The sequence below is a fragment of the Kogia breviceps genome, chromosome 2 (genome assembly GCF_026419965.1).
Source record: "Kogia breviceps isolate mKogBre1 chromosome 2, mKogBre1 haplotype 1, whole genome shotgun sequence".
Classification (NCBI taxonomy): Eukaryota; Metazoa; Chordata; class Mammalia; order Artiodactyla; family Physeteridae; genus Kogia; species Kogia breviceps.
Window position 1 is genome coordinate 48,547,606 of NC_081311.1, and position 72,089 is coordinate 48,619,694.

Here is a 72,089-nt window from a genome sequence, read left to right on the forward strand (position 1 = left end):
AATGCCAGGAAGCTTGAGAAGATGAGAGACAGAGCAAAAAATATAATGTGGGCCAGACTGTGAAGGAACTCAATATATGTGAAACCAAGGAGTACACATTTTATTCAGTCTGTTAGAATGAAAATGAAGCACAGATGGAGTCTTTTTTGCATTTTTCTATCTGTCTGTCAATCACCTATCTGGAAGGAGGATTGCTGGTAATGAGGTGAAAGATAGCTGGCAGGAAATGGAGAACAAGTTGATGTTTACAGTAACCCAAGAAATGGTGGGAAGGAGGAAAGAGCAAGAAACCTGAAATTACCCACAGAAACAAAAGGAAAATGCATTTACTTTGTTAAGGCTGAGGCATAAAGGGCATAAAGGAAATTAATAGAGATAAGGATGAAAAAGTAGGCAGGGACCAGACTACCAGCATCCTCAATTTATGAGTCCAGTAAGGAGCCTGAGTTTATCCTGACGTTGGTGAACAGGTATAACAATTAAATTTGAATTTGGGGGATAATTTTCTCTAGAAATTGGAGATTAGACCCAGAAATCAAATTAGGAGCCTTTTGCTAAGTGGAGTTGCAAATGAAAGCGCAAAGAGAGCCAAGCAGATAGCATAAGTGAGTAAGCTGAGTAGTGAGAAGTCGGAGATGAAACAGAAAGGGAGTGTGGGCTCATAATTTGAGAAATCTGTTAGAGTATGTAGAGCAGTTATTTAGACAGAGATAGAAAGATTAAAGGGTCTTCTGTTTTTAAGGTGAGAGAGAATCAAGTATTCTTATGATATTGTAGATAGAAAGAATTTGTAGATAGGGAGAAATTAGTTATATATAAGAAAAGATAATTTTAGAAAAATCTCTCAGAGGAGACAGAAGGCATAAAGTAGAGAACATGGAAGGATTAATTCTGAACGTGGAGAAAGGAGTAATGAAGCATGTTGATGCATTTTTAAAGAGTAAGTTGAAAGAGTTCTTACTTTCTGGCTTACATTTTATAGAAGGGACTACATTTTTACTAAAGCAGAGAATTGAGAAGGGGACTACATGAGGGTGGTAATACAGCAATTAGGAATGGTAGAGGAAATGGAATAGAGACGTACCAGTGTTTTCCAAATGGCTCTCTGCTGATACTAGAAAACCCGGGACTCCAGTACTCTTCTTCCACCACAGCCTGGATAAAGGAGGAAAGAAAGTGAATAGGTGGCTTGATCCAAGGCGGCTAGTTTGCAAGCCAGGTGAAAGGGAGAGGAGTTGGAGTTTGTGATCAGACATTTGAACTTTGGAATTAATCTCTTTGAAAGTGGGACAGTTCCAGAGGCTGACAATGGAAATGGGTGGCTGAACTGAAATGAGAGGTGAATGTCAATTGAATAATTAATATAGATTATCAGAGATTCTTTCTTAAATATATACATTCTCTGAAACCATGAACAAATATAAATTTCTTTTCTAGTGAGAGTGACCCCAGCTTGTGGACAACCAGTAACTTCTTTCTAAAAAAGAAGTCGAGCAGTGAGGATGAAGAGCTTGCAGGACCTTCCCATACCGACACCCCTAAACTTCAGGGTATGACCTCATCCCATTTTATTAGCAGATTCTTGAAGAGGCTATATTTCAGAGGTATGCACAAAGAAATTTCTAATATAGATGCAGGTCCTGAGCTAGGAAAAACTTTTTCAAATGGGGAAAACATGGTTTTCTAGGATTTTCCTTTAAAAATGAAGAAAATGCTCCACACCTCACATTCATAAAGGGCACATTTCTACCCTTTCTTTAAATATTTTAGTATACCAGACATGTCAGTTTAATAAAATGATCTGTTTGTATTTCTTAATGATTTGTATAGCCTTGAATATGACCTGCTTCTTCATTTTCTTAATTTTAATTTGTTGCACAGTATATACTTTGTAAGTAAAATAATAACTTTTTTTGGATTATACATTATCACATGTTGTGGGAAAACAGAAAATACAGGTATGTATAATAAAATAAGTCATAATACTGAAGAATATTCCAAATTTTTTCTGTGTATATGTATTTACATTTGTATATAATATAAAATAACCGTGGAGAAAAATATACATATATAATTATTGTGTATAAGGTTGAAGAATCACATACATACCTCAGAAACCTTGGAGTAAGAGAAGATCTTAGAGATCACCTTTCAACCTCTCATCAAGTGCCAGAATTGTCTTCTCTGATGACTTTTTTAAATTTGAGGAATGTCGAATCTAATTAAGGCAATATCACACTATATAATTATTAAAGTACAGGTCTCACACAAAAATAGTTTACAAGAAAATACTTTTTAAATACTGAAGTATAACTTATATATTGTAAAATTCACCCTTTTAACATACAGTTCTATAAAGTTAGACAAAGGTCTACCACTACTGTCAAGATACAGTACATTTCCTTCACCCCTCAAATTTCTCTTGTGCTCCTGTGTTGTCAGCTCCTAACTCCACCATCAACACCTGGCTACTTGTGTTCTGTTTTCATTCTCTTTACTTTTGTCTTTTTCAAAGTGTCATGTGGATGGAATCATAAATATGTTGCATTTTGAGTATTTTGCACTTGGTGTAAAGCTATCCACACCATTGCATTTACCAGTATTTAATTTAAAAAAATTTGCTGAGTAGTATTCTATTATATGGCTACAGCAGTTTGTTTAGCCGTTTACAGTTTGAAGGACATTTGAGTTGTTTCCAGATTTGGCAATTATGGATAAAAGCATTACAAATGTTCACATACCAGTTTTGTGTAAACCTAGGTTTCCATTTCCTTAAGGTAAATATCTAGGAGTGGGATTTCGGAGTCATAAGAATATAAATGACAAACTATTTTCCAAAGAGGCTGTACCAATATGCTTTTTGCTTTCTTTTCCTCCTACTCTTTTTTTCTCTTTGTGTTTCAGTTAAGGCAATTTTTATTAACCTGTCTTCAAGCTTATTAACTCTTTCCTCAGCTGTGCTGACTCTACTAATGAACCCATTGAAAGCATTTTTTTAGCTCTTTTATGATGTAATTTTTTTATTGTTAATACTTCCATTTGACTTATAGTTTTCATCTCTGTTCAAATTCTGTAGTGGGGGAGGGTGAGAGGGAGGGAGACGCAAGAGGAAGAGATATGGGGATATATGTATCCATATAGCTGATTCACTTTGTTATAAAGCAGAAACTAACACACCATTGTAAAGCAATTATACTCCAATAAAGATATTAAAAAAATTCTGCATCAGTTCATGCATGTTGTCCACCTTTTCCACAAGAGTTTAAACATATTAACTATAGTTATTTCAAATTCCCTCTCTGATAAGTCTAATAGATGGGTTATTTCTGAGTTTTTTTGTTTTCCTGTTGATTGTTTTGTTCTCCGACTGATTTTTGCTGCTGTCACTGCCCCTGCTTCTTTGTGTGTCTCATAAATTTTGACAGTGTTGGTGTTTGTGTGCAGGTTAATACAGTACAGTTGGAAATAGTTGTGCCTGTTGCTCTGCTAGGTTGTTAGGTCATTGATTCAGCATGTTGAAGACATGAACTGGATTGTGAACTATTGACTTAAAATTTCTCAAGGTTTAACTTGTACTTAGGTGGCAACAGGAATGTTAGAGAGTTTCTTTTACCATTCCTATTCCATCCTTAACTTTAGGTCTTCCCCACGTGCCTGTGCTTTAGGAGTCATCTCCCTACCCTTGCCCTCCCTCCAGCAGTAGCCTGGTGCTTGTTGTTGTAGCCCAGGCTCAGCCTGGCGGTCCTCTATCCCTGGATCTAAGCAGTGGGATCTAAGCAGGTGGAGCTGCCTCTCCTCTCTATGGCATTCAAACTCTGCCTTATAGTTTTGGTAGGTCTAGTGTGGGAGAGGGTTTCCTGTCCCTTGCTTAGTGGTAGGAGACTCATAATAGTATTGGTATAGGATCCTGGGATCAGGGATGTTTCCAGCCCTCCTCCAGGAGTGGAGGGGTTTTCTTCTGCCCTTTTTCCAACTGTACTGTATTCACCTGTGCACAACAGGGTTTGCTGCTATTCCCCCTGCAATTGAAGACTTTTGGTCTGTTGGGGAGGTAGGTCCAAGTGGGGCTTTTCAACATTTACAGCAGTGGCAGTGGCTCTCCTCCTCCAAGCCTATGCCACTGAGAGAAGGGTTCCTCCCATTTCCTATCCTGCCTCCAGTCCTTCTTATGAGCACTTATGGACATCTGTTGAGTCTGTCTATTGAGGTGTGCACACTCTCTGTATCTGTGGATTCCTGGGGTTCTATATGCTCACAATAGGCTGAATTGCTCCTTCAGCCTTTACCAGTATATTGGGCTTTTTCTTATCTGAATGCTTTCTGTATAGTATCTGGCATCTCGTTCACCACTCAGCTGCCACAAGTGAGCCAGTGTGCCCTACACACACTGTGACCGCCACAAGTGACCTGTCTCTCCTTAGGAGGCTGTCTTTCCTTAGATTTCAGAATACTTCGTTGGCCTGTAACCACAGCTCTCTGATGGGTTCACAAATTTTTTTATTTTGTTTTTTTCAACTTTTATATGTTGTTAGCATGTGAGTGATGCTCATACTACCTTTCTACATTTTAGGCAGAAGTGGAATTTTGAATATAAATGTATTTAAAAAATAAAAACAAGAGCATATCCCTTTGTAAACATGTCTTTTTAATGAATATATATTTACATTTCACTCTTTAAAAGCTAAATAATGTTCCATTGTATGACTACACAGTTATCTGTATAGTCGATCTCTTCTGGTTGGTCACCTAGGGTAGTTCTTTTAAAAACATGATAATGTACAGTGATATGATAAATACCCATGGAACTCAATCTTTGGGAATATTCTTAGACTGTGTTGAAAAAAAGAATGAAACTATTCAAACTGCTACTGCTGCAGCAACAGTAGGAAGTCCATGATCTAAGATCAGCATCTAGCCAAGCAAGTGGTTTTTTGAGGGGTTTTAAAAGAAAAGGGGTTTACATTCTGAGTGATAGAGGAACAAGAAACTTGCGGTTAGTATATCTAGGATTATTCTTTTGAGTTCTGTTTGTGTTCAGATATAAAGACTAGATGATTTTGTTTTGCTTTATTATGGTCTCCTAGTGACAACTAATACTGGTGCTGTACGATGTTTGTTTCTGTACAGCAGGAGAATATCATGGCCTAGCTGCTTTTCCTTTCTTAGTTCCCTCATTTTCAGTTTCACTTTAGGACTAAGGTTAAGCCCCTCTTGGGGTCTGTTATTAAGGTCTGCACTAAAAAAAAGATTAATGCCCAGAAAATATAAAGAACTGCAAATTAATAAGTAAAAGACAAATAACCCAATAGAAAAATGGGCAAAAGACATTGCTCTGGACTGTATTTTTCTGTTCCCCCCAAATTTATATGCTGAAGCCCTAATCCCCAATGTGATAGCATTTGGAGATGGGGCCTTTCAGATATAATTGAGTTTGAATACATCATGGGGGTGGAGCCTTCCCAATGCAAATGGTGCCCTTACAAGTGAATGAAAGGACCAGAGGACTCCTTCTCTCCACCAAGTGAAGATATAGCAAGAAAGTGGCCATCTGTAGACCAGAAAGGGGGTTCTGTTCTCACTGAAACGTGACCATGCTGTTACCATGCTGGCTTCTGGCCTCCAGAACTGTGAGTAATAAATGTCTGTTATTTAAACCCAGTCTGTGGTAATTTGCTTTAGCAGCAGGGCAGCCCAAGATGACTAAGACAGAAATTGGTGTTGAGAAGTGGAGAGGAATTTTGCCTTAGATCATTCTTACTTCCAGTCCCACCCATATCTGATTTAGTTGATATTTAGATGAGATTTTGGATTTTAGACCTGAGAGTTGATTCTGGTTAAGTTAAAACTTTTGGGGCTGGTGGGATGGAACAAAAGCATTTTTTTTTTTTTTTTTTTTTTTTTTTTTGTGGTACGCAGGCCTCTCACTGCTGTGGCCTCTCCAGTTGCGGAGCACAGGCTCCAGATGCGCAGGCTCAGTGGCCATGGCTCACAGTCCTAGTTGCTCCGCGGCATGTGGGATCTTCCCGGACCAGGGCACGAACCCGTGTCCCCTGCATCGGCAGGCGGACTCTCAACCACTGCGCCACCAGGGAAGCCCCATTTTGCGTGCAAGAAAGACACAAACTTTGGGGCCAGGGAAGGAATGCTATGGACTGAATGTTTATGTGTCGTCCCCTCGCCCCACCCCAATTCATATATTGAAGCCCCAATCTCCAATGTGATGGCATTTGGAGGTGGGGCCTTTGGGAAATAATTGAGTTTGAATAAGGTCATGAGGGTGGAGCCCTCACAATGAAATGGTGCCCTTATAAGGGAATGAAGGAACTAGAGCTTTCTCCTTCTGCCATGTGAGGATGCAGGAGGAAAGCAGCCATCTGTAAACCAGGAAGAGGGCATTCACCAAGAACCCAACCATGCTGGCACACTGATCTCAGACTTCTAACCTCCAGAACTGTGAGAAATAAATGTTTGTTGTCTAAACTACCCAATCTATGGTAATTTGTTATAGCAGCCCAAGCTGACCAAGACAGACATCATCAGGCACTTAACAGAGCAGGAAATATGAAAAGGTATTCAACCTAATTTTGAATCAGGGAAATGAAAAGCCACAGTGAAATAACAATTTATAGACTAGATTATTAAAAATTTAAAAAATATGACAGTAGCAAATATTCGTGATATGGAACACAATGGAAAACAACTTGGCATTTTTTTTTAACATCCTTATTGGAGTATAATTGCTTTACAATGATGTGTTAGTTTCTGCTGTATAACAAAGTGAATCAGCTATACATATACATACATCCCCATATCTCTTCCCTCTTGCGTCTACCTCCCACCCTCCCTATCCCACCCCTCTAGGTGGACACAAAGCACCCAGAAGATCTCCCAGTGCTATGCGGCTGCTTCCCACTAGCTATCTGTTTTACATTTGGTAGTGTATATATGTCCATGCTACTCACTTCGTCCCAGCTTACCCTTCCCCCTCCCCGTGTCCTCGAGTCCATTCTCTATGTCTGTGTCTTTATTCTTGTCCTGCCCCTAGGTTCTTCAGAACCTTTTTTTTTTTTAGATTCCATATATATGTGTTAGCATATGGTATTTGTTTTTCTCAACTTGGCGTTTTTTAATCTGCACATACCCTATACCCTAGCAGTTATCTTCCCTAGCTATTTACCTAAAAGAAACTCTTTCCTTTTGGCACCAGAAGACATATGCAAGAATATTCATACTGTCCTTATTTGTAACAGTCTTAAACTGTAAACAACTCAGGTGTATTTTAATAGACAATACCAGATTCTTTTCCTAAAAGAGCAATTTATTCTTGCTCCAGCTGTTTGGAAGGGTCCAATTGCTCACATTCTTATCATCACTAGATAACCCGTTTTTCTAATCTTTGTTAATCTGATGGATGAAAAATAGCATTTCCTTATTACTCTAATGCACATTATCCTAACTGCTAGTGAGAGCAAGTATCTTACATGTTTATTAGCCTCTTCTTTCATTTGCATATTTATATCCTTTGCCCATTTTTTTCTTATTAACTTGTATGAACTTTTAACATGTTAGAAATCTTAACACCTTGTTTGTCTGACAAATATAAATTTTCCCGCTGTCCCATATCTTAAGAAAGGCAACCTTCATAAACATTCTGGTTTTCTAGAATGTTTAAAAAGGTCTTCTTTATTGAAAGAATATACAAATATTCTCCTAAATTTTCCCAGAATTTCCATTCATTCATTCATTCATTCTGTTTAGATCACTAATCTACCTGCAGTTAATTGCTAAATATGGTAGAGGTATAGAAAATTGACTAGACAATTATACCAGCACCATTGACTAAATAAATGACCTTTACCAACTGAATTTAAATGTACTTGTATCACATATTAGATTCTCCAAAATGTTTAGATTCTTTTCTGTCTTCCAAACTTTTTCACTGATTGAATTGTTTGTTCCTGTGGACGTGTTACTCTGTTTGATCATCACAGTTCTAAGTAATATCTAGAAAGGTAAATCCTCCCCCTAATTTTTGAAAAGTAAACTTTTGTAGGCTATTTGGGCAAGTTATTGCTACATATGAAATTTTAAATTATTTCGTTCATTCCCATGTAAACCCCTTTGAAGTTCAGATTAGAGTGACGTGACGTTTATATTCGTTTGGGAAGGATTGGCATTTTTATGATATTACGTTCTTCCCTCTATGTAAAGAATGAGATGAGTCAGGAGATCAGCTACAGTGTGTGTGTGTGTGTGAGCTACACAATGGCTGTTGTTTCAGGTTTGCCTTCCAGATCTCACACAACAACCTCTCTTGTGGACCATCTTAACTATAAACGTTCAGGAAATGGAATTCTGGGAAGAGTAGTTCAGCCTAGCCATGTTGACATATTGCAAAGCCAACACAGTCCATCCCTTGTCAAATTGGCCCTCATATATTATCTCTTTAAACTGTACTTAATCTCCAAATAAAAACAAAATTATGCTTCCATCTATAGTGATGCAACTATCCTGTCCGCAGCCGAAAACATACTCTCAGCCTGTCCCCAAAAGAGGATATAAAGTCTCTTTTTGTCTTTGAGTGATGTTCTTTTTTCTTTAGCAGATTTATACTCTCCTTCAGTATAATGTAAAAGCAAACAAAAATATTTGGTGTATATATGTGAGCCAAATATTTGTGTGTGTGTGTGTATATATATATATATATATATATATATATATATATATAAATATATATGCCAAATATTTTTTTGTGTGTGTATATATATATATTTTTTTCTTTTTTTTCTCCTTGAGTCTTCATGTGGTCTTCCCTCTATGTGTATATCTGTGTCCCAATCTCTTCTTCTCATAAGCATACCATCATACTGGATTAGGGTGTGCCCTAATAACTTCATCCTAATTACCTCTTTAAAGATCCTATCTCCAAATACAGTCATACTCTGAGTTACTAGAGGTTAGGACTTCAACATATAAAATTTGGGGGGATACAATTCAACCCATAACAATATTCATTGTCTTTAATTGATATAGGACTATTAGGTTATCTCTTTTCTAATGAATTTTGGTAGTTGTGTCTCTCAGTGAATTTGTCCCATCCATGTAACTAATTTTTGGAAATAGAGTTGTTCAAAATATTCCCTTATTAACTTTGTAATACTTGTAATATCTGAATTGATACCCTCTCTTTTATTTGATTTGGAATAATGTGTCTTTTTTCTTTGTTTCTTGATAAGTTTGGTTAGAGATTTATTGATTTTGTTGGTCTTTTTCTTTTTTAAAAAAATTTATTTTATTTATTTATTTTTGGCTGTGTTGGGGCTTTGTTGCTGCTTGCAGGCTTTCTTTAGTTGTGGTGAGTGGGGGCTACTCTTAGTTGTGATGCACGGGCTTCTCATTGCAGTGGCTTTTCTTGTTGTGGAGCATGAGCTCTAGGCGTGCAGGCTTCAGTAGTTGCAGCACGCAGGCTCAGTAGTTGTGGTTCGCGGTCTCTAGAGCGCAGGCTCAGTAGTTATGGTGCATGGGCTTAGTTGCTCTATGGCATGTGGGATCTTCCTGGACCAAAGCTTAAACCCGTGTCCCCTGCATTGGCAGGCGGATTCTTAAACCCTGCACCACCAGAGAAACCCTGTTGCTCTTTTCTAAGAACTAGCTTTTAGTTTCATTTATTTTCCCTGTTGTTTTCAATTTCATTGATTTCTTCATTGATGTGAGTTCTTTCTTCTTTTCAAATATAAGCATTTAATACAGTAAATCTTCTTGTGAGCACTGCTTTAGTGGAATCCCACAAATGTTGATGTGTTTTTATTTACGTTCAATTCAAAATATTTGCTCATCCTCAGTGGTCAAAGCTGGAACAATTTGAGCAAAAATGCAAAGTGGCATTGGATTATAACCCAAAGTAGAAAATAAGTATACACGAGGCCATACTAAAATAATAAATGAACGAATATAATCATAAATGGAGAGAGGAGACAAATCTCCCATACAGAAGAATTCTAAATAAATTACGTTTATAATCCACTCTAAGGAAGATGGAGCATACCTCACCCATCCCTTAAGTAGGGCTGCCATAGTGAGGTTTTTCTCCCAAAGAGTACAGTATGCAAAGGGGAATAAAAAAGTAACTTTGTAGTGGAGAAATCTGACACAAGCTGCAGCCAGTGATCAAGGTCAACATCAAAAGTTGTAAAATCATGTTAATGGTAGGTACCCTTGGTATGATGTGATGAATATGGCCCTTTATCTCTCTGATTTTCCCAAAAATATATAAACCCAGGCTAATCATGAGAAAAACATCAAATTCCAATAGAGGGGGATCCTATAATATATCTGATCAGTATTTCTCAAACTGTCAAATTCAGGAAAAGTCTGAGAAGCTGTCACAGCCAAGAGAAACTTAAGGAGACATGAGAACTAAACTTACTGTGGAATCCTAGATGGGATCCTGAAACAGTAAAAGGATGTCAAGGAAAAACTAAGGAAATCTGAAGTATGAACTTTTAGTTAACAATAGTATATCAATATTGGTTCCTTAATTGTAACAAATGTGCCATCCTAATGTAAGATGTTAATAATAGGGGAAAGTGTGGCAGAGGGTATTGCGAACTGTATGTACTATCTACTAATTATTTTGTAGATATAAATATGTTCTAAAAAATAAAGTCTATTTTTTAAAATGTTCTCTGATTTCTCTTGTGACTTGTTCTTTGATCCATGGGTTATTTAGAAGGATGTTTTTTATTTCCCAAATATTTGAGGATTTTCCAGATATCTGTAGTTGATTTTTAGTTTAATCTTATGTTCTGAGGTCATACTTTTTATTAATACTTTTAATTTTTTTTTTTGGTCCCACCACACAGCTTGTGGGATCTTAGTTCCCCAACCAGGGATTGAACCCAGACCCTCAGCAGTGAAAGCGTGGAGTCCTGGACCTCCAGGAAATTCCCCTTTTTAATTTATTAAGGTTTGATTTTTGGCCCAGAATATGGTCTGTCTGATGAAGTTTCCAGGTACACTTGAAATGAATTTTTATTATGTTGTTGGAAGGAGTGTTTTATAAACATCAATTAGGTCAAATTGTTCACTTCTTTTCTGTCCCTATTGATTTGCTCTGTACTTGTTCCATTTATTCCTGAGTGCTGAGTATTGAAGTCACAATTATAATTGTGAATTTGTCTGTTTCTCCTTTCAGTACTCTCAGTTTTTACTCATGTGTTTTGACATTCTGTTTGCTGCAAACACATTTAGCACTGTTATATCTTTTCTGTGAACTGATCGTTTTGCCATTAGTGATGCTCTTTTTTAACAATAGATTTTATTTTTTAGAAGTTGGTTTTTTTGTTTGTTTGTTTTCTTGCAGTACTTGGGCCTCTCACTGTTGTAACCTCTCACGTTATGGAGCACAGGCTCCGGATGCGCAGGCTCAGTGGCCATGGCTCATGGGCCCAGCCACTCCGCAGCATGTGGGATCCTCCCAGACCGGGGCACGAACCCATGTCCCCTGCATTGGCAGGCAGACTCTCAACCACTGCGCCACCAGGGAAGCCCTTTTTAGAAGTTTGAAGTTCACAGCAAAACTGAGCAGAAGGTGCAGAGATTTCCCATATACTCCTTGTTCCCACACATGTATAACTTTCCCTACTATCAATATCCCTCTCTGGAGTGGTATATTTGTGATGAACCTGCATTGACACATCATCACCTGGAGCCTATAGTTTACCTTAGGATTCATTGTTGGTGTTGTACATTCTGTGGGTTTGGACAAAATGTATAATGACTTGTATTCATCATTTATAGTATCAAACAGAATAGTGTCACTGCCCTGAAAATCCTTTTACCTCCACTTATTTAACATTCTCCCCAGGAATGATGTTTTTATCCCTGACAGTGTTCTTGGTCTGGAGTCTATTGTGTTGATACATTCTCTGATATTAACATAGCCACTCCACTTTCTTTTGATTAGTGTTCCCATGGTATATATATTTTCCATCCTTTTACCTTGCCTATGTTATAGTATTTAAAGTGTTTCTTGTGGGCATTGTATGGTTGGGCCTTGCTTTTTCACCCAATCTCCAATCCTCTGTCCTTTAATTGGTGTATTTAGGCTGCTTTTATTTATATCTACTATCTTAGATTCAACTCTACCATCTTGCTCATTGTTTTCTGTTTATTCCTTCTATTCTTTAAATTTTTTCTTATTTTTATGCCTCCTCTTGGATTATCTTCTGATTCCTTTTTTCTTCCCAATTTGCTTATTATTTATACCTCTTTTAAAAATGTGTTCTAGGTTACTCAGGATTTATAATATACATCTTTAATTTCTCAGTTTTAGTGTCTTCCTAATTTCTCCTGTCCATCTTTTGTGCAGTTGTTTTCAACCATTTTAATTTTACATAATAATCACAAAATACATATTTACTATTTTTGCTTTAGATAGACACCCTTCAGAGAAGTGAAAATTAAGAAAAAAAGATTTATTTTAGCTACATTTATGGAATTTTCAGAACTCTTCATTTCTTTATGTAGATTCAGTTTCCTATTCTGTAATATATTTTTTCTGCTTGAAGATCTTTCTTGAACATTTCCTGTAGTGCAAGTTTGCTGCTAATGAATTCTCTCAGTTTTTGTTTGTCTATAAAAGAGTTTATTTCTCCTTCATTTTTTTCTGAAAGATATTTTTATTGGTTATAGGATTCTGGGTTATCTTCTGACTTGTGTAGTTAATGATGAACTTTTGGATCTGAGGCTTGGTGTCTTTCATTCATTTTTGGAAAATTACTGGCCATTATTGTTTCAAATATTTCTTCTGCCCAATTCTCTCTCTCAATCTTTCTCTCTCCCCCACTCTCTCTGTCTGTCTCTCTGTCTTTCTCCTATTTTGGAATTCCAATGACAAGAATATTAGTCTGCTTGATTTTGGCCTTTAGCTCTTGGATGACCTCTTTTGTGCCTTTCCCCAACCACTCTTTTCTCTTTCAGTTTGGGTAATGCCTATTGACCTGTTGTGTTTTTTTTTTTTTTTTGTGTGTGTGTGTGTGTGTGGTACGCGGGCCTCTCACTGTTGTGGCCTCTCCCATTGCGGAGCACAGGCTCCGGACGCGTAGGCTCAGTGGCCATGGCTCACGTGCTTCTGTTGGAGTTCCATAGTGTACATTAGTATACTCGCATCAGACAGACCAGGAGGAGGACTTGCATGTAGAAAATGCCATCCCTCTGTCAGCCTATGGTATGAAATTATGACTCTAGGAAGAAGGATGAGTGAATTAAATATTGGAATATAATAGCAAACTTGCTTTTGTCTCTTTAGTGGATATATAGGAATTCCACTACATTGATTAGAGTTCATCCTCCACTAGTTTTTCCAAGATGAGCTCATGAGTTCTGTATTCTCTGATATCTGGTGTATTTGAAAATGTCTTTATCATGCATGACGTTTGGCTCTGTATAAAATTCATGTGTTATTCTTTTCTCACTTGGAGGGTTTTGTAGACACTGTAGACATTTTGTAGACATTCACTTACCTTCTCATAGCATTGAATGTTGTTATGGAGGAACTTGTGTTGAAAACATAATTCTCATACAAATAGACAGGAGCACAACTCATTGTTTCATTTACCTCATTAATGGCCGAACCAGCAGGAAGACCAAAGGTCTGGGTGGGATTATTTCCCCAAGCACCACCAACTCACTTTTAAACTGCTTTTATTCTCCTATTACCTTTCTCTTCTCCTTCTTCTCCTCCTCCTTCTTCTTCTTCTGTTGGCCTCTCCGTTAGTTCTTATTTTGTGGAATCATAATTCTCATCTAGTGAGTATTCTTCAGCTGCTGGTTGCCTGTTTCCTCTCCTCTGGTGTCTGAATGATATCCATGGTCGTTCCTTTCCACTCTGACAGGAAGTCCTTCTCTCTGCAGTGAACACTGAAGGGTGGTGTTGGTGTTGTCAGGGCTGGCAGCTTGGACTTCACTTTGCTGTCTCTAAGCATGTCCTCACCAATGCTGTCCTCTGTGGCCCTGCTCCTCAATTTCAAATAGTTCATATTTTTTAATGAGTGAATGAATGTCAATACCTTATTTTCAGGATGCATTTTCCTAGTGTTTTGGTGAACCAGGTCACCACAAATGCTCGTTCGCTGTTAGAGAAACCGAGTGAACTAGTAGCTTAGTATTGTCACAGAGGCCCTTAGGAGTTCTCCTTTATCGTGGAGTGAAAAGAGATGCCTTGCATTCTCACGATGCATTGCCAACGACTAGAGTTGTTAAGTAGATAACATTTGACATTCTCTTGCAGACCATCTCCCAAGAGAGGCAAGCTGGTAACAATGTACAGTCACCATCTTGACTGCTGTTGCTGTTTGTATAAGGCATTTTGGGAAATCTCTGTTAAATGAATCCTTCTGAACTTGGAAATTCTCGTTTGCTTAGCTTTTTCTGTTGATAACAGGTAAACCAGAGGTGGCTGGCTAAAAATTTTAAAAGTCATGGTATAGGTCAACCCTGGATTCTGCACTCCGTCTGTGTAGTTGCTCAGATATGTCAAAGTGCCTTGCCCTGTGTGTCCCAGAGCTGATAGTGGAAGGTGAACATCCGATTCAGAGCCCTGCTCATGCTGGAACCTGAGCAGACGTGACTCACTTACTGAGAAGGATCAGCGGGAGAAAAAGGAGAGAAAGTGACAGTCCTTGAGTCAACATAGGGGCTCACCATGCCCCTTCATAATACTGTTGCCAGGTGTAGGACACTGTCCACATTGGCCTGGCTTTTGCATACTTGGCCTTACATGGGCCCAGTACACAGTGTCCTCTTGTGTGGTTGTGGTCTGTGTGTGTGTCCCTGTGTAATGGGAAGTAGGATCATGGCCATTCCTTAAGTAGAAGTGGCTGTTCATCTTTCCACAGACAGTAGTGAGACTCTGAGGCCCATTCCTCGTAATGACTTTCCCTGGGCCAGAGACACTTTGATCCACCCAGAGGACAAGCCATCCTCGTGTTCCAGGCTGTTGAGAAGGAATGGTGGGTACCAGGCTCGGCGGGACCTGGTTACCAGGAATAGCTTTCATTTGTCTCTTTCTCAGTTGTATGCCAACTTCTTTCTTACCCAGGGTCCCTTCAGACAGGGCAGGTCAGCACCGGGCCAGGCTTAGAACAGACACAGCTCCTCTCAGAACTGTTATTCTCTAATTTTCCACGTGATTTTTCTCTTACAAACCAATCATCCCACCTGAGAAAAGAAAAAAATAAAAACACAACATTAAAAGTTTACTGTTGGGATGATAATTTCACTACTCACCTCTGGATTAACCTTAGTCTAACGTATTTCCAACTTGACTGCATTCATTCTGTATTGTCAGTGCTTAATGTATTTTCTGGCACCCAGTAACATTAATTAAATAAGTGGCTATATAAATGACATAAGCACGGGCAGCAGGGTGGGTTCATCCTAACTCTAAGTATTAGTTGAATGCCTGTTCTTCGCGTGACCCGTCGGGGAGAGCAGTGCCAGCCACCTCGGAATGCGAGGGCTGTGCCTCCCTGCTGAGCAAGATCTCAGCACAGCGGATACTCTCATCCGTTACCCCATCTGAAGCTCACAGGAACCGCCGAGGGAGAGGTTTAGTGGTCCTTATTGGAGATGAGGACTCTAAGTCATGTGTACCTACAGCCAGAGCTGGCTGCTGTGGTTCTCCATCCCTCCACGCTCCCTCTGCTCTCTGGTGGGGCTCAGGGTTCCCCTGCTTTTCTGCTCGGATTTGGAGCTGACAGTGAGCCTCCTGCTGGACAGAAACACGGCCACCCTGGCACTTCCTTTGTGTGCCTATTCTCCACCTGCCAGCAGCACTGGCCCCCAGAGCCCATGGAGCCCAGAGTACCTACTGGTGTTGGCTCAAGGTGGCTTCTGTGGGGCCGGAATCCCCAAGTTCTCAACCCTCCAGGCTGCTCATCCCCGTCCCTGGGTCAAGACTGGCCTGGAGTTACAGGCAGCTTCTGCAGTGAGGGGAATCTGCGGTGAGTTTTGAGAGGGTGGGATGTGCTCTATCAAAGAGGGAAGGTGGGAGGCCATCGATCAGGGCTTGCCTGGATCCTTTATCACCACATCTAAATGGCTTCCTGCCACTAAAGCCTGTCCCATCTTTGTCAACCCCCTCACCACCACATGGTACCCACACGCCCACGCCAGCAGTCATCGTGTGTGCCCGTTTTGGGGAGCCTGCACCTCTAATGAGGTCACTCTGCTCAAAGTTTGGCATGGCTCCATGCCACGTAACCAGTAAGTTCAAACCTCCTGGGTAGGCCAACTGTGCACGGCCTTCTGCCTCCCAGGGAAGGAAACCAGTGGAGAGCACCCCTCACATCTAGGTCTGGAAGGGGTAAGCTGGCAAACGAAGTCTGCTTTGAGGTCACTGGGTCAGCCTCCAGGACAAACAGGCCCTGCTTACCCTGGGCCCAGTCACCAAGACGGGGGCAAGGCTGCAGGGGCCGCAGGCCAGAAACAGCTGTCCACGGGGCCTCCAGCTTATGAGGCAGTTGCTCAAGCCAAAGAATCTCCATGACCCAAGGCCATGCTTGGACTCTCAGGGCGACAGGAACAGCAGGCCAATAGCTTCCAAGGCTTGGAGACAGATCCAGCACGAGGGCAGCCCTAAGCCCACAGGGGCACTTCAACCTGGAGGGTCTCCATGGAGGTCGCACCTGCTGCCTGGGGTGCTGTGCGGTGCCCTGGCCAGATCTCCCCTCTGGGCCCTCTCATGGAGCTGAGCGCGCTGCTGGCACTCAGCAGATCATAAATCACCGTCCCGCAAGGCTTTCAGCTGGGATAACTCCACAGCTGGAGGAACTTTCTTTTTTTCCCCCAACCTTAACACATCATAAAACACAGCTGTTTAGGGAATGAGAACAACCAGGAGGTATTTTTGCCTCAGAGGCTCTGGTCCTAAGAAAGCTTGGAAGGTGAGGTTTGGAGTCTGTTACGTCAGCCTCACCAGCAAGCACAAGAACAGCCATTTCCCCAGGCCCCAGGCACCTTCTGAACAGCAGGCTGGCTGCTTGACCAGGGCCAGCCAGGCCTAGGGCAGAAAGAGGTCCTGGCACTCTCTCCAGGGCCATCTTGGGTTTGTGACAGGTGGGCTTGCTGTAATCGAGTGTAAGTTTGTCCCGGAATTCAGTCCGGAGTCTCCTCATCCCATTCAGAATCTGTCGGCACGTGACCCTGGGCTCAGCCGGCCAAAGACAAGGCCAAGTTCAGAGGAGGGCTCAGAGGGCCCTGCCTAAAGTTTGGTCAAGGAGGGAGTCTTTGCCAAGCCACAACTTCTATTTCTTATCAGATCAAGATTCTCCAATATGGGTACTGAAGACTTTACTTTCATTCGTTCATTCACTGACTTACTCTCTTTTCCCTTTTTTTCTTTCATGTAGTAAATATCATTGAGCATTTCCGAAATGTCAGGGGCAACCTAAGAATCAGAAGCAGATAGGTGCCTGTCCTCATGGTGTTTTCAAACCCTTCTGGAAGATTATAGTGTCTATAATTTAAACATCTTGTCATGATGACTATTGGAGGAGATTAAAGGTATGAAAGGAAGTGGGTGCCAGGAGAACATATGGCAGAGGAAGTGGACCTGTTTTCAAGGTTCAGGGCCAGTGCCATGGGAGGAGTGATGTTTGATCTGAGATCTGCAGGGTGAGTGAGAGTCACTTTGCTGAGTGTGCCACTGGGCATGTCAAACAGCAGAGACAGAGCCACCTGCTATGGGCCCTTGCGGGGGGAGCAGGCTGTGTCTGGGATACTGAAAGAAGACCAGTGCTGATGGTCAAGCGAGGGTGGAGGGTGAGAGCTGAGGGCGGGCAGGGGCTGGGCTCAGGGGCTCAGCTGCGGACTGTATGCCAGACAAGGGTTCCCCTGGAAAGTAGAGGCAGGGTCACCTGCTTGGAGCGAAGGGGAGTGTGCGCAGTGGGAGAGTTTAGGAGAAGAGAGGTTAGCAATAGTCATTTTGGAGGGCAGGAGAGCAAGCTGACAAGAAAGACATGGTAGGGCTTCCCTGGTGGCGCAGTGGTTGAGAGTCCGCCTGCCGATGCAGGAGACACGGGTTCGTGCCCTGGTCCGGGAAGATCCCACATGCCGTGGAGCGACTGGGCCCGTGAGCCATGGCCGCTGAGCCTGCGCGTCCGGAGCCTGTGCTCTGCAATGGGAGAGGCCACAACAGTGAGAGGCCCGCATACTGGAAAAAAAAAAGAAAAAAAAAAAAAAAAGAAAGACATGGTAGGTGTGAAATATAGGACATTTGAGATACTGAAATGTGGGTCCATAGTGGAGTCCACTTTGTTTCTCTTTCCTTTATATACATCTCCATATATATGTGCATCTCAAACTTCATATATATATGGTTCTATGTACAGATGTACATATATGGTTATATATATTAGGTTTTATATATAGTGGGATTATGATCTTCATATATATATAATTTTTTAGTGGATGCAAGTAGTGTGAGGAAAAGTGCAGAGGAGAGAAACGTTGTGTTGCGTTCAGGAAACTTCAAGCTGATCAGCTTGACTGGAGCCAAAGGAGAGGGGGAAGGGCTGGCTTAGCTTATGTCCCTGGGGGTGACTAAAGAGAAGGAACCGATGGGACATATTAGCTTCTCTGGACAAATGTCACCTTAATTGGATGCTGGAGATGATTGCATGCTAGTGAAATAGGTGCTGGTCCTGCTGATGTGAGCTCATGAGACTTGCAGGATGCAGGAGGACCCACCTGCTTATGCATGGCCCCACAGCCTCTTGAGAGCATTGCTCTTAGACTAAAGTGTTCTTCGTAACCATCAATTTAATGAGTCTGAGAAAAAAAGGCCAAGTAAATTACAAACAAACAAACAAAAGCAAAAACAACCTCCAGACTCCCTTTTTCTCTCCTTGGAAGGACTGTCTTTATTAAAGGCTCCTTGGTATCTAAAGCTGTGAGAAGTACTGTAGTTCAGCAAAACTGTAACTGTTAAACCCAGAGTCATACTTGTTTGTTCTGCATAATGCCTGTTAGCATCCCAGGAAGCTTGTGTTCCCATATTATGGGAAACACTAGCTAAAATGTCATGTTTCCCAGAGGCTTCTGTTCTCATTTAAACATATTGCCATGGAGTAACACATTGGTACATTAACACACATTTATTACTCTGGAGGGATGCAACAGAATTCAGTCTAAGAGCATGCATGTTCAGCAGAGAGGTTGCCCCCACCCTCTGCTCCCACAGCTGAACCAGAAAAGAAGACAGGAGAGATGTATAAGGCTGAAGGCAGCTGAGGAAATGCTGGAGGGTAGGGGCACTGTAAGCTCTGCAGGGCCCCAGCCTGGTAGAGGGTGACTAAGGTGTTTCCAGCAAACAGCATTGTAATGGGGCCTTGAGCTGGTCTTTGATAGGTGGAACTGGGGAAGAAAGGGCTCCAGGCGAAGGAAAGGATGAGAGTAAATGCAATAGCAGGCAGAGTTCAGGAGTAAAGGGGAGCCTGAAGTTAAGGATACAGGTTTGGAATCAAGATATTAGGTGTGGCAAGTCAGCGTAAGTGGTGGCGACCTGCAAAGCAGTGGTTCTCACGTTTCCTGTTCTCACAAACATGAGAAATATGGCACGTGCATCAGTAGCTCTGGCTCACTGAGATATTCTTACCTGGGGAGGTAAGCAGAGGGTGGGAGTAGTGCATCTTCCTCTTCCTGTCAGTCTTGGAAAAGTCTCTTCAGTGACTCTCATAGACCCTTGTATTGATCATGCCTTTTGTTTTCTGTATTCTGATGCTTCGACACCTTGGGGCCTTGTTGCCCCTCCCAGAGTCAGCCAATTCCTGAAGATAGTAAACAACTCATCTGAAAGTATGCTTTTCAACTGCAACCAGTCCAGGGCCCACACCCCAACTCCCTCCTTTATTGGCTGTCACACTTTGGGCCACTATCAACCTGTCATATCACCCAGGGCCACATATCAGAAACGTGCCCCAGAGCTACTAAAATTGTTCAGACTAGCCAATCCTAAGCAACCTCACCCTGCCTTGCCTAATCATTCCCATGAAAACCACAATAAATGCTTTTGCCCATGTTTTCCCCTCTTTCTCTGCCTCCTGATCGACTCTGGTGCTTCCCCTCGTGGCCCCACATGGCAGGCTGTACCTCCTGTTTCTAGGGATCTGTGGATATAACAACTTTTTCTTTCATGACAATCATTTCCATGACTGCGTGTCTTATTATACCTGATTAAAACAAATCCTAGGAACGCTTACAACAGCCCTATGGGTAGGCTGATCAGGACTGTCCTGCTTGACACCTGTTGCTCTACATAATTATTAATGATACGGCTTTCATTCTTAAAAGTGTCCCAGTTTGGATGATAAGTTTTAAAGGGCCGTACCTTCCTGTTGAGAAACACAGGTAAAATATAGCAAGAGAAGGAGGGTCAAGGGCAGAATCCTAGAGATTTGTGGTAAGGAAACTGAGGACTGATACGAAGTGGGAGGAGAGCTTGCACTTATCACATCAGAGAAACTGAGACTTGGGAAGTCACAAGAGTAATAGTTTGTGGAGAAGGCAAAGGGAATGAGAACCATGAAGGAGCCACTGCACGTGGTCTTCCATGGGTGTGGAGGGCAGGGGCACAATGCCTGTGGGCCGGGGGTGGATGGAGGACAAGGTGGGAAGTAGTGACTGCACAGTTCACTACTCAGGTTTATAATCATGAAGAGAAGCAGGGAAGGAGATGGGCAGGAATCTGAAAGGCAACAAGCCTGAGGATATGGTTTGTTTTAAATTGATAAACTCAGTTTTCATGAGTTTTGTGGATGAAGAGAAGTCACAAGACAGAAAACACATGGGGAAAGGATAGTCTCTTCAACAAATGGTGTTGGGAAAACTGGATATCCACACGCAAAAGAATGAAATTGGACCCCTATTTTACATCATAAATAAAAATCAACTCAAAATGGATTAAAGACTTAGATGTAAGACCTGAAACTATAAAACTCCTCAAAGAAAACATGGGGCTGGGGCAGGAAACTTCTTGACACTGGTCTTGGCAATGACTTCTTGGATTTGATACCAAAAGCAGAGGAAACAAAACCAAAAATAAGCAAGTGGGACTATATCAAACTAAAAAGGAAAGGAAACAGCAAACAATCAACAGAGTAAAAAGGCATCCTATAGAACGAGAGAAAATTTACAAACCATCCATCTAATAAGAGGAAAATATTCCCAATATATAAGTATCTCCTTCAACTCAATAGCAAAAAAAACCAAAAAACAAGTAATCCAATTAGAAAATGGGCAAAGGACTTGTATAGACATTTCTCCAAATAATACATACAGATGGCCACCAGGTATATGAAAAGGTGCTCAACATCCCTAGTCATCAAGGAAACGAAGATCAAAACCATAGTGGGATATTACCTCATGCCAGTTAGGATGGCAGTTATCAAAATCAAAGGATAAGTGTTGGCAAGAATGTGGAGAAATTAGAACCCTTATACACTGTTGGTAGGAATGTAGAATGATACAAAAAATTTAAAAAAATTTTTTGTACAAAAAATTCAAAAAATTTAAAAATTCCTCAAAAAATTAAAAATACAACTACTATATGATCCGGCAATCCCACTTCTGTGTGTATATCCAAAAAAATTGAAATCAAGATCTCTAAGAGGTATCTGTATCCCCAAGTTCATTACAGCATTATTCACAATAGTCATGATATGGAAACAAACCAAATTTTCATCAACAGATAAAAGGACAAAGAAATTATATGTATCATATATACATGTATGTATACATATGTATGTATATATATACATACATGTATATATATGTGTATATGTGTGTGTGTGTGTATATATATATGTATATATAATTGAATCCTTAAAAGGGGAAATTCTGCCATTTGTGACAACATGGATTAACCTAGAGGAAATTATGCCCAGTGAAATAAGCCAGTCACAGGACAAATACCGCATGATCCCACTTATATGAGACATCTAAAATAGTCAACCTCCTAGAAGCAGAGAATAGAATGGTTGTTGCCAGGCGCTGGGGTGTAGGGGGGAACTAGGAATTGTTTTTCAATGGGTATAGAATCTATTATGCAAGATGAATAAGTTCCAGAGATTTTGTTATACAACATAGTACCTGTAGTTAACAGTACAGTATTGTATTCTTTAAAATATGTTAAGAGGATTGATCATACGTTATGTTCTTACTGAAAAAAAAAGAACGCAAGGAAATTTTCTTGAAAGTGATGTATATTTTTAGTGCCTTGGTGCCATGGTTGTGGTGATGGTATCACAGGTGTATGCATATGTCCAAATTCATCAAGATGTATAAATTAAATATGTGCATGCTTTTGTATCAATTATATCTCAATAAATCTAAAAAATAAAAAGAATTTATGAGACAGAAACATGGAAAGAGGTCAAGAAGGAATCAGGAAGGCATGGGATTCAGAGTCCAGGGGGAAACGTTTGTCTTGAAAGAGGAAGGCTATTTCTCAATAAAGACTCACTGGGGGAAGATAGAGACATTCTGAGGCAAAGGGGAGAGAAGGTGAGAGTGTCATTATCAGATGAAATTCTCAATAAATTATGAAGCGCATTCATCCCCTACGAGTTCAGGAAGTAGGGGTGGGTGCGTAGACGTGGGGAGAGGAAAAAGATTGGGAACAGCTGCTGGAGGAATATGCCGGAGGCCAGCAAGGGATGAAGAACTGGGTTGTGCAGCAGCCTCAAGGGGCCAGTGGAGGTTAACAAGGACGGGCTTGTCCAGGAGCCGAGGCCCACAGTTCCACAGCCTCTGGATCCAGGCTGCATGGCGGGGAGGGGAGAAGGGAAGCCAGGTGCCGCCTTCTCCAGTGCTGGAACAGGAATGGAAAAATGCCAGGAGGGCCAGGGATTTGGAGTTGTATGTGAGCTTAAAGTTCAAAATGATTTCAGGAGGAACTTGCAGGATGAGAAAATGGGTGATCTTTAGGGGGATAAATAGCAGGTGAACAAGGGCTGGGGAGAGATGGATGTAGGGGCAGACTGTGGTCCACGAGGGTAACATCAGAGGAACTGGAGATGGAGTGATTCTTGAGGGATATTTGAGATTCTGTGCTCACCTTAGTTTCGTCTATCCCAAGGGTCACCCTCAGGCCGATTTCATTCTATGAAAATGCAGGTAGCCCTCAATTTGCATTGGTCTGATATGCATGAATGTCAGTTACCCTGCTTTCAAGATTTTTCCTTTCCTTTAGTTTTCAGATGTGTTCATTTTGAAATCGAACAGGACCCTTTGTGACTCTCTTGGGTATAAGAGCCCCCCCCAAACATGTCCCCCATCTCTTGAAGTAAAAGCCTTTGCTTCAGGCCTCCCCTGAGTCTCAAAAGGCTCAAGAGTTAATGATTAGGAAAATGTGAACATGTAGTACAAAGAATATCTGTTGGGGCAGGAAACTGGTAATAATTTAAACAATACATCAGCCATTTAGCATGGAATCTATAAAGTATGTCAGAAACTATAATACACTTTTGATTGTGAAAATTAAAGGTAATATTTTATATCTAAAGATAAGAGGTAAAACTGACTTCAGACAGAAATAAGAAATGAAGGACAAGGGCTCCATGGCTGGGTGGTTAAGTTTGGCAAGGTCCTTATCATACTTGGGAGTGGGGGCGGATAGAGATGATGAATAACAATGTACACTATTCTCAGCTCAGAGGAAAAGGTAAAGTTAGGGATGTAGGTTGTAAAGGTCAGGGTAACAACTGCAAGAACAGAAAAATATAATCACTTCAAAACCATAAAAGAAGCAAAAACTGCCTGTGCAGGAAAAATGTAAACAAAAAGAAGCAATGGAAAGGTATGGAAAAGAGAAACTATAAAATAAAATAGCTGAAGTTAGTCCAAGTTATATCAGTAATCACAAAAAAGTAAGCAGATTAATTTGCTTATTAAAAGATATCATCAGATTAAAAATTTTTCAATCCATCAATATGCTGCTACAAGTGACAGAACTGAAACAAAATCATGCAGAAAAATCAAGGGATAGAAAAAATATATATATCAGGCACATGCAAACCTAAATAATGATGGAGAAGCAATATTAATAACAGATAAAATAGAATTTAAGGCAAGTGGCATTTTGGGGGTGATGTGGGACAATTCACTATCCTCAAAGAACAATCTGCAATTATGAGCTGTATGTTCTTAAATAATGTAAGCCTGGAATATCAAAAACAATATTGTCTCAACATGCATAAAGCAAAACCCAACAGAATAAGAAATTGCAAAGCTGTAACCAAAATGGGAGATTTTAATTTACTTCTATATAAACAGATAAGACAATTAGTAAGGAAATGGAGAATCCAAACAACACCGCCCTGCTTGATCTGATAAGTAAATATACCACCTGGCAAGCATCAGGGCAGTTTTCTCAATCATCCGCTGTATACCCAGGCTGGTGCTTCTTTCTGGTGGGGACATCTTCCTTGGTAATAGAAGACAAAAATCATTGTCCTTCAAAACCTAAGAAGTAATCGCAATGACATGAAGTAACTAGAAACCCCTTCAAGTGGCATGCTAAGTGCCATGTTCTGTGTTGGTGCTCTGAGCCTCAGGATTCCCGTCTGGAAAATGGGCATGGGAATTGCTGTGTGGTCTGCTTCCTGGGAGTATGGCCTGGCATGGGGAGGGGGAGGAGGTGAAGGGACGTTGAGCCCATTAAGTGCCATCCATACCCCAGCCTCCCCACGCTGTGAGGTGTCCTTGTGCATCCAGACCAGAATGCTGCTGGGTTCAGAGAAGGTAAGAGACAAATCATGGCTTAGTTAGACAGGGAGCAGATTAAATCAGCTCTATGAAGAGTTTGAAACTGGTCCTTCGGGAGGAAATCTGGTCTGAACAGGGAGCTATTATTGTCCTGGAAATGAGGGAATTGGAAGTGTCCAGGTCATCAGAGCCCAGCTAATTAAGGCTAGACTTACTTAGTCACCCTAACAAGAATTCTGGGAGTCTGATAGTCTGATAGCCAGCGGACTTGATGCTACCATCCCCTGGAACCTGAGTCCTGAAGGCTCTGCCAGGCCATAGAGTCTTGGCAGGGGGGTGATAAGGACCTCCATCCTGGGCCCACGCTTGGACCCGCCGATGGGTGGAATTGCTTACTCCTAAGAGCTGGTTCAGGGGCCCTGGCCCAGGCTGTAGATCCCCACCCCGGCCTATGCTTGAAGGCCTACGTGTCACCCCATTTGCAATGAAGAAAGAAAGGATACTTCCAGGGAAGGAAGAGTGCAGAAGCAAAAGGCATGGGGTCGTATTAATTATCTATTGCTGTGAAACAAACTACAAATTTAGCGACTTAACACCCGATTATCATGTTGCAGTTCTATAGGTCAGAGGTCTAGGTGAACTCCACTGGGCCATCTGCCTAGGGTCCCATGGGACTGAAATCACTGGGCCAGGATCTTATCTGGAGGCTCCGGGGGAAATCTGCTTCCCATCTCCCTCAGGTTGCCGGCAGGATTCAGGTCTTTGTGGATTGGGGACTGAGGTCCCCACTTTCTTGCTGGCTGAGATCTGGAGGCTGCTCTTAGCTCCCAGTGACCACTCTCAGGTCCGGATCCCCTGCCCCTCCATCTCAGCAAGGGAGCCCCTCCTTCATGCTCAAGCACCCACATCAATCCACTCCGACTACCTTGTCTTCCTCCAACCGGAGAAAACTCCTAATTTAGAGGTCCCAGGTGATTAGGTTAGGTTTGATGAGGCCCCTCCAAAAGTCTCCCTATCTTAAAGTCACCTGATGAGTATCTTGAATGCCATCTGCAAAGTCCCTTTGCTATATAAGTAACATCATCAAGGGAGTGATATCTCACCATATTCACGAGTCTTTCCCACAATCAAGGAAAGAGGTTGTACAAGGGTGAGGGGCTTCAGGTTCATCTTGGCCTTCTAACCCTACCACAGGGCTGGGAGGTGAAATGCAGTCAGGCTAGTCCTGAAAGGAATTTCCTGGCCCCTGGTGAGATGGGGAGTTTGATTTGGGGGTATTCCTGCCACACTGGGAATCTAGGAGAGCATGGACCTTGCTGTCAGTTGAGCTGTGCTCATCACTTCTTGCTGTATCAGTTACTTAAAGTCATCCCGAACCTACTGGCTTGAAGACCAACGTTTATTTATCTCAGGACATGGTGCTGTGGGCTGGAAGAGGACTCAGCAGAAAGGTGTCAGCTGGGGCAGCTCAACTAGGGGCCAAAGGTCTGCTTTGAAGAAGTCTCACTTCATGGCTGATGAGGGGGTGCTGGCCAGCGGCAGGGGCTTGGCTGGAGCTGAGGGCCGGGGTCTCGGTTCCTCTCCATGCAGCCCCTCCACACAGGCTTCCTCACAGAATGGTGACTGAGTTCCAAGAGCAACGTCCCAAGAGACCGGAAGTGGAGGCTGCCAGCTCCTTGCAGCCCACCACAGGAACTGGCACTGTTGCTTCTGCTGTGTTCTCTTGGCCAAGCAGTCCCAGGCCCAGATTCAAAGAGAGAGGGCAGAAAGCCCCCCTCTCAGTGCCAGGAATGTCAAAGAATTCAGGGAACAAAGAGTGTTTAAGAACCGCCACCCATGCTGTGTGACCTTGCCAAAGACTCTGAACCTCATCTAGAAAGTAGGACAAACTCTTCCCCTGCTGGGAGGGAGGATAAAGCAGGTAGAAGCCCAGTCTGGGAGCCCAGGTTCCAGAGGGGAGTTCTCTGCACTTTGCAGAGTCGGGGGCCAGTGTGACTGACCCAAGGGGCAGCAGGAGAAGAGGTGCTCAGCCGGCCTCACCGGAGGGAGACCCAACCTTGAACGCGACTCCCGGGGCCTGCCTTGGAGAGCCACCCCTGGGATCCTTGCAGTGAGACAGCATGCCAGTGGGGGACCCTGGGGCAGCAGCAGGGGAGGGAGCTGGGGGGCTGCCTCCCACTCTTTAGCCAGGAGGATAGACAGAGGGACTTGGGGTGCTTGGATGCAGCTGGAGCAGCAGACGCTGGGCAGGTGCGCCTCCCCACAGCTATGGGTGGTGGCCGGGTGCCTCCCTGGGCTCACTGCGGCAAAGGCAGAGTCAGCTTGCTGTTAGGGCTGTTAGCGTCTGGTCCAGTGAACACCCAGCAGACTGTCCTGGTCCTGGAGAGGTTCTTGCTCCCTCCAGTAAGGACAGAGGTCAAGGGTGTCTGTGGCTGGAGGTGATCACCCCACCTCCTGCGCAATGGAGAGAGGCCCAAGCTGACGCCATCACATCTGCTCTACTCATGGCTGGACTGCCAGCTCCTGATTCTCTAGAGGCAACAAGCTGTGCTCTAGTCATGGGCTGGGAAGGGGTGGGCTCTCTGTCAGCCTCCCGCCTCCAAACAGAGCCTGACTTAGGGTTTTCCATCACACCATGCTGTTTGGGAGAGCGATACACCCACCAATCCAGCCTTCAGCGTGGAAAGGAGAAAGGAGACTTCTGTTGTCTATCTTTTGCGCCAGGCACTGTGCTAGGCATGTCCTAGAATCCAATCCCTATTTTATAGCAGAGAACCTGGGACTCAAGAAAAGCAAAGGAAAGGCCCAGGCTGTTAGTTAGCTATGGCTGCATAGCAAATTACTCCAAATTTGGTGGCTTAAACAACAGTTATCACCTCACAGTTTCTGTGGGACAAGAATCCAGGTGTGGCTTAGCTGGTCCCCTGGCTCGGGTCTCTCACAGGCTCCATCCAGGTGACAGCTGGGGCTGTGGTCTCATCTCAAGCCTTGACTGGGGAGGGCCTGCTTCTAATCTTACCCAGTGATGTTGGCGCCATTCACTTACTTGCTATTTGTTGACTGAAGCCTCTCATGAGGTTTCTTGTCACATGGGCTTCTCCATAGGGCAGCTCAGGGCATGGTAGCTGGCTTCCTTCAGAACAGGTGAGTGAGAGGGCAGCTGGGACGGAACTCAGAGTCTTTTCCATGACCTAATTTTGGAAGTGACATCACATCACGTTTGCCATATTCTGTTCATTAGAAGCAAGTCACTAGGGGCAGCCTACATTCAAGGTTGGGGGGGATTACACAAGCCTGGGAGGTGGGCTCACACCCAGCTTAGCAGGGGGCAGAACTGGGATTTGACCGCCCCCCCGTCTCTGACTGCGGCATCTGTGCCACAAAGCTCACCCACCACACACACTCACAACCCACTCACCACACACATACCCCAGCACTGCACATACAGATATATACACACATTCACAGACACTCACACACTCCACTGCTGGGAGGAGGCTGAGGACAGGGTAGGTACATCACTGACTATTGAGAGTTGAGGTTCTTAGTGTCACTTAGAAAATCATCTTAGGACCAAAAATAGAATTCTGGGCCAAGCCGATTCTGTTTGAAATAAAATCCTAGTTCAAGAAGGAAGTTACAGGATCCATAGCAACCACTTTAGAAAATGGAACGGTTTCTGGAGCTCAGAGGAGCGGAGGCCTCAGCTGCACAGCTTGGAGTTTGGAGCCCCTTCCTGGCTGGGTGCGCCTGGATACATCACCCTTTCTGTGTGACAGTGACACCTACCTCACGGCTTGAAGCCTGGCAGTACTAGGCCCTTAGCAAATGTGACCTCACCCTGTTTCCTTTTCAGACAATTTTGCTGTCCTCACACAGTCGTCACAGAATCAGTTTTTGGGAAGAGAAAGGAAGCATTGTTTTATGGCTGCCGATGCCCAGCTCCAAAGCGAGACCCAGCAGGGAGGAGGCTGGGAAATATTTGTGTGTGGGAGCAGGTGTGGGTAGGGGCTGTGGTAAGTGTTCCTGATGGCGTGTGTATGTCCGTCTGCGTGTCTGTGTGAGAGAGGCGCGGCAAGAGAGAGAGAAGACACCCACCCCGTAAATCGGCCTCCTGATTCATGGTCCCAACTAAATCCACTAGGTGGCGCTGCCTGCCTGTGCAGCTGCACGTCAGTGCCAGAAAGCGGTGAGTCCTGGGAGGCAGGCTCCCCGGACTCTCGCTCACCCAATCTCTGTCCCCTGCTCCGTTCTGAGTCAGAAGTCTGTGGCCGACAGATGAGCCTTAGCTGGAAATCGCTGCCATCAGCCCCGAATCCTGTTTGAGGATGGGCTTAATATTCCACTTCCCAGGGCTGTATTTGTTAGTTTCAGGGAGGAAGGGAAGCCTTCATTTGCCTCATGCAAAAAGCACTTTACATACATTACTGCCTTGGGTCTTCACAACGACCTGTCAAGTGAGGAAGCGGAGGTTCAGAGAGGTTCAGCAACGGCCCAGGGTCACACAGCCTGGAGGCTAAGGAAACTAGAACTACTTTCAGAACTACCTGTCTTCATGTGCCCCCTACCAGGGCCCTGCCCCGGGTTTGGTGGAGGAGCCCGTGCTGGGCACAGGGCAGGGGACTTGAGGGTGCATCAGGGATCATAGACCCAGAGAACACTAAGGCCAGATGGGGCGGGGCTTCTGTAATTGGGGCTTTGCTCCTTTCCTGTCTGCTGGGTTGAGAGTGACTGTAGGGCTTGTGACACAGAGCAGTATGAGCCACCAAGGGGGGCATTAATGACCTCTTTCTTTAAGGAGAAAAAGTCATGGGCAGGCCTGCGGCTGCCCAGCTTGATTCCACAGCTGCCAGGTTCCCTCACATCGGCTGTCCCCACGTGCACCTGGCGCACAATTCTAGAGCCCTTGGGCCGAAGCAGGAGCTTTCCCAATGGGGCGCATCTGGGCAGACTGGGGTGCAGAGGCAATGGAGCTGGGAAGGAAGCCCTTGGGAAGTTGGAGCAGGGGAGGGGGAGGGGCAGGCTGGTCACCCTGTACTTGTGAAGACTCTGCAGTCCCCCAATCAGGGAATCCAAGTCTTTCCTACATTGCCTGAGATGAGCAAAGGTGGCCGGTTGGGGATGGATGACCAGGGTCCAGGGAAGGAGAGGGAACACCTGATTCACACACACCTCTGAGCCAGGTGTGCTGGGCAGGTTGCCTGGCTAACTCCTATGAGAAGCCTGCTGATGGAGCCATCCTAGGCTCCCTCCATCCCAAGGAGGGACAGTGTAAGCAGGATGGTGAGGGTGCCACCCAGGCTCGCGGGCCCCACGTGTGATTGCACCCTGCCCTGGGGGGAGGTGAGAGCTGGGCTCAGGCTTCCGTGGGAGGATCTCCTTCCCCCCGGCCCCGGCTGCCCGTGCTCAGGGTCCGGTTTCCTCATCCTCAGCCTGTCCTCCAGGAAGCTGCCACCACCACCCTCCCTCCCACCCTCCTGCACCCCTGAGGCCAGTCCCACAGCCCCAAACTGGATGCCTGGAGTGCCCTCCACCCGCCCACCCCTGCCAGCCATTGGTCCAGCTCTGCCTGGTTTTCTGTCTGAAACATGTGCAATGACTCCCCTCGGCTCCCCACCGCTCTGTCTGAACTGGGGGGGGGGTCTCCCCAATCAGCCTCCTGACTCCAGGGTCACCTGCCTCAGGCTTCACTAGCTCAAGTCCACTCAGGAAACGTTGAGTGAGAACATTTCCTGGAGTTGTGCTCTGCGTTCCCACGGGGAGCGTTTCCCACACGGCAGCCAAGCGGCCTTTCTCCATTAGTGCCACCCTGCTCCCAGGGCTCCCAGTCGCTTAGAATCTAGAACGGGGGCTCTTAGCATGACTCTCCAGGCCCCAAAGGCCCAAGCCCTTTGGCCCCTGCCTGCTTCTGCAGCCTGCACCCCAGCCCAGCATCCCAGCAGCCTGGGCGGTCTGTGTCTGAGCCTCTGTGGGGCTCCCGCTTTTGCTGGGGACATGCCTTGCCAGCGGGAGAAGGGGTCGGAACCTGCAGGCTGTAGGTAGGACCTGGGAGGTCACACTGCAAGGGAAGGAAGGCCCTTATATTTGTCTTTGGGGCCTCAGGTGTAATAAAACATCTATTTGGCCTTTGCCCCCAGTTCCTGGCACAGAGCTCCTAAAACCCTTGGAATTTCCTGAGTGGTAAGAGTGTCTTTTGTCATTCATAAAGAGCCCCTTGACCATACCTGACATTATGTCTCACAGACACAGGTGTATCGTGGCGGGCCCTCAGTGAGTTTCAAGGCAGAGGGTGGCCACCAGAAAGAGCAAGCACAAGATTGGAGGTGGCAACTTTCAGCCCCACCAGTTCCTGACTCCCAGCCCCCTGTGGGGCGGGAGGGACTAGATATTGCACCCAGTCATGTGACCAGTGCTGATTTACTCAATCCTGCCTAGGTGATGAAACCCCAAGAAAAGATTTTGAAGCAAGGCATCTGGGTTGGTGAATACGTGGGTGTGCTGGGAGGGAGCCCTGGAAGCTCTGCGTTCCCATCCCACCCCTCACCTTGTCCTACTCTCTTCAATCTGGTTGTTCATTTGTGTTCTTTATGATAAACAATAGTAGTGAGTAGAGAGAGGCTTTTCCCAAGTTCTGTGTGTTGGTCTAGAAAATTATCAAACCTGGGGGTAGTTCGTGGGGACCCTGACTGTGTAGTTGGCTGAGCGGAAGTGTGGGTAGCCTGGGGACACCTGGCAAATTGGGGCCAGTGTCTGCGATGGAGGCAATGCTGTGGCGCTACGCCTTTGCCCTGCGCGGGCTGCTCTGACCCCAGGCGGTTAGCATCAGGAACACATTGAATCGTAGGGCGCCCCGTCGTGTGGTCATGTGGAGGGCTGGTGTTGGCACGGCAGGCCTGCATCCTTCTCCTACACCCTCACCTCCTACGCTCGTGCCCTTCACGACAATGTTCCAGGCACACTGGTGTGTGCTGCAGGTGCCGTCCTGAGGCACAGTGAACTCCTGAGCCCTGCGCAAGAAGCGAGAAGCACTAGGGCAGCACACCTCTCTGGGGCAGAGTCACCTGGAGTTACCAGGAGGAGGGACTGTGGCCTGACAGTCCCATGGGGAGGACTTCCCTTACCCAAGGCTCAGCACTAAATCTCAGGTAAGGGAAAGGACTCTGGCAGTGATTGCCGTGTAGCACCCCGGGGACCTGCAGCTGTGGATACAGCAGCCATCCCCTGCACATCCGCTGTGAAGTCCCAGGGGAGCTGGCAGCACCTGGAGTTAAGATAAACTGAGGAATGGGGTAGCGGGTGCTGCTCCCGTGAGTTCTACTGTTTCAAAGATCAGAGTGGACCAGCCTGGGGCTCAGGACGCAAAATGAGTGAAGCAGGGGGACCTTGGTGGCCGGCATGGCTGTGCTGGGCACTGGGGTCTTCTTTATACTGATCATGACTCTGGAAGGCATGGAGTCTCCACAATTGCTACTTGTCTAGGTATAGGCCAGCTCACTGCAAAACCTTCTCTAGTGTTTTCTGGGTCTTTCACATCCTGTTTTCCATTCTCCAGACCCCCTCCATGAGAAGGGACATGCTATGAGCATTTGAGAGCTCAGAGGCTTGCTGGCTTTTGTCCGCTGAGCTTGGCAGTGGCTTGGGAACAGGACATGTTAGCAGGAATCAACGTTATTGGAAAATCACAAAAACATGTTTTGATGATATTGTAAGCTCTCCACTCTATAAAGAATTCCAAATGATGTGACCGGGAATGCTGTCGTGGATCCCAGGCTCAGACCCTCCAATTCCCTCTTCTGTGCCTGGGAAAGAAACTGGCTCCTCCAGGCACACAGCGAGGCCCTGATCATGGGGAGAAACTCAGATGGGTCCTCCAGACTGTGAAGAGGGCGTGATGTACTTTTGTCTCTTTTAACTTATTCAGAAATTCCACCCGAGATTACTCATACACGTGAGTAATGAGTCCTCATGACAGGCTGCAAAATTTCAGTTGGTCAGCATGTATGCAACTCATTCATTCAGCTGACATTTACTGAGTCCTTTCTGAGTACTCATTGAAGCCCTCCCTGTACCAGCGCTTCTCTAAATGTGGCCACCAGACCAGCAGCGTCACCTCTGTGAAGATTTGAAGCTGGAAATTCAAATCCTCAGGTCCCACCCAGATTCCCTCATCAGAAACCTTGGATAGGGGCCTCCAGCACTGTGCTTTAACAGGCCCTTACAGCTGATTCTGATGCAGGCTTAAGTTTCACAGCCACTTCCCTACAGCATGCTCAGTGCTGGGGATGGAGGACAAAGGGGATGGCAGGGAAATAAAAAGAATTGAAAGTGCAGGAAAGAAAAGAAAGGTAACAAGGTAGCAAAGCAGGCATAAGCCAGGTTAGCAAGTTTGTCTTCCTTGAAATGTACATGTTGGACATTTAGAAAGAGCTTCTTGAGAACTGTGTTAAGGGTGGATTGGAAGGAATCCAGGTTAGAATTAGACCAGTTAGGAGGCTGGTGCAGTAATAGTCCAGACAAAAGATGGTGAGAGTCTGAATTAGGGAAAGCACGGTGGGAAGGCCAGGGGGTGGCTGGATTTGAGAAAAACTAGGTAAATGCGTACTCAACTGGTGGGGTAGACATCTCAAATGAGTCCCAGGTTTCTGGCGTGGGGACTGGGTGGTGGTGATGTCATTTTTTGGAGCAGGGAACAGGAGTGAGTTTGGAAGAATCAGTAATGAGTTCAGTTTGGGACATGGTGAGTTTGAGCTGCCCTTGGAACTTTCAGATTGAAGTGCAGGTCTGGCGCCAGAGGAGATGGGGCTGGAGATGTAGAGGGAGGTGGGAAGGACTCCCTGGGGAGGCTCAGGGATAGGCAGAGTGGGGACCCAGGCTGGGCCTTGATGTAAGCACAGCCCCTGAGACCACAGCACATCACTGAATTGACTCTGGCTTGAGTTCAACGATGGGAAATGATCAGGGACGTCATGCGTGGAGGCTGGAGAGCAAGGCGCTGCTGCTCTGCTTGGGTGGAGCCAAGGGGAAGGCAAGGCTCAGTGTGAATCAGGGCAGCGGGGCTGCCAGGAGCTCACTGCCGCTGCTCCCTGTATCCACAGAGGTAGAACCGCTAGAACGAGGGCACTGGGTCTCCTCCAGGCTGCTCAGACCCCACAGAGGCGACGCCTCTAGAAGAGCCTGAGAGGGAAAGAGAGGGGCCTGGAACCCGTGCGCTGGTAGTGTTTGGGCGGATCATTCTGCCTGCAGAGTGGAGGTGAAGGGAGGGAACAGGTGCATTTGTTTCCTGGTGGCACTTCATCTGGGCGGCTCTATAGCTCCCAGAGAGAGAGAGCCAGAGGAGGGGGCTGCCAAGGCTTAGAAGGGGCTTTCTGACTTCAGAGCTGCAGCTCCTCCCAGAAGCCCCTCCCCTGGGGATGTCTTGGGAAGCTGGACTTCATCTGGGGGATAATGCAGAAGGGGCCCTTCCCATGGGAGCTGAGTCCGATGGACCTTGAAAATCCCCACAGCACTGAGATGGGGGTGATTCTGTGATTCCTTCTCCAGGCAACTGTACTGGGTGTTAGTTGGTGAGGTGGACAGGTCATGGCCTTGGTCATGGCCCTCGTGGACAGGCCACTTGGCTGAGAGGACACCTTGAGACATCTTTCCCTGGACGGAGGGTGGTGAGGGTTTCAGACTTGCTTCTATTTTCCTTTCATTTATCTGCCTTTTTGTTATGGTTCTGGTTCTTGGGAGGGTGGGTCTTTTTATTAAAAGGAAATCAGAAGCTGGGAGGTAAGCCTCCTGTGACTGTTTTGAGGATGAAGAGGGAGGGCACAAGCAATGCCAAAGCCATTCATACAACTTTGAGGTGAACGTGCTAAGTGACAGCATGTGATACAAGGATGGTCCAGGGCAAGTCAGGAGCCTGGAGCCCTGGTAGGGCAGGTGCTGGGCAGACATGCAGATGCGCATGTGTCACAGTTCCCATATTTGACACCTATAGTCTGGTGGTGATGAGAGGCAGATGGACATGGGAAGGAGCAGGCAGAAAGTGTGGTATGAGGGTTGGTGCAGTGGATGGGTGGGGTGGTCACAGAAAGTAGGTGCAGGGTTCAGGACAGCTCTCTGAATGTTGTCTGATAATTGATGAATAAAGAAAGGAGGGAAGAAACTTCCAAGCCACGAAGGAGATGGTGTTGAGACGTGGAGGTGGCGGAGCCCTCGTGCAGGTTCAAGGAGTTTCCAGTGGTCCATCATGACTGGAGTAGCAAAGGGGAGGCCAGGAGGGGTGGGAGATAGGCTGGGGCTAAGCAAGGGCCAAGACAAAGGGACTTGCATGGTGCCCTCAGGGGCTCCGCTCTACTTGGTTGGAGACAAGAGCCCTTAAATGACTTTACGCAGGGAAGTGGTGCCCTATGCATTCTGGCAAGACTGCTTCAGTAGCAGCGGTCTGGATGATGTGTGCTAAAGGTATGATTAGGCCAGTGGAAATGGGTTGGGAGCGGAGAGGATGGCCAGCGAGATAGGAGGTAGGGCCAGTGGAACTCTGGAGCTGAATGGCAAAAGCATATCCTCATGTGAATAAACTGGCCTGGAAGATTAGAGAACTTCACTCCCTCAGTGGTAGAGGTGAGCCCTGGGGCTCCATCCCTGGGTATGACTCTGAGGCAGGTGTTAGTCAATGAGTGAGTTGCCCTAGGTCACAGTGTTGAAAGTAGAGCTGTGACTCCAACCTGGATGTCACTGATCCCATGAATCATGACGTTTTCCACTCATTCCACAATCCTCCCCATGTTCTAGCTCTAAAACACAACTCTACACACACACACACACACACACACACACACACACACACACACACACTACATTTAATATGTTCAACAATGAGCTCTGTTTGAACCAGGAGACCCATCAGTGATGGACTTGATTGAGGGGACGGCTCATGACCACAGAGTCACCCAGTACACCTGCCTCCCCGTGGCCACAGGAAGCCAGCCCCACTGGCCCAGGGAGCACCTCCTGGCAGGCAAAGGTGAGGGGCAGGGTCATGTGCTCAAGCCTTCGAGGAGGCTGCAGGTGGGCTTCCAGGCAGAAGGACATGGCTGAGTTTGTCTGGGTAAGTGATCGTGCGCCCATCTCCATTTCCTCGGCCATAAAGTGGAAGGAGAACCCGAGAATACCAATCTCGCAGAGTTGGCGTGGGTGTGGAATGGAAAGGATTGGGCCACACGATTGGCATGGTACCTGACACGGCAGGTGCTCCCGAAGTGGCCGGGTTCATCAGCATCGGCATCAGCGACCGCCACCTTCTCTCATCATCGCTGTCGTCAGCATCATTGCCATCATTAACCTCCCCGCCTCCTTGCCTTCGCAGCCTGGCCAGGCTGTCCGTGCCTGCTCTCCCCGTAAACCCGGAGACAGTGATTGGGAGGAACAGTAATGAATACAAATCACTCCCGGGACACTGAAGAGGATGTCGTTAGCATCTCAGCCTCCCAGCGGTAACTGTCCTCATTACCTCCTGAGCAGCTGCTGTCAGAGCGTGGGAGCAGAGGCTTGATGAAGACAGATGATGCCTGCTTGGCCCAGCCTTCGCCTGGGGTAATGCTGTGCGAAAGCGGGACCAGAGTTCTGCTCTTTGCCAGAGGTAAGTAATTGCAGGCAGGTGCTAAGTGCAATTTAAATAAAATGTTGAGTCAATAAGGACAGTCGACAAGGACGTTACAAGCCCCCTGTCCAAGTTTTCAACAGAATTCTGAAGGCAACTTGGAGGCCTGAGGAAGTGTGATAATTTCTTAAGTTTCTCTGCAAAGACAAGTAAAAGGAATTCTTTTTTCTAAAGCTCACTTATTTTTGGGCTTCCCTGGTGGCGCAGGGGTTAAGAATCCTTCTGCCAGTGCAGGGGACATGGGTTCGAGCCCTGGTCCGGGAAGATCGCAGCTAAGCCCACGCGCCACAGCTACTGAAGCCCGCGTGCCTAGAGCCCGTGCTCCGCAACAAGAGAAGCTACCACAGTGAGAAGCCCACACACCGCAACGAAGAGTAGCCCCTGCTCTCTGCAACTAGAGAAAGCCCGCGGTGCAGCAATGAAGACCCAAAAAATAATAAATAAATAAATAAATAAATAAACACAAAAAAGCTTATTTATTTTCACTTTTGTGATTTAAAAATGAGATGATTAGAAGATAAGCAAATATGTCTGTCTCATCCTCACGATGGCCCATGTCACATAAATATGTGAAGTACTTAGCACGGGGCTGTCATGCTCACCTTTTGAGGGAGTACCCCAAGTGAACATAGTCAAAAGCCAAGGGATGTGGATCCCTGGGCTTGAACAGGAAAATCAGGACCCGTAGGTCCCCAAACTTAGAAGCCAGAACCTCCCCCCAATGTCTGGCCCATCATCCAGCCATGTCTGGACAGGAGCAAGAGGAAGGAGGTAAGGCCCAGATCTGTCCTGTCCATACATCCTTAGGCTCAGAGAGTTAAGCCTCAGGAATTAAAGAAAATATCTGAGGCCTCAAGACTCCTGTAGGACTGGCAGGTGTATGGGAGCCCTGCAGGGGTGCAGGCGAGCAGCACTGCCCTATGCAGACACCCTTCAGCCCAGGTCAGTCTCAACTCCACACCTGCACAACCCCACCCAGTGGGCAACCACTGTTCATCCTGCTCTGGGACAATGACAAGCCACCACAGGCTCACTTTCTTGGTTCCTTGACTTGTTCTCAGGCCCTCCAGGGATTTGGACCTCCCACCCATCTCCTCCCGTGGCTGGTACCCATGGGTGAGGCTGCTCATCTTCAAGCTGACTGGAACCTTCCAAGCCCATCCCTCCCCTCATCATGCCACATATGATTGAAAATTCTACTTTCACTTCTGAAACCCACTCGGTAGCCCAGGAATTTGACTGTGCTTCCCAAGAAGCCAGGACTTAGGTCAAGAGGCTGCCCTGGGCCTGAGAAGTCACTAGGGAGGCCCTGGCTGGGAGCTGAGTGAGGGTGGGCTTAGGACTGTTCCAGCCACATCTGGGTGGTGGCCAGTTTCTGAGGTTCTAGAACAAGTGATGTCACTCCTTGAGAGGAAGTGTGGGCTAGTGGAAAGGCGCTGTCTGTTCAGTCCAGAGGAGCTAGGAATGAATCCCAGATCTGCCTGTTACTATTAGTGTCGCTCTGGACAAGCCATCTAATCTCTCCAAGCTCCATTTCTTCACAGACCTGAGTCAACTTCAGTAGAAATTGAATTGATTGGAAGAGATCAGGCCAGTGACAAAGAAGCCTGGTGCACAGACTTGGAGAACAGGCAGGAACAAAGGCAGGCGTAGCCACCAAGGCCAAGGTCAGCTGGGAGGGTGTGGGTCCAGGCCACTGCTACTGCCACGCTGGCACCACTGCCCTGTGCTACCACCTCAGCCCTTGAACCTTGGTGGAGGTCACTCCTGGATGGAGGAGTGTAGGGGACATGGCCTGGTGGGTACAGGGACAAGAAGATTGAAGAGCCATGCCTACCCTGCTCAGTTTCTATAGCGGTGGCTGTGCTCTGTGTCCCCCAAGACTCATGCAAAGGCCAGCTCTCTGAGCATGAAAGGACATTCAGAGGCTTAGCAGCCAACAGAGAGAATGAGAAACAGCTTAGTGCCAATTCATGTGCTTTCCTGGGAACCCTAGGTATTAAAGATAAGGTCTGTTGAGTTCCAGGTGCCCATAAGGCCCTTTCTCCATCAACTTCCTCATGCTGAGTCCCACAGTCCATGGAGAGTCCTCTGATTTTCCCAGAGAAGACCCTGAGGGGCATTTGGCCTAGCCTTAGCCACTTGTTTCAGGGTCTGAATGCCTAATACCTGGATCAGAGCGAAGAGGAAGAGGCTGATTGATTGACTGACTTTTATGTCACAAACCCAAGGGGAAGAGGAGGGACTTAGTTGCCTGGGTGATTAATTTGGGCATCTTCGGAGATAATTGGGAGAAGGTCATTTATCTTTTGTTTTTAATCAGGATTTCCAGGGAGAAAAGCTGGAGTCAGTTACTAGACATCCTGCTGCTTTGGGAGCCATAGTTCTAGCCACCCAAACAACAGGACAAAGGCAACTATTCACCCTCAGCTTATTCTACCAAAGACGCAAAAGAAATGCCGAGTGCCAAGAGTGTGGTGGGTTTGAGGTCTGCCTCCCCTCCTTACCAGCTAGGGGTTCTACTTGACTTTGCCAGGCTTCAGCGGCTTCTCTCCAAATGGAAATCAGGGTGTAGTGCCCAGGGGCACTATGAAGGTATAATAAAACCATTGTTGCAAACCTCCTGGAACAAAAGTTGGCAAATTTTCTCTGTAAAGGGCCAGATAGTAAATATTTTAGGCTTTGTGGGCCATACGGTCTTTGTTGCAAATACTCAATTCGGCTGCTGTAGCCTAAAAACATACATAAATATACTGTATAGCACAAGGAACTCTGCTCAATATTATGTAACAACCTAAATGGGAAAAGAATTTGAAAAAGAATAGATACATGTATATGTATAACTGAATCACTTTGCTGTACACCTGAAACTATCACAGCATTGTTAAACAACGATACTTCAATATAAAATTAAAAGTTTAAAAAAATAAATAAGGAAGTAAAAAAAACAACATAAATAAATTGACCTGGTTGTGTTCCAATAAAACTTTATTGACAGACAATGGGCTGGATTTGGCCTGCAGGCCTAGTTGGAGGAACTGGTCCTAGAAAATAGTACGTGCTCAATAAAGGTGAGACCACTTCTATCAGAAGAAGCTCGACTGGGTCATAAAGAAGTTGAAAAATGTTCAACAAAAGTGGGGCTTGAGAACAGACAGGAGGAAGAGAAAGGGTCTCAGAAGTTTTCCTCAAGAATTATTGGATTACACCATAGCGCATCTGCCCCAACACACCACACCAGTCATGGGCAGGCCTGCCTTGAACACCACATCTCCTGCAGGGGTCTAGAAAGAGGCTGGAGAGTGTCCTGGGCCACTAGATGGGGGCTGGCCACATGGGTGCATTGAATGGGGATAGTCTTGGACAGTGACTAGCTATCACTACAAACTGGATGGCAGTTGCCACCACTGGGAGTCCTGACCAGAGGACAGTGGGTGGGGCAGGGGCTCTGAGCTGGACCCTTGCAGTACTACCTGGTCCTGGCAGTGACCATGCTTAGTCAGGTGGGGTTATGCCCATGTGGACCTTTTCCTGGTCCATGAGAAGTTTTGGAGATAGTCCCGGAACATATGAATGCTTTCTGTGCAGGAACTCATGCCAGCTCTCTCATCTAGGCTGAAATTGCCAGGCCTTGACCTTAGTGGTTTCATATTTACAGCCTTTGCTTTGGAGTCAGCAGGAAGATTCTCCTGTCCATCTGCCGGTGGCTGGGATCTGGGGCGAGGCTGAGGGCAAAGGGCTGGGAGCTAGGATGAGGCTAGAGAAAGGGCCCCAGTCGCAAGAAGGACTGAGTGAGTAGAGGAGGTAAGGGAGATGGGATTGATACCTGGGGCTGTTATTCACCCCTCGTGCAAGGGCTCAGCCATTGACTCGGCCCCAGGCTCTCACCTTGCACCTGCCTTCCTGAGGACAGGAGCAGAGAAGGATCATATTGATGGAGCTGTTCACAGTCTAGTGGGCTGAGAGCCTGGGAAACAGAGAACAATAGGAGAAGCTGTTCAGGGTTACATTTTGTTTTTTCCCCTGTATGTTTGGCTATTTTTCATTGTTTAGAATCTTCCTTGAATCTTAATCTGTTTTTTTTTTTTTTTTTAAATGACAGAGATATAGACGCTCAGAATTGTCCCAAACATCCTACTGGGTCATAAATGTGTTGTGATCAACATAAGAATACCGCCCCCAGAGCTCCTCCCACCCTCCTGCACTGAAAGCAGAGGGCCCTTGAAGATGGACCACTGCTGGGGGTGTTCACAGCATGTGGCCAGTCTCTGGCAGCAAGACACTTTGTGACCCAGGCGCTGGGCCCAGATAGGAGCTCCCCTCTTCTGTACTTGGTTAAGGAAGACCTGTCATCTTTCCTGAGGCACAGCAGACTGCATCACCCTTTTATCTCTCTCTCACAGGCCTTGGCACAGTGGGCTTTCTCAGCCTGCAGCCCCAGCTGTGCTTTTTGACATCCCATTAGCAGAGGGACTGAGGATGGAAGAAGTCTGGTCCCCTCCCTGAAGCTTGACCCCAGAGTCTTTAATTAGTGTGTGACACCAGTGGTCCATAATTTCCGCCCGAGCCCTGCTTTGATTTCCGCAGCACAAACATGGCTCAGGGACCACTGATAAGGGGCCGAGGGCCCAGCATTTCTCGCGTCCACAGCCAAGACATCGAATGGCTGATGTTGCTAATCCCTTAATGAGGGCCTGGCGGCCCCCGATGGCAGGGGCCAGAGAAGCGGGGGCTAGAGGAGCACAGCCTGGGCTGCACAGAAGCCCCAGGAATGCCTTACATTAACAAACCTAGCTCCCGGGGCAGCTGCTCCTGCCTTTTCTTGATGCTTATGGAAACTTGTGCTAATTATAGATAGCAACGTGGCTCTGGAAAGGAAGCTCTTTCTGAAATCTCATGGCCTCCAGTGATAATATTTCAGAGCTGTGACATTAACATAAACAGTCCATGGTAGGTGGGCAGGATAAGAATGAGCCGGTCCAGCACAGCTTCCACACCCATGCCTGCCAGACGGATGCCCAGCGGGAAGATGGTCCAACTGCACATCAAGGTGGTTCTTAAGTGCATTTTCTTTTAAGCGCATTTTTTAAACCAGACAATCTTAGGTTCAAATCCCACTTCTGCTTCTATCCGCTGTGGGTGGGACCTTCGGTATATTTCTTACGGACCCGACAGAAGGCTTCCTAATCTGTCACATGGGAGCAGTGACATGTGCCTTGCAAGGCTATCTTGAGAACTGATGAAATGGTGAAATGTAAACCTCTAGCTGCACCAGGGTTGTATTTCTAGCAGGGCAAGGTGTACTGCTTTCACGGACCCCAGGAGCTGCTGCTACAGCAGGAAGGAGGCCCAACAATGAGCAACACACACGAGTCAAATACATGCTGTCGGTGGGAAGAAGTGCCAGGAAGAAATGATGGAGCAGGGAGGGGGAGGGTATGTGTATGTTGTCGGGGAGGGTCGAGGAAGGCCTCCGATTGGAAGGAGGAGAGGGACACGAGTGTTCTAGAAATGGGAACAGGGGACACACATTCCATCAGTCTCCCCCTAATGTGATCTGGTCTGTAAAACTGAGCTATATAATGTTCTGTCTTTTTAGCCCCCTCATGGAGAACTCCGTGTGGGAGGAATGACCCCCATCCTTGAAGGTCATCCAGTGAGGCTCAGCTGAGGAGCCACTTTCTCTGGGGCACTCTCCCAACCCTAGGGGTCCAGGGCTCCCTCAAGGATGGCATGGCCATGCCTTGTCACTTTCTCCAGACATGGAACCCTTGGGGGCAGCCCAGGTGGTGATCCTCTCTTTGTACTCCAGTGCATTAAAGAGACCCTTAGTACGGTTCTTGTGTGATTTTCCCCGAAAGATGCCCTACATGGTAGCACTTTCCATGCGGAAGCCTTCAAAGGATGCTTGCTGAGCCCGTGAATGAATGGTTCACCTAAACGGGCATAAATCTCTCAGGCCATGGAAGCAGGCTCGCCTCAGGACAACGACTCCACCTGGCCCTTTCCTCAGGACAGGGAGCCAGTCCAGGCTGCTTGCAGGCTCAACTGCAGTGTGAGTGCCCAGCGGGGGCCCACCTTCTACCCTTGGCCCAGGTTGGAATTCCCAGGAGTGCAGGACCACAGGGCCTGTGGAGAAGCACCATCCTGGCTGAGTGGAGATCTGCCCTTCAGCCTTGTCATGGCCATGTGCACATTCAGCGCACCATTAACCCCGCCGTATATCCTTCAAGAATGCTGCCACTGGACTTCAGGGAACCTGAGTGGCTTTTTCTCTTTTTAATCCCAGAGCCCACGACAGTTGGCAGTTTGCACCATCTCTGCTCAGCCCTGGGATTTAGTGACAGGTGCCTTGGAGCATGTCCCCCAGAGCCCATCACCAGCATCCGTGGAAAAGAAGGAAAATAATTTGTTTCCTCTTCCAAAAAATGTGTGTAGAGAAAATAGGCCTAGTCTTAGATCTGAGCCAACTCTCTTCAAATTGATCTGTCTCAAAAGAAGTGAGAAAGTGCAGGGGTTTTCCCCCTGGGTAAGAGGGAAGCATGACAAGAGCCTGGAAACTTGGCAGGGATGCCCTGGATCACAGCTCTGGCATCAGGCCACTTGGCCAAGGACAGGGGAGAAGCTTTCCAGTTGTCCTGATGAAATTCCCTCCTCGGCTTAGACGAGGCAGGCGCATTTGTGTGCACAGCACAGATGGGGCTCTAGACTTGCACGAGAGGCTGCACTCCTCCACTTGACCTCAAGTCAGTGGACACTTCCCAGCATTTAATGAGCCCCACTGTGTGCCGGGCACTCACAGGTGGCACTTCCTTCACGGTAGGAAGGTGACCCTGGAGGAGCACAGTTTTCTAGTTCCTCCTAAGGCCTCCTGATTCTGCCTGGTCAATCCCGTGTCAAGGACTGTATCCAGGTGTGCATGCTCACCTGGGAAGTGACAACCATCACTCCAATGGCCTCTGGGGTCTTTCCTGCATCAGAACCCAAAGTCCTCATGTGGAAGTTTGAGTTCCCTGGTGCCCAACATCTGGATATGAGGAACCATCCAAAAGACTGGGGGCATTTTCACTGCTGGACACAGATGTTTGGCATCAAGGAGGTGCCCTGCATAGGTCACTCCACCTGTTTAAAGAAAATTGAGCTCTCATGTAAAATACTTTTCACACTCCTGAGGAAACTGAAGTAGATATGCTGGGCTCTGTAGCCAGTGCCTGGAGTTTCCTGTGCTTTGTATGGGAAGGCTGAACCTGGGGTGGGCTGGTACCTGGAGCCTCCAGCAGGCTGCTTCCCATGCACTGGCCCCCCGCAAACCTCGCCATGATCTGGCTGTGGGGCTCCCTGACCATGAAGCCCATGCTCACAGCCTGCCTGGCAGCGAGCAGGCCCAGAGAGCAGGGAGACAGAACAGCCAGAGGTTCCGGGTGGTGATGGACGATGGCCGTGGACCCCTGGGGGTCCTGCTGCTGAGGGCAGAACTCCTGGTCCATGTGTGCCTCACAGCCCATCTCTGGGGAACCCTGGACATTCCTCGCAGCTGTAGCTGCCCCTGGGCATCCCCTCTGATGAGCTTCCTCCAGCTGAGCTCAGAGAGGAGAGAGCAGTCAGGGCCTTGGAAACCCACTTCGGAGGTCCAAACTGAAGCTGCTGATGGAGATCCAGGAAGGGGCATCCAAAGAACGGGCCCAGGCAGAGCCATGGGGGCTGTGGGGCACCCCACCTCATCCGAGCTGAGTACAGGGGCACAGGCAGTTCTGATGTCCCGTGTCAGCTTCTGTCTCTCCTTCATGAGACCAAGCTAGAGTGACATTCACGTGGAAAACATTTCTACCTCTGCACCGGGGCTGGGCGAGGGGGCGGGCGGTGCTTTTGGCACCACATTTTAGAAGGGCCTCTGAGCCTCTGGAGCATATCTACACAGGGGCCTCACGGGAGCCCTGGCAGTCCCTGGAAGAAGCATGAGGAATGACCCTGAGATGGGGAGGTCCGGGAGACTGGAAGATGAGTTGATAACATAGACCCCCAGGTAAGGCCAAACCCTGTCACTGTGAGTGGCATGGAACTTGCACACACTGTTCTCAACGCCCCTACCACTGACCAGTACATCTCCTCTAAGAAGCAGGCCGGCCTTGCCCTTCAGAGGACTTACGCTCTGGGTTAGGCCTTCCAGCCTCCCTCAGGAAGCCACAGAGCTGGGGAATTGCAAAAACAGCAGGAATCCCATCGCAGTGTCCATCTGGGCGCCATCTCCTCTGTCTTCCCGGTCTTGCTTGATCCCTTTGGTTGTGACTGCCCCTGGATTTTAGCTCTACCTCCTGGGAGATGGCAGCCACTAGACTTGGCTCAGCATGGCCCAGGACTCTTTCTAGAACCTACTCAATCCTTTGTCTCATGCTTGCCCTCTTTTTTCCCCTTATTCCCACTGATGCTTTTCTGTTTTGATTAGAGTGGCTTGCCATCCCTGCTGCTTCCTCCCAGGGCCTTTCTGCCCCCTCCCCTGGGCCTCTCTGGCCCTTTATTGGATAACCCTCTACTTATCAGGATGAGGGAGTGTGAGGGCAGGTCCTCCTGATGCTAAGAGTCCATGAGAGCTGAGAACAGTCACAGGCCAGATCCTCCTTAGCATGTGCTCCACTGCCATGTGGGATGAGAGCTCCACCTCCCTCTGCATGGTCTCCCTACCTCGATAGGGTATGGGAACTGGGACCCCAAAGGGCTGCAGAAGGATGGAATCCAGTCTGAGGTGCTGCCGAGGGTCAGGTGCCAGGCTCAGCGTCTGCTGCTCCAGGCCCCAAGTCCTGCACGTCTCGCTCCTTCTCCAGAACATTCCTCTGTCTAGAGCACTGACCACCACAGGAAATGGGTCCTGAGAGGCCCAAAGTGGCTCCGGGCAGTCCACCTGAGCATGTACTAGGCGGAAAAGGCCAAAGGGCCAAGTCCAAGGCACAGTCCTGGGGTGAGCTGGAGGTCAAGGCCAGGTCTCCAAAGCCCATGGACTGAGTCCAGTGGATGAGCTGGGTTGCAAGAAGGAAGAGGAATCAAAGGTCAGAGGAAACAGGGACAGAGTCATAGCAGGATGATCCCAAGAGTGAGTGGCCCTGGAAGCTGGCCTCATCTTCACTGGCTGTGTGGACAGGTGGGGTGGGCTCAGGAGGTCCTGGAACCAGCCAGGCACGATGTGTGCTTGTGAATAGCCACCCATGTGTGCAGGCCTGAAGGGATGGACCCTCTCGGAGGGGACTTCAGCAGGTGGCCCTGAGCTCTTGACACCTGGATCCTGAGCCTCCAAGGAGCATGGCAGCCAGGCCTCCCTGTGACCATGGGCTCAGGGAGTGTGAGGACCCACTAGGATGGCCAGGCTACAGCATGAGCAGGAAACAGCCGTGGGAGCTACCAGAGACAGCAGGGCAGAGGCTTTCTCCGAAAGGGCCTGGGGACAAAATGCCTGGGTTGCTAGTACCTCCTGTGTCTTCTCTCCCTAGAGCAACACAGAGGGCATCTGTGTGTCAAAGGCCCCCTGTGGCTCTCTGCCAAGCCCCTGCTGAGGCACCTTGGCCCTGCTGAGGAGCTGGGTGTGAAGAGGTGAGACCCTGGGGCTCGAAGCAGCACATGTTAGAGGACAGCAAGGGCTGGAAGTCCCGGGTGGTCAGGTGGGGTGGGGAGAGTGGAGCAGAGAGGTGAAACTCAGGGCGGGGACACAGAGTGCCAGCACCTTGTCCTGCAGGCCAAGGGGAGGTGGGCAATGTTGGGCTGAGAACACAGCCAGAATGGAGGCCCCCCGAGGGGAACGGGAGAGAGCAGCCCACTCCACCTGGGGGTGGGGTCTCTAAGTCCTGAAGAAGCTCAAATTTGGGCAATCGGATTCCTGGGAGGATATCTTAGAAGGGGCTCACTAGTACCAGGTGCTGCTCTGAGACCTGTACAGGAGCTTTCTCTCTGAATCTCCACGTGGGCTCTCCAAGCTTGTCTCAGTGAGGAGGACATGAGGAGACAAGGTAGGAAAAGGTCCTCTCGCTTGCCCGGCGTCACACAATGGCTTGGAAGGGGCCCAGTGATGTGGACTTCACTGGGTGGGTCCCCAAGCCCCATGCAGGTCAAGGTATATCTCTAGGCAGTAGAAAGAGGTGGTGTGAGGGCCAGAAAGATCCTCAGAGAAAGAGCCACCTCCATTCAGGAGCCCAGTCAGCCTGCTAGGCCCTCCCAGCTCCGTCCCCTCTCCCAGGCCCTCCCCTGCTCTGGCAGACACAGCGCCAAGGCCAGGCAAGCTGGAGGCAGGCGTTAGTGGGGCAGTGGAGGGCTTGGTGCAGCAGCCCAGCTGGAAGGCGATGTGGGAAATTTCTGCTTGAGGGGGGCTGCTCAGATGGGCCCCTAGGCATCCGGGTTCAATGTCCCGTTTTCCCACTGCCTCAGCAGACGGAGAAAGGGCTCCAGCGGCCGAGGTCTGAGCAATGGTCCTGCTGGCTGCGCAGCTCTCTGAATGCAACAACGTGGAAAAGGTCCTCCCGGGAAACTGGGCAGTGCGGCCTGAGATCCTCACTCTCCGCCGTGTTCCGCCGTTCTCCACGGGGCCCTGACCTCCGGGCCAAGGGTGGGCATGAGAGAGGGTGTCAGGGAAGCGTGTGCTTCTGGGATTGGGGGTCTCGTGCAGAGAGGCGAGTGCTGGCGCGTCCACGTGGCACAGAGTGAGGAAGAGGAAGCGTGTGCGTCTGTGCACAGGCATGGGGCGAGGGCTGGGTGGAGGCGTATAAAGCAGGGGGTGCCTGGGCTGGTGAGGGGACAGGTGAGGGTGTAGCTGGCAGGTGAGGGGGTCTGTAAGGCCTGGGGTAGGCAATGCCGCTGTGGTTTGCATAGAGGGTGGATGAGTGGGGAAGGGGGAGCCCATGTGCAGTCTGGATTCACGAATCAAGGCCTTAACTGCCGCGGAGGAGGCCCTGGAGGCTTGGCCCTGCAGGACGGGTGGGTTTGGGAACATGCAGAGGTGCCTGGCTGGGCCCTGGACCCGTCTCCCTGTGAGGGCATCATGGCCTGGGGGGAGGAGTCGAGGGCCAGTTCCGTGGGGTGGGGGCCACTGGAGGCAGGAAAGGAGGACTCCATAGTAAAGTGAAGGCAGGGAGTGAAGGCTGGGGGGCACCCCGGATGAGGAGACTCTGGGGTAGTGTCTGCATACAGTAGGTGCTTATGAATTTGTTTGCTATGTGACTGGTTCCTGGTGCCAGTGGGCTGAGCGGTCCTCAAGAGGGGCATCAATGTGTGTGTGTGTGTGTGTGTGTGTATGTGTGTGTGTGTGTGTGTGTGTGTGTGTGTGTGTGAGAGAGAGAGAGAGAGAGAGAGAGAAGAGAGCGGGAGAAATGGTGTGTGCGTGCACACCCTGTATCCCCTGGTCCCCGCTGCAGCAAAGGATGCCTGTGAGTGAAGCTGCATCTTCAGCATGACCAGCAGGGGGTGCTGTGCCACCGAGGGACGCCCCGCCCCGCCCCCCCCTCCTGGAAACACTTCCAACAGCTGGAATACATATTTTTACATTTTTGAGTGGGTGCCCATATCTGGCATCACTTCCATGGTAATCTAGCTCCGGTCCTAAACGGCAAACTGTCTGCACTTCATCGCCTCCTATGCTAATAATATCACAGGATGTCACACAAGGGGCAGCCTGGGGCTCCCGGTGCCCCCAGCCCCTCTCAGCCCAGAGAAAGGGACATACAGTTCCTGATGAGAAGGCATCTGAAGCAGGTGTGAAATAAAGCCTGAGAAAGTGAAGGTGCCCAGTCCACATGGGAGGAGCAAAGGGGAGCATGGAGGCCAGGAGGTTTCAACCAGGGGCTTCTCCAGAGCCCAGGGCAGGACACCCAGCACAGGTCTCTGTCCTCGCAGGCCTGGTGGCACCAGGGCCTCCTGGCAGGGTGTGGTTTTCTTGGGAGCGGCAAAGAGTGGCCTGGGGTGACATCAGAGGCAAGAACAGGGGTCCTGGGAACAGCTGCTGGGACCCTCAGGTCAAACCTGGAGGGACCCGCCTTGCCTCTGCTCACTTATGTCACTCACTGTGTTGTGAACTCATGCAGCGCAAAGAATGCGCTGTCAACGCAAGGGTGGGTTCCAGGATGGCCCAGAGGAGGGGTTCGGTGCAGCTGGGGGGCTGGGGGCTGCCAGGGGCTTCAGTGGAAGGTTTGTCTGAACTGTGTTCCGAAGAATGAGTAGGAGCAGTTGGGCCAGGTGGGCGGCATTCCACGCTCGAGGCCGGTGCTGCACAAGCAGGAAGTGAGAGCTGGGTGGTGGGTGGTAAGTTGAAGAAGCCTGCAGGTCTGTGTTAAGAGTGGCGGCTGACCAGCCCCCGTGGGGTGCTCAGACAGCTGAACCCACACATCTTGGACCCCAGGGCCAAGGGCAGACTCTGGGGGAGGGAGTGAGCCCTAGGACAAGGGGACTGAAGGGGGTGGAAGTCAATCACTGAAACCAACAGGGGCGGCCCCAAATCCTACCTTGGTATCTTTAGATTCAACGTTAAGACAAACTAAACTTTCAAATCTGGGCTTTTCCAGGGACAAATAGCCAACTTCTCTGGAGCTGGGATTCCATCTGTAAAATGGAAATGGGGGAGATGGGGTGATGATAATCTCCACAGGGCAGTTGTGAGGGTTAGATGAGATGTTTGTAAGCCCTTATCAATGCCTCACACACCGTAGGGGTCAATAAATGTCAACCATTATTATTATTATTCCAGAGTTTCTGCAGGTGAGGAAGCTGGGAGGGAATTTAAGTATATTATCTAATTTTGTGTCTTTTTATCTAGCATGAGGTAGTTAATGGTCCTGTTTTATGGATGAAGAAGCAGGGCAGCCAAGCTTAGTCACTTGCCCAGGCCACACAGCCATAGCTCAGCAAAGCTGGTAACTGGTCCAGACACGTCTGCTTCTCACCACCTGAGGGGCAGCCCAGGGCTGGGGCCAGCCGTGAGCAGGCAGGACCCTTCTTGGGGACTGTGGGATCAGCCCCTGGAAGGCACTCTGACCTGGTTGCCTGAGTGGAGACAGTAGCTGTGTTGAAACATCATCTTTGGTAGCAGCAAAGAAGGGGAAAGAAAACTAAGCAAGCATGTCATCGGCAGCCTGGCCCTCTGGGGACTCCCTGTGGCTTGGACCATCTTACTGCCTTGGCTTTGTTTGTGTTGTGCTGGTTGAGAAGGAGAAGGGCAGCACAGGAGTCTGGAGGCCAAGGGCAGGGTGACCAGCCTGGAGGCTGCAGGTTGCAGTGGGCTCTGCATGGGGATCATCTGAGTACCTCGATGGCTATTGAGGAACAGGGCATGTGGCCCACGGCGGCGGGCAAAGGAGGAGTGTGGGATCTGTGAGGAGACCCCTGCCAGTCAGTCATCAGGGTGGTTGGGAAGTTAGGGGGTGGGAGTTAGGGGACACCAAACAAAGGTCATAAAGGTGGTGTGCCGGTCAGATTTATCCTGTCAGTGTATTTGATTTGGCTTACAGAGTGCTTCTCAAAAATTTTTATTTATGTCCTAACATTTTCCTATAAAAATCCAGGTTTGAAGTTTCTCTTGAAAAAAATGGAGGATCTGGACACCTTGTGTGAGAGGAGAGAGGTTGCCTATGCAGTTGGTGAAAATGTTACCACAGACCCCACCACTCTCTATAGTGCCCCCTTCACTGCTTATATGTCCCCTGCCTTGGTAGGCCACTCTGTTAGCAGCCTCCACCATGGATGGGGATGCCCTCCATGAGTCCTTGGCCCCTCCCCAGGACCCTCAATCTGGCTATGATCCTGGTTGCCCTAGAGAGGAATATGGGGGTGGTGACAGGCACTCAAGGTCATTGGTGTTAGCAGTCCACAGCAGAGTAGGGAGTGAATGGGGGAGCAGTGAGAGAGGTCTCCCCCACCCCAGAACTAGCGATTTTGGTTTGGGCTGGACACCTGGTGGGAGCAGCCACCCGGGGACCCTGTGTGTGGCTTGGTCTCTGGTTCTCTCATGCTGTGAGAGAGAAGACCGGAGCTGATTGGCCCCATGTCACACTGTCACAGAGGAAAACTCCACCCACTCTGGGGGAGATGAAGGGAAAGGGCAAAAAGAGGTTCCTAAGATTTCCAAAAGCTCCAGATATACCACAAGCTTCCAGGACAGACAGCAGACATTGAAGCAACTATTCTTAACCCCAAGCTGAGGGGGAGGCAAAGATGTGGCGAGAAGGCTCCACAGCTCCCAGGGTCAGGCACACCCTCTGGGGTCACAGGGATAGCTCCCCGGTGTCGGGACGAGGGGCAAGCACTGGGTCAGGCTCGGCTGAACAACGGAGCAGGCCCCACCCAGCAAGCCACCAGGTGACCTTGGGCATAGAGCAACTGCTGCCAAGTGAAGATGAGCCTGGAGGTGATGGGGTGGGGGTGATGGGAGGTCAGGGGGAGAGAGACCAAGAGAGAAGGAAAGATGGGGAGAGACAAAGAGACAGACACAGACACAGAGATACACAGAGACAGCGAGAGACAGATTGAAAACAAGAAAGAGCAGGAATCTGGATGAGCGTCTTGGGGCCTGTGGGTTCCACCTGACTTGGGACAAGCTGGGTGGCCACCCGTCTCCCTTGAAGACCTGACCACAGGTCCTCACCTCTCCCCTTCCAAGGCCTGGCTCACGGCCCATGCCGGGGAGCATCCGGTGCTAATGATGCTGGCACATACCAGGTGCTCAAGAACTCTCCTTATAATGGCTGCTGCTCTGTCTCCTGCCAGTGGATCCCTGTTCACCAGGGAAAGCACACCAGGAAGGCCTCAGCCAGCTGGGGACATCTGGGAAAGGACCACCAGGGCTGGGTGGGCTTCTGCCGATGGCCAGTAAGATCGGGCAAGGCCAGCGCCATCCTCAGCAGCAGGGCCTGTCAGGAAGGCTCAGCAACCCCTCTGAGCCCAGCCTCGGGCCCCAGGCCTTGCCCACCAAGAGGGGCCTGTCGTCGAGGACCCACGGACTGGGGCTTTGGGACGTGTCGACGACAAAATCAAAAACATATTTTTCTGTGTTGGAAGACCAAGCCATGATAAATTTGGAAAGTAATAAACATTAGGGCTTTGCAGACCATTTCCCAGCATCTCACAGCACACTGGCTTCATGCAGCCGGAGTGGCGCACCCCCAAGTGCATGCGGCCTGGACCAGGGGCTGCTCCGATCAGTAAAGGTGGGGCCGTGCTCTGGAAGGCCGAGTTCACTTCATTAGAGGCTGGTGATGGGGAGCTTCCAAGTGGATGGTTTGGAAGCCCACGAGCAGGCAATGTGGGGGGAAAATGCCCCGCCGGGAGTTGTGGCCAAAGCAGATCACTGTTATTCACAGTGTGGTTTCCGGCTGCTTCCAAATCTGCCTGTGCCAGCTGGGAGCCTGAGTGAGTTATGCCTCCCTGTGTGGATCTCAGTTTCCCCAGCTTCTCCAAGACATCGGCCAATCTGCTGTGACTCGGACATTCTTCCGAGCAGGCTTGAAGGTGGCGCCCGGGGCTTCCCGGAGATAGAACCTCTGCATCAGATGATCCTCCAGATCATGAACTGGCCTGAGTAACACATAGGATCAAAGACCATAGCGGTCCCGGAAGGGGTCTGCTCCACCTCATTTCTGTGCCTGCTGGTGGCCTTTGCTGGCTGGATAGACACGTAGAAACTCCTTTTGTGTGAAAGCCAGGATAAGGGAGATCAGAGTGTATGGGTGCAGAGCCTTTGGCAGGATGGGGTCTGTGGGCCACACTGTGTTCAGGCACCCGGTTCAGGGGGTTTTCCTCCACGGCTGGTGGCCTCTGAAGTGTCGTGAGCCCACCCTGTGCTTGTGATTTCCTGGCCTTCCTCTGTACCTGGCACAGGGCTGTGCCTCTAGTCTGACCTCTCTAGGCCCTCCTTTTTCTCTCTAGAACCCTCCCTTCCTGGAATTGGACCCCAGGACTCCCCTGACCCATAGAGACTCCCTCCAGCACTGAGTCCCATGAAGAGTCCCCTCCTGGGTGGTCCCTGCACAGAGGCCTCCGCGATGGGACGCTTGCTGTGCAGGCCGATGGCGCTAGCTCTGCCCCCTGCTCTGACCACCATGTCTGCCCATCCCCTCCCTGAGCAGAGTTGATGGCCTAGCTCACAGACTTGTCTCATACATACACAGGCACCTTGCACGGATCAGGTGCACAGAGACACACTATTTTTGCCTCCTTTCCCCTTGCTCATTTCTGTTTAAGAAATTATGCCTGCACAGCATGTGTAATTTATATATTTCCATAATCCCAGCCTGATTTCTAAAGAGACTCAAGCAGACCAGAGAAGGTAGTCTGAGTTCAGGATGCGTAATATTGAATCGTCCAACCTAAAATGGAGCCGTGACAATCCCACTGGATAAGGTGGAGTCTGTGTCCTTGCCGTGTAGTTCTCATGATGTACCATCACTGTAGCAGTGCTCAAAGGGGTAGAAACAGGGTCCTCGGAGATCGCTCAGACCCTCACTTGATAGAGAGGAGAGTGAGGTCCATCACATGGGCTCTTGTCTTTTCTCTGCTTCCTGGTCTCTCCAAGGTCCAAAGGACTCCTCAGCTGGAGGATATTTTCAGGTTATGTCCTCTTACACATCCCCATCCAGGCATGTGCACGGCTCTTGTGACAGGACTGCCTGTACCTGCAATAGCCCACCCGCTGAGAGGAAAGCCCACATTAGAATGCGAGGAATCTTGCAAAGAGTGGCTCCAAGTTCACCTGTGTTGCTGAATCATAGTGTCCAGGCAAAGGCTCCAGGGATCCTGGAGAAACGAGGTGGGAGGTGCCCATTTTTTTGATGGCTAAAGCAATTGAATTTAAAGAAAGACTGAGGAGTACAAAGACATTCTTGTGGGAGCAGGTGTGTCGGTCACCTAGTGTAGGTGTCTGATTTCCTTCCACAACTGGTTCATTTAAAAAATGAGCATTCTTCTGATTGTCAAAGTCATCTGTGCTGACTACACAAACACACACACACACGCACCGGTACACCGATAAATACATAAAAAAGAAAAGAACAATCACAAATGGCACCACTGAGAAGCATTTTAGCAACATTCTGGTAAATTTCTTCAGTTCTAGACACCTAGCTGTACACAAGAGAGGAACTGTTTTAAACACTGTTGCTATCGTATCATCATTGTGCCGTGTAATGCTATGGGAGCTTCATTTTGCTTACATATTTGCTTGTATTTCTAATCATTTCTATTCATAGATTCCTGGAAGGGGAATCACTGGGCTGAAGGGTGTGAACATGTTGAGTATTTCTTGCCAACTAGTCTTCCAGAAAGTGAGTCACTTTATTTGCTCTCCAGGAGCATGACAGTGCCCACCACCAGTCTTTAAAAAAGGATCAGGGCTGGAAATGACTCAGAAGTGAATCTGGTGCCTAGCTATCTAGTGACTAGCTGCCAGTCCAATCACCACGTGAAGCAGGAGCTGCCTGGCAGGGGGCCCTCTGCTGAAGCTTCAGGGACAGAGGGCTGGCTCCCTGCAGGAAAAACTCCTCTCCTGCAGGTTCTTAGGTTGGCTCTGTGTGCCCTTGGCCACCAGGCACGCTTCCCACCAAAGACTGTCTGAGGCAGTGGAGAGTCTGTGTGGTGGGCAGGCCCCCTCCCCCTCCCATCCCTCCATCACCCATGTCAGTCATGGTAGACCTAGGTTCTAGTATTCCTTATTCAAGTTGGGGAACTCCTTTAAGAAAAAAAACACAAAAGTATGAATACAAAATTAGGTCTAAAAGTGAATATTTCCAATGTGACCAGAATCACAACAAATCATACATTTAAAAAAGCTGATAAATAATATAAATATCATAAAACCCTTCAAAAACATAATTTTGACTCACTTCTAGCCATACTTCTATAATACTTTCCTTACGTTTTTGGCTGAGTAGTCTTTGTTCTCTTCATATGACAGTGATTTTCTACAGTCATAATAAAAAGATAATTTAGTCTTTCTTCAGAGTATGACTGATCAAAAATAGTAAAAGTTTTTGGGTAGTTTAGAAAAATTGTTTTCAATTTCATAACTCATTGGTAATGACATGTAAATTATAGTATTATTATCAAATTTGGGGAACATTTGTATCATGTTTCTGTGTGTATGCGAGCTATAAGATTTTAGGGCATTTCAGTGTTTTGCATGGTTACTATTTTTAAATATTCTCTGAATGATGATATTCACGTCTTTGTCACTTTGTGTTTTCTTTGTTGTCAGTTTTAGTGAATTCAGCAAGAAATTGAAATATCTTCCCAATATCTTCCTGGGATTCACTCCTTTTAATTAGTTAGATTACTAAACCCATCCAAGAACTTGTCTATTATTTTTTTAGAGATTTATCTCTTCCTCTTCATGGTAAAATCTGAACATTTAAAATTTTAATTTGATTAATGATAATTTTTATTGATTCCATTGCACATCTTTATACCTTGTCTTATACTCCATTAATTTTTATCTGATGTTTTTCTCAGTTTCTTTTTTTAAAAATTGAAGTCCAGTTGCTGTACAATATTATATAAGTTACAGGTATACAATATAGTGATTCACAATTTTAAAAGTTATACTCCATTTATAGTTATAAAATATTGCTATATTCCCTTTATTGTACAATATATCCTTGTAGCTTATTTTATAATTAATAGTTTGTACCTCTTACTCCCCTACCCCTACATTGCCCCTCCCCCCTTCCCTCTCCCCCTTGGTAACCACAATTTTGTCTTCTATATCTGTGAGTATGCTTCTTTTCTCAGTTTCTTAATTAAAAATTTAAGTAGAAAAATTACGTGTATGTTCAAATTGGAAAACTATAACTTTTCATTTGATTTATTGCAACATTTTAAAACATCTTTCTAAATTAAAATTTAAGCAATATGTTGCCAGTTGAATCTCTCCTTAGCTCGATACCAAAACGCCTGGGCCCCACCAATGCCACCTGATGGGGGTCGGGGGGTATATGTGACAAATGGGAAGCCTCAGTGCAAAGAGAAGGCAATCTTACTTTTTATATTGTTAGGGTCCCTCCTGGGGCTTTGGAAGGGGTTCCTGTAAACTGGGGGCCTGTCCTATAAGTGTCATTAGCTTGAAGGTAAATTCACCTGCGGCATCAGTCCTGGGCTGCCGTCCCCACCTCCTTCTGCCCTGTGGAGTCTCTATTCAAAGGACTTTTGGCTTTTCTAACCTGAAGCCTTAGCCTGAATGGTGACTGTGGCTTAGCAGGCCAGATGAGATGGACCTGGCCATGTTCATTGTTCAGCTTCATCAGGGCAGCTTAAGAGACATTCCTGTAACTCTTGACAAACCTGCTCTCTCATGTTGAGAAGTGTCTACAAATCTGTGTTTGTGCATGGTTCAAGAACTAGGAAGAAGGCCTGGATATAACTTATGGATCTATCTATCTTACAAACTCCTTAAAATAGCTTCAGGTTTACTTTTGTCTTTAAAAATCAATATAATTCAAGAAAAAGAGGTGACAAGCCTCTGACTGGAAGACATATCTAACAAAGGACTTATGTAAACTATACAAAGAACTCTTAAAACTCAACAGTAAGGAAATGCAAGCCACTGACTGGGAGAAAATATTTGCAAAAGACATATCTGATAAAGGACTTATGTAAAATATACAAAGAACTCTTAAAAGTTAACAATAGGAAAATGAGCAACTCAATTAAAAATGGGCAAAATATTATACATACTGTATGATTCTAACCAAATGATAACCTGGAAAAGGGAAAGCTATGGGGACAGTAAAAAGATCAGTAATTGCCAGGGGTTTCTTGGGAGGGAGGGGTGAACAGGAGAAGCGCAGATGATTTTTAGGGCAGGGAAGATATTATGACATTGCAATGGTGGATACATGTCATTACAGGCAGACCTCAGAGGTACTGCGTGTTCAGCTCCAGACCAGTGCAATAAGGTAAATATTGCAAAAAGCAAGTCACATGAATTTTTGCTCTCCCAGTGCATATAAAATTTATGTTTACACTATACAGTAGTCTATTAAGTGTGCAATAGCATTATGTCTAAAAACAATGTACATACCTTAATTTTAAAATGCTTTAGGGACTTCCTTGGTGGCGAAGTGGTTAAGAATCCGCCTACCAATGCAGGGGACATGGATTCGAGCTTTGGTCCAGGAAGATCCCACATGTCTCAGAGCAACAAAGCCTGTGCATCACAACTACTGAGCCTGCGCTCTAGAGCCTGTGAGCCACAACTACTGAAGCGCGTGCACCTAGGGCCCATGCTCCGCAACAAGAGAAGCCACCACAATGAGAAGCCCACGCACTGCAACGAAGAAGTCCCCACTTGCCACAACTAGGGAAAGCCGCGAGCAGCAAGAAAGACCCAATGCAGCCAAAAATAAATAAATAAATAAATAAATTTATTTTAAAAAATGCTCTATTTCTAAAAAATGCTAAGCATCATCTGAGGCTTCAGTGAGTCATAGGAGTGACATCAAAGATCACTGACCACAGATCACCATAACAAATATAATAATAATAAAAAAGTTTCAGATATTTCGAGAATTACCAAAATGTGACAGACATGCAGTGAGCAAATGCTGTTGGAAAAATAGCACCAATAGACTTGCTCATTGCAGGTTGCCACAAACCTTCAATTTGAAGAAAATGCAGTATCTGTGAAGCACAATAAGGAGACATGCAGTAAAAATCAGTATGCCTGTATATGTTTGTCAAAACCCATAGAATGTACAGCACCAAGAGTGAACCCTAATGTAAACTATGGACTTTGGGTGATAAAGATATGTAAGTGTAGGGTCGTTGATTATAATGAAGGTACCACTCTGGTGGTGGGGTGTTGATAACGGGGAGGTTGTGTGCATGAGCACAAAGACATATGGGAAATCTCTGTATTACTCTAGGCTCAATTTTGCTGCAAACTTACTTCTCTAAAAAATAAAAGCTATTAAAAGCAATATAGTCAATGGTTTTCTAACTTATTTAATAGCCATTTCCAAGTAATTCGTTCAATCCATATTTACTAATAGATCTCTGAGGCCCAAGGGACATAGTCAAGAAAAAGGCTGGAGAGATTCCTAGGGTCACAGCAACATAATGCTGCAGGAAGACAGTCATCTAGAAGGGCAAATAAATTAAAAAATCATAATCACAATAAATGTTTTTTCAGTCATCCGCTTTCACAGAAATAATGAGCAGGGGGGACTCAAGGTAGTCTAGAGGGTGAGGGTGTCTTTCCCAAGGAAGTGACATCTAACCTGAAGGGTGGCTGGAGTCACTCAGGTCAAGAAGATGACAGCAAGAGGGCAGGGAGAAGGACGTGTGTGGAGGCCCTGAGCGGGAAGGAGCTGGGGCTCTGAGGTGCAGAGAGAAGGAGCCTGTGGCTGCAGCTTAAGTTGCGAGAGAGCGACTGTCCGAGGGCTCCGTAGAGGGGGCAGGGCCAGCCCTGCAGTGCCTGGGAGCCCTCACCAGGGCTCTGGTCTCTCTCCAGATGGATCAGAAATATTTGAAGGGCTTTAGTGAAGGGGTGGAAATGATCGGGTTTGTTTTTCAAAAATATTATCCTGGCTAATGCACAGAATGGATCAGGTGAGAGCAAGAGTAAAAATGGGAGACTAGTTAAGAGGCATCGCAGTGACCCAGGCAGGAAAGCGAGTTGACCAGTGTGGAGGGAGAGACATGGACAGAACCAAGAGAGCTTCTTAGGCTAGGAGCTGGGGGACAGTGTCAGAGAGAAAAAGTGTTGTATCCTGAGATACAGGACACTGGAGGGGAAGAGACCTGGGAACAAGGATGAGCTGCTCACTGCGGACTTGCTGAGTGAGATGTGCCTGGGCCGCATGCAGCTGGAGCCCCGCACTCGGTCTGGGCTGGAGACATATCTCTGAGCAGATAGATAGTTAATTGGAGCCATGCGGTGGATGATATCATCTAAGGGGAACGTGTGGGCTGAGACGAGCAGGGAACAGGACCCCCATGGCCACCTCCATCCTCTGTCAGGAGATCATCAGATCATCAGCAACAAAAGCTAGAGCCCAGATTTGGTCCATGCTCTCCAGGTGACAAAGGCCTCGCACCCAACGACGTCCCTATGATTCCTCACCAGACCCTTAGAGGCGAGAGTGCTTGTACCCACCGGGAGGCTTTGCAGTGCAGGGGAGGCAGAGTAGGACTAGAAATCACAGAGGCTGAGGCTCTGATTCACAGGGTATTAATCCTGACCACCGAGAGTTGTGGGAATCCACTGACACATTGCACTTACAAAGCACCAGGCACCGCACCTGACACATGGCTGTTGAGGTTTTAAGGGACTCATAAATAACACCCCATTAATCTCCTCCTCTGCTCACATCCACCTGGGAAATGAGACGCTGGAGCCAGATCAACTGAGAAATGGACGAGCGACAGAATCCTTGTGGTCCTGCTGATGGACAGCAGGCCTTAGCTCTGTGGTCCACACGGGGTACTCAGCTTCCTGCACCTGCCACCATCCTCCTGATCACACGGTCACATCATGGGACAGCCCATGTGAGAGATCATGTGGGCCGGCAGAGCAGAAAAGTCAAACTCACCCGGAGAAGAGGGAGGGCTGGGAGGGTTTGAGTCTTCTGGGGGCTGCCTTTTTTTAAAAAAAATAAATGTATTTATTTATTTATTTATTTTTGGCTGTGTTGGGTCTTCCCTGCTGCATGCGGGCTTCTTCTAGTTGCAGTGAGCGGGGGCTACTCTTCATTGCGGTGCGCGGGCTTCTCATTGCAGTGGCTTCTCTTGTTGTGGAGCACTGGCTCTAGGCACATGGGCTTCAGTAGTTGTGGCACGAGGGCTCAGTAGTTGTGGCTCACGGGCTCTAGAGCACAGACTCAATAGTTGTGGCGCACGGGCCCAGTTGCCCCATGGCATGTGGGATCTTCCCAGACCAGGGCTCGAACCCCTGTCCCCTGCATTGGCAGGTGGATTCCTAACCACTGTGCCACCAGGGAAGTCCCTGGGGGCTGCCTTTTGATGGCTCCGCCCCACCCATAGTAGAGCTTCAGACAGTGCTGTCACCCACCACCAGCTGGGGTAGGGGAGGGTGGCAGTGACTGTCACTCTGGTGAGGTCTCCCCACATGGCATTGTAAAGCCCTCTACCACACCACCACCCATAGGTGATTGTAAATACTCAGGCTCTTACTCTACTTTACTGTTTTCAGGGTCACAAGGAGGTGCTTCTTTCTGTCCTGTTGGTTATGTCTGTCAGACATGATCTCTGATGTCTGGGTCACAGGTGTCAGAATCTGAGGACCAGCTCCCTTCCATGTGGTCTTTGGGTCCCATGGACATGGCCACAGTGTGGATGGCATATGTTGATCCAGGCATCCCCAGCTGTCTGTGCTCAGGGGACCAGAGAGGTAAACACTGGCCCCAGTGCGGAGCTTGCCCACTTTGGTCTGTTCACGACTCAGCACAGCTCAGACTTCCAGAAATCTAGCACCCAACACACCCATCCTGTGTGTCTCCAAAGTCTCCTCTCCCCTCCCCACCTCTCCTTTCGGTCCTCCTGCCCTTGCCAGTCCTTCCCAGAGACATCCATCCCCACTGTCAGGGCCGGTTATGACAGCTGGCTCTGGGATTGGATATCTAGAACAGAGAGAGACAAACCCCAAAGGCCTGTGCGGGGGTGGGGCGGGGGAAGGCAGGGTGGGCTTCCAGTTGGAATTCCCTGTCCTGGTCCAAGCACAGGTGAGGCGTTCTCACCTACCTTTGATGCCAGGCATCAGTCATTCATAGTAATGAGAAGAACTTGTGTGGCAGGTGCACGTCTTGTTTTATTTGTTTGTGGTGCTTCTGCCAGACCGGAAGAAGTTCAGTCTGGGAAATATCGGAGCCTTCCCCTGCATCCCAAGCTCATGAAGGTCCCAGGGTCCCTACAAAGAGCAGGACACTTGGACCAAACCCTCCAGCCCAGTTGTTAGGGCGGGGATGCTGAGGCTGCAGCCTGTATGGTCTCCTCAAGCCCTGTGGCCCCATATGCCCTGGACCACAAGGTCACAGCAGCCTGGGCCTGAGCAGAACATCCTGATCCTGAGTAGGGTCTCCCATATAGGGAGCCACTCCCCTCAGAGGTCCTGTCACTCCCCTGTGGGGTTGACGTCAAGCTGGGCAGGGTCTCCTTTCCTCTAGGGACCCCTGGACTTCTGGCTGCCCCAAGTCTAGGCTTTGGCAGCAAACACCTTTCCTCCTACCATCACACTGTCAGGTTTTTGAAGATCACAATCCAGGAATAGGGATGGTCTCTGGGCAGCTTCTGCTTCCCATCCTGTTGCAACCCTCCTAAGAAGGAGGGAGTGCAAAGGCCGACTTCAAGCCTAGACAGGAGAGGGGACAGAGAGAGAACTGACAAATGCCACATCTCATCAATTATCCTGCCAACCCTGTGACTGTGTCCCACACTTGATCTCACTGCTTCCCTGTCTGTGATCTCCAGACAGATCTTCCTGACAGCACTGGGGGGTTGGGTTATTTGGGAGAACTTTGGGGGACGCTGAGCCTCAGGGTAAACTTTGCACATCAATTACGGGCAAAGGTAATGAATTGAAAACATGGTGTTTTTTTGAAATCCCCACTGTGTACCGAGAGCCCTGCAATGAGCTGTCTGCTTTGAGCTGTTGTGTTGTACTGATGGCAGGATTTGCAAGAGGAGGTAGGGATTGGGCTTGGGATTCTCCACCCTGTCCCACAAAGTTTGCCTTCCCAGGTTCATGCACTGCAATGGAGCTTGAGTCCAGCCCTGTGGGTACCCCACGGTCTCCCCAGTGCTGAGATAGAGATGTCTCTTCTTCCTGGGGCTCCACTCCCCCTTCTCCTCCATGGCCTGTATCTCTTCTGGTCCCCACCAAGAGAGTCTCACCCCAGCCTCCTACTGGGGGTCAGTCCTTCGGTTTCCCCAGCTCCCTGATGAGAGGCACCACACCTGAACCTAGGGTGGGGCCGACAGGACAAGGGGCCTTCACGGCACTTGCCCTGAGCAACGGAAAGATGCTCAGACATTTCACCCTCCCTGATGAACACTCCTCGGGGCACCCCCTGGACCTTATTACACGAACAGAGTGTCCTCCTCTGTATTCATAACCTGGTGTGTGCCTGACCCAGGAGGAGGAGAAAGGAGGAAAGAAAAAAACCTTCACATATTATAAAAACAAACAGGGATGTATCATGAGGGAGAATGAAACTTGTGCATGAACTTTAAGGATAAGAAGCAAGACTTGAAAGAATTCTGGATTGCAGCTCCTTTTTGGGCTGTGCCCCAAATGCCCCAGAGGACTTATTCATTCATTGGAGATCTGTTGGATAAAAAAGTTTGAAATGTGCTGACTTTACCCATTTAATCATTTCCTTGTTGTTTCTTTGGTAGATATTTTTTTAAAATTTTATGTTTGTCAAAGTCATACATGTACATAGTTTTAAAAGTTAAAGGGTTCTGCAAGGCTTATAATGAAAACCAGCATTTCCCTTCCCCCCTCCTGATCCTCACTCCCCAGAGGCCATCACTTTGAATTCTTCTCGCTGATTCTTCTGCTGCTTTCCTCCTTACTTTAAAATAACATGCTTCGACTGCCATTTCTTGATTTTCCCGTTTAAATGTTATTTGATGAATTCCTACTATGGAAGAGGAGGACTTAGCACTCTGAAACCACCCTCCCCCCATGCACAGGCACACTCTTTTCTCCTCAACCCCCGTCATGGTAGTTATAGTGTAATTTTTGGCCAAATCAATATTTGGTATTTACGTAGTTATGACTATGTTCATATTATTCACGGCTAAACCATGTAGAGCACATTTCCTATCTTGTACAGCTTTTTGTTTTGCTTGGAATAAAGGGTTGCCAAGTTCTCCCTTTGTTTAGTGTTTGATTACCAGTCTTTCGTAGACTTCGGGCTGAAGGAGGCTACCCTTGCTCTTTGTGTAGATTCGCGTGGTCTCCAATGTGGACTGGCTGCTTCCTGTGCTGCTACCCCCCAACCCCTGTGGTCTTGGGGTCCTGTGCATGCCTTTGACTTCCCCAAGTTGGGTCCCTGTTGGCTGAATCCAATGTCTTCTCCTGGTTTTCTCCCTTGTTCTGGTGAAGTGCCTCCTCCAAGAGCTTCCTGAGAAATGTTCTGTGTTAGCACAGTGTTTTGAGAGCATGTACAGGCAAAACTTATCCAGTCCACCCTCACTTTTGATTGGCAGCTTGGGTGGAGATGCTTGACCCTCAGACTTTGAAGCCGTTGCCCACTGCCTTCCAGCTCGCAGAGATGCTGTGGAGAAGTCAGATGCTTTTCTCATCAGGCCAGTTTCCTCTCTGAAATCTTTCAGAATTTTGTTTTTATCCTTGGGCTGCTCGGGTGTGGGTCTCATTTCACATGGGGGTTTTCAAACTGGAGGCTCATGGTTGTTACTCACAATCTGGTAAATGTTCTTTTATTATTTTTCCACCCCTCCTCCTCATCCCCCCAATCTATTTTCTCTGTTCTCATTTCTAACCCTTTTTGTTTTTTCAGTTATGGACCTCCTGAGCTGATTCTCTAGAGTTCGTAGTTTTTCTCTCCCATGTTCCATCTCTTTGTTTGGGTTCTGTCTTTTGGAAGCTGTCTCTGTTGAGCTTCTTGTATGCTGTTGTTTTGCGTATCTGCCTTGTTAATTTCCAAAACGACTTTAAAAATTCTGAATGATTCTTTTAAAGCTTTGTTATTATTTTGTAAGAAACCCACCCACTCATTTCATGGGTACATGCATTATCTTATTTCCTGGAGATAGCACTTGTCATTTATATACATAGATAATAATGTTTTTCTCCCCTGCTCCCTGAGATATCTCTGTTTCTTCGAAGTTCTTTTTTTACTCTTTGATGGTTTTGCCTCTGATTTGATGTAACCAGTAAGGCTCTAACACACGCATTGGACGCTCTGTGTGTCTGGATGGGGCTTTGGTGGAGGAAGATTGCTCTGGGCCATTTTACTGGAGGGGGGATCTGAACTGCCCATGTCTGTATAGATTCTATTGGGCTGGCCTGTATCCCTAGAGAAGAATCATCCAAAATACTACTTGGCTTCTAGTTCTCAGGGAGAAAGAGGTGTAGGGTGTGGGTTTCAGCATTCAGCATGTTGACTTTCTCTTCATCCCCATGGTCAGCCTGGTGCCCTCACCTGCATCTGTCCCCTTGGTTCTTGAGTCCAGAGCCCCCAGCTTCTCTCTCACTAGAGAGTAGAGTCCTGTCTTCTGCCAGGATGATGGGGAGGTAGTCTCTTACCTGTACAAATTGGGGCAAGGGACCATGGACCAAAACATTCTCATACTAACTTTTAACTATCCCTCTGTTTTCAACCCCACACACACCGCCACTTGCAGACATACCTGTCACTTGTAATCCCAACTCCTTTCTGGCAGACTCTGCTTTGCTTCTAGGCTTCTCCCACCACCTGGGTAGGTTTCAGACTTCTCAGATCTGCTCCAGCATGACCACTCATGCAGCTGTTTTCCAGGTTCCAAGATTTCATTTACTTCCTCTCCATTTTCTTTGTCTGTAGAAGGTTTTGCCTTATTTTCCCTTCTTACTGTCATTTAGTGAACTTTCAGGAGACACTAGATTAACACGCTGGGGAGCCCATGGGCCTTTCTTTGCTTGCTCTGTTCTGGAAACTCCTCCCATCCCGTCATGGACTGCCCCTGTCAGCCCAGGACCAGCTGCCCTGTCTCTCTCTGCCTCTCACATGGGTGGGAGGTGAATGATTAGAAAATCCTTTCAGGAGGCCTTGAATCCAGCTTTTAGACCCTGGGGACTAGTTGGCATCTACCATATTGTGCTTGATCTTTGGAGTCTGTGCACTAACCGAGACTGAAAGAGCCCCACTGGAGCATCCAACATTCATTGCCTTCATCTTAATGGGCTCTTCCAATCCTTTACCCATTTTTCCATTGGATTGTTTTCTTTTTGTGATTTGTAAGCACTATTTTTGGCTATGAATCCTTTGCTTGTTAGAAAATTCCAAATGCTACTTGTTTTTTTAACTTTATGATGTGTTTTGAGCTATGGAAGTTTTTAATTTTTGTAAGATTAATCAGTCAGTTGTTTCCTTTATGGCTTCTGGGTGTTGAATCTTCCTTCCTGGGGAAGGAACCCCCATCCTAAAGTTGTAAAAAAATCTCTTTTTTTCCCCATAAAACTTTTGTTGTTTCTTTCCTTTAGCTTTTTTTAAATATTTACTTTTCATGACAGAAATATGCACCCTAATGTAGCAAAATAGTCAACACAGAGATATGTCACAGGGAGTTAACAATCTCTTCTCTTTTTACTTCCAGGCCAGCTTCCTCAGGTCACCAGCCTTAGCAGTTTGATGTCTATCACACCCTTCTTTATGGTCATTCAAATGTGTGTTCAGATTTATGGGATTTAGTTTTGCTTTGTTTTATCAAAATGGAAAGATGGTATTTAAACACCCCTGAAACTAATTTTTTTACACTTTATTATAGATTTTGTTGTTACACTTTAAAAATGGTTTTAATTACAATTTCTATTGAGGTAACTATAGATTCACATGTACTTGTAAACAATACTGTGTATCTTTTACCCAATTTCCTCCAATGGTAACATCTTGCAAAACTGTAGTCCAATGTCACAACCAGGAGAGTGAAATTAAGATGATCCAGGGATGTTTTTTGTTTGTTTGTTTTGTTCTACCATCTCTTTTTATTTTTATTTTTTCACATCTTTATTGGAGTATAAATGCTTTACAATGTTGTGTTAGTTTCTTCTGTACGACGAAGTGAATCAGCTATACGTACAGATATATCCCCATATCCCCTTCCTCTTGAGCCTCTTTCCCAGCCTCCCTATCCCACCCCTCTAGGTGGTCACAAAGCACTGAGCTGATCTCCCTGTGCTATGCGGCTGCTTTCCACTAGCCATCCATTTTACATCTGGTAGTGTATATATGTCAGTGCTACTCTCTCACTTCATCCCAGCTTCCCCTTCCCCCTCCCTGTGTCCTCAAGTGTGTTCTCTATGTCTGCGCCTTTATTCCTGTCCTTCCCCTAGGTTCATCAGTACTGCTTTTTAAAATTTCATATATATGTGTTAGCATATGGTATTTGTTTTTCTCCTTTTGACTTACTTCACTCTGTATGACAGATTCTAGGTCCATCCACCTCGCTACAGATAACTGAATTTCATTCCTCTTTATGGGTGAGTAATATTCCTGTGTATACATGTGCCACATCTTCTTTATCCAATCATCTGTTTATGGACACGTAGATTGCTTCCATGTCCTGGCTATTGTAAATAGAGCTGCAATGAACACTGTGGTACATGTATCTTTTTGAATTATGGTTTTCTTAGGATATATGCCCAGTAGGGGGATTGCTGGGTCATATGGTAATTCTATATTTAGCTTTTTAAGGAACCTCCATGCTGGTCTCCATAGTGGCTGTATCAATTTACATTCCTACCAACAGTGCAAGAGGGTTCCCTTTTCTCCACACTCTCTCCAGCATTTGTTGTTTGTAGACTTTTTAGTGATGGCCATTCTGACTGGTGTGAGGTGATACCTCATTGTAGTTTTGATTTGCATTTCTCTAATAATTAGTGATGTTGAGCAGCTTTTCATGTGCCTCTTGGCCATCTGTATGTCTTCTATGGAGTAATGTCTATTTAGGTCTTCTGCCAATTTTTGGATTGGGTTGTTTGTTATTTTGATATTGAGCTGCCTGAGCTGCTTGTATATTTTGGAGATTAATCCTTTGTCCATTGCTTCATTTGCAAATATTTTCTCCCATTCTGAGGGTTGTCTTTTTCTCTTGTTTATGGTTTCCTTTGCTGTGCAAAAGCTTTTAAGTTTCATTAGGTCCCATTTGTTTATTTTTGTTTTTATTTCCATTTCTCTAGGAGGTGGGTCAAAAAGGATCTTGCTGTGATTTATGTCATAGAGTGTTCTGCCTATGTTTTTTGTTGTTGTTGTTGTTGTTTTTTTCTGCCTATGTTTTCGTCTAAGAGTTTTATAGTGTCTGCCCTTACATTTAGGTCTTTAATCCCTTTTGAGTTTGTTTTTGTGTAAGGTGTTAGGGTGTGTTCTAATTTCATTCTTTTGCATGTAGCTGTCCATTTTTCCCAGCACCACCTATTGAAGAGGCTGTCTTTTCTCCACTGTATATTCTTGCCTCCTTTGAAAATGATCCAGGGATCTTATCCCTAGTTTTATTTGTACTCCTTTGTGTGCGTGTGTGTACGTATATGATTTTATCATGGGGGTAGGTTCATGTATCCACCACCACAATCAAGATACAGAACAGTCCATCACCATCAGGATCTTTCTTGTCTCCCTTTTATAACCACACCCACTTCCCTCCCACACGCTCCCAACACACAACCCCTCATCCCCCTTCCTCCTATCCCTAACCTATGGCAACACTAATCTGTTCCCTATTCCTATAATTTTGTCATTTCAAAATGTTATATTAATGGAACCTACAGTGTAATATCTTTTTGGATTGGCTTTATTCACTCAGCATAATTCTCTGGATTTTTATCCGGGTTACTGGCTCTCTCAGTAGCTCCTTCCTCTTTATTGCTGAGTAGGTGCATAGTATGGATGGACCACAGCTTGTTTAACATTCACCTGTAAAAGGATATTTAGTCTGATTTTAGTTTTGGGCTACTATGAATAAAGCTACGATGAACTTTGAGTACAAGCTTCTGTGTGAACACAAGTTTCACTTCTCTGGAAAAATGCCCAGGAATGAAAATTTCTGGGTCGTATGGTAATTGCATGTTTAGTTTTAAAAAAATTGCCAAACCATCTTCCAGACTGTGAAACTATTTGTTTAAATATTGTTTGAGACTCCTTGGGGTTCATAAACACAGATCTAGCCTTTTTGTTTTTCATAGCTCCATAACATGCTATAGTGTGAATATCATGCAACTGATTCCACCATTCAGGCTGTCTCAGTGTTTTACCACTGCCAGTGATGCTGTGATAGACATCCTCTTACAGAGAGTCTTACATACTGGTGACTTGACTTCCATAGGCTAGATTTTCAGAATTGATAACTTTAGTAGATATTGCATATTACTTTCCAAAAAAATTATAGGAATTCATACTCTCACAAGCAATGTATGAAACTAGTCATTTCCCTACCTCCTTGCTAGCAATGTAAATTGTCAGTCTTAGTTTTATTCTAATATTCTATTTTTTAAGGTTATTTAAATTCCTATGGAACTTACTTTGTAGTACATTCTAGAATAGGGGTCTAACTTTATTCCTCCCATGCCAAGTTCTTCTAGTTAGCTATTACTGCATGGCAAGCTATCCCCAAGCTTAGTGACCAAAACCAATAATTTATTATTATTACATCTTGTGATTATGGGATTAAGAATTGGGTCAGGGCATAGCAGCAATGACTCCTTCTTGGTCCATGATGTCTGGGAACTCAGCTAGGGTGCCTCACACAGCTGGGGGCAGAAACAGTTGAGGGCTGACCCAGAATCTTCCTCCATCTCTCTTTTCCCCTGGCATGTCCATGTGGTGAGCATGGACTTCCTCACAGCATGTCTGCCTTAAGGTATCAAACTTCTCACATGGAAGCTCAGGGCTCCAAGAAAGAGGGAGCAGCAGCAGCTGTCCCTTAAAGGCTAGGACTGAAGCTGACATAGTGTCACTCCCACAACCCTCTATTGGTTAAAGCAGTTAAACTCCAGCCCAGATTCACGGGAGGAAGCCTAGACTCCACCTCTCAACGGGAAGAGTATCAAGGACTTTATAACCATCTTTGATCTGTTACACAGGTGTTGATACCTAATTCTGCTAGTGTTATTTATTTAATTATTCTTTATTCATTGAATTGAAATACTACTTTTTTCCCCTGGACTCTCTATTCTGTTTCACTGATTCATTTGTTTTTTCTTCAACTAAAGCCATTATGTTCTGATTCTTATGGCATTACGGTATATTTTGATAGCTAGTAAGGTTTGTACCTCGTTATTAGCTCCCCTGTCCCAGAATTTGCTACCAATTCTGGCTTATTTACACATTCAGGTGATATTTTTCCTGCCTTGGGATTTGGGAATGCCTATTTTTCCCTTTGAGGGATGGCTGGTGCTGTCCAGTCTGTTTAGGTTACCTGGGTGGGGGTTCCCTGGACCCAGATCTTGGCATCAACTCCAAAGTGTGAACCAAGGCCGGGGAAGAAAAGAAGGTTGTTCATCCCAGTGAGAGGAACTACAGGATCTCCTGCCTCGGGAGCTTTAAACAAGCAGCACTCACACAAGCGTGGTAAGTGCTCTGAGCTCCCAGGAAGCTGCCCTCCCTTCATTGTGGTCTATGCACACACTGAAGCCTTTTTTGGAACTGCTGAGGGAAGGGATAATTTGGGAGAAATGCTTCAGTCCTGCAGGAAGAGTCTGAGCCCTATCATCTGAGTAAGAACATCCATTGCAAGAAACATGCCAGGCACAATTACAACCACCTCCAGGCGTGGTGAAGAGAGACCCAGATCAAAGTAACATTCTATGCCTGGGACATGTGTTGTAGTGTCCATTTCCTAGATGTAGAAATGAAAGGGAAGTTTAAGGGAAGAGGTTGTTATACCTTTGCATGGAAAGCTGCACACTCAAACTGTGAACCAGTGTTTCCTTCTTTCAAAGGACTGAGTAATCCGTGTTCCTTTGGTTTTGATTTTCCATGTAAAAGAAAAAGGCAGAAACGTTGTTTCTTCTGAGAGCTACCATCCACAGCTAGGAAGCCTGGGGGAGATTAGAGGGAAGACTGATGTGTGACATTTATACATGGGGTTTGGGAAGGATTGTTGTTTTTTATAAATCCATTTCTGTTGCCCGTGGTCTCAATAGATATGGATTGGTCACTGGTGATTGTTTAACCGTAAGATAACCTCAAGCAAATTCCCATCTGCCTCTGATGAGGAGCCTCTCAACAGGCCATAATAAAATCTGCATGTGTAAGTTTTCCTAGACTATGGAAGGACTCACCTTACCCATTTCCAGGAGATTTGGGGGACATGTTATAACTGCTAAGATGCAAAGTAAGTCTCAGCTGCCATCTATATGGATCTATAGAGTGATAGTCACAACAAGCCTGTGCCAGCTTCTAAGGGGACCAATAGATGTAAAGGTCTGCTATGCATTTAAGCAGGCTGCCATTCCAGGGCATGGGATGAGGAGGTCCTGTGTGGTTGTACACTCTGGGCACTGAACAAGGATAAAGGTGTCCCTGCTTTCAGCTTTTATGAATTGGAGAAAACAATATTTATCAAGTGATAGAGCAGAGAGGTAAGTTAAAGGAAATGGTTCCATTTGATACGATGGAGACATTTCAGACTTGATACAATACAGTATGTCAGAGCAACCCTGAAACAGGCTCTAGTAAGGTGACAAGGAGCACAAACCTTTATCCCAGGTGGCTGTAGGCTGTAGTGCCTTCATGTAGCACACTTGCTTGGGTGTGGCCATATTAGCTGGGAAGGGCCGGCTTCTGTGCTGACTGGGAAGTGCCTGTGCTGAGACTATTACTATAGGATGAAGGGGAAATGGACATGTGAAGATCCTGTCCTATTAGATCTATCAGACCACCCTCCCCCACTTACTTCTGTAGCCTCCATTGTTTAGTCTCTTATTTGCCATCGGCCTCTAGCCAAACTCTTAAATTCACAGCTCATCCCTGCATCCTGCTCCGTCTTTATTTAGGACTTACACACACACACACACACACACACACACACACACAATTCCCTCTACCTACAGTGATTTTCCCTGATATTTAACCTGGTGAACTCTTCCCTTTGTGTTTTCCAACATCTACCACCTGTGCAACGTTCAAAACCCCAACAGGACACAAACACATGCACTGCTTGGTCTGTCTCCCCTCTGCCCTCGTGCCTGCGCTCCCCCAGATCTCAGCACAATGGCGCTGCCTCAGGAGCTTCCCTGCTTCCCGTAACCCAGCTACACTCTCCTGGGAGGTCAATCTTAGTTCTTAGGAAAAATTTAAGTATCTATTTGTGGTTATTTGTTTGGTGTCTGTCTTCCCCATGGAGTTGTAGGCATCAGAAGGAGAGAAACACTATGTATTTTGTTCACTACTTTTCTCAGCATCCAACCCAGGGCTTGATGCTTGGATGTTCCATCAAAGTTGGTTGTCTATGCTCATCTTGCTGCTTCAAGAATAAAGACTGATGCATTAGTTTTCTCAGGATGCTGAAACAAATCATCATATCTGGGGGCTTAAAACAACAGAAACTTATTCTCTCCCAGTTCTGGAGGCCAGAAGTCTGCCATCAAGGTGTTGGCAGGACCGTGTTCCCTCTCAAGGCTTTAGAGGAGGATCCTGCCTTGCCTCTCTCTTAGTTTCTGAGGTTACTGGCAACCTTTGCTGTTGCTTGACTTGTAGGTGCATCACTCCAGTCTTTGTTTCCATTATCACCTGACATTCTTCCCATGTGTCTATTTGCATATCTTCCTCTTCTTATAAAGACACAGTCATATTGGATTAAGGGCTCACTCTACACCAGTATGACCTCATCCTAACTTAACTAACTATACCTGCAATGGGCATATTTCCAAATAAGGTCACGTTCAGAAATTCCAGGAAGGACACGAATTTGAGGGCATACAATCCAACCTTGCACAACTAAGGTATCTCCCTTTCTGCCTTCAGCTATTGCTGGGATGGTGCTCCTGGTGTGCCTTTGCACTGATGGATCTGTCTACACTCTCACAAGGCTCCATGAGAACAGCAGGTGCTTCTGGTTGGTGCCTTCTGATCTGTGATAGAAAGTTGTGCAGGAACAAGGAAAGGCTGAGGACTCCTGAGAGAGGAGACCCCCATCTTGCACTGACAATCCAGAGGGAAGGATTCGAACCCAGTGTTCCGGGAAGTCAGCAAATACTTGTTTCTTCTGTACACTCTGCAAGCTGCTGTAACATCTGCAGGATGGGAGGCGTGGCTCCTGAGTATTGAGAATGACCTTGAATTCTTCCCTGGTAATGACAGAGCACTTTTATCATGGGACCTTGGCACTGCTCCTCTGGGTTCTTCCTAAATCATGAGGTTCGAATTACAAGTTGTCTAGGGAGTGGGATGCAAATTCATCCCAGCTTTGTTAGCTAAAGGGCCTGAGTATGTGACCTTGGGCATGGACATATTTGAAGTCCGGAACACATGGGTTGGAGGAGTGGAAAGTGGGCCTCAGACAGGCTCCCCTCACACCTTGGGGTCAGACATGTCCGTGGGCAACCGGCAAGCCCGGGCCTCTAGAAAGACTCACACCCCATTACATTCTGCCATTGCCAGTGTAGGGGGTGGGTGGGCTTGGTTTGGTTTCCAGGAAGGAAAGAGAATAAATACAAAAGCAATTGTATTATAGAAGACTGGGTGGGGTGGAGAGACATGGGGAAGTCAGAGCATTTTATCCAGTTGGCTCTCAAGTACATAAAATCTGTAGCAGGATTGCTGGAGGGATAAAAGTAATGACCTTGTCAAGGAAAACCATGGACATCTTTATTGAGCTATAATTTACATTCCACACAATTCACGCATTTCAAGTGTACAATTTGATGATTTTGATATATTCACAAGTTGTGGAATTTCAACAGTCAATTTTAGAACATTTTCATCACCCCAAAAAGAAACCCTGCATATCTTAACTCCAATTCCCCCACTCCCCAAGCTATAGCAAA